General features: G+C 36.0%; 1 pseudogene; it reads left to right on the top strand.

Moving 5' to 3' along the window:
- The first annotated feature begins 16,379 nt into the window (after window positions 1–16,379).
- Window positions 16,380–28,431, top strand: LOC109567133 (17S U2 SnRNP complex component HTATSF1 pseudogene; annotated as a pseudogene).
- The last annotated feature ends 43,658 nt before the right edge of the window (window positions 28,432–72,089 follow it).

Raw genomic sequence — 72,089 nt, 5'->3', positions numbered from 1 at the left:
TGAGCACTTGCTTTCAGCACTTCCCTCATATTATTCCCTATTGGGAAACTCAGATATTAAAGAATAACTGTACCACACACCAACTGAGCTTACTTGATTCTGATGACAAGAAAGATGCACTGTGTAAAACATCTTTGTCAGCATGAGACTGTCTTTTCACAATTTGGCTGTATTAAGAGTTGTTTCTTTTGAAATGGAAATGAACTCATTATTTATCAACTCTTGTATAGTTCTACTTAATTCCAAAAGTTACATCAATGATAATTTCAACTACACTTTAAATTGTCCTTATGAAACCATTTTATTTTGTGTTCTTTAATTCTTTAACTTGAATAATACTTACTCATTTTTCTCTCATGCATAAGTTTGTTTCACTTCTGGAAGCAAAAGAGATATTCAGGTTGAGATTGTTTCCAGGCACCGAATATGCATAAACAGAGTATGTCAAGGCTGTATATTGTCACCCTGTTTATTTAACTTATATGCAGAGAACATCATGAGAAACGCTGGACTGGAAGAAACACAAGCTGGAATCAAGACTTCTGGGAGAAATATCAATAACCTCAGATATGCAGATGACACCACCTTTATGGCAGAAAGTGAAGAGGAACTAAAAAGCCTCTTGATGAAACTGAAAGTGGAGAGTGAAAAAGTTGGCTTAAAGCTCTACATTCAGAAAACAAAGATCATGGCATCCGGTCCCACTACTTCATGGGAAATAGATGGGGAAACAGTGGAAACAGTGTCAGACTTTATTTTTGGGGGCTCCAAAATCACTGCAGATGGTGACTGCAGCCATGAAATTAAAAGACGCTTACTCCTTGGAAGGAAAGTTATGACCAACCTAGATAGCATATTGAAAAGCAGAGACATTACTTTGTCAACAAAGGTTCGTCTAGTCAAGGCTATGGTTTTTCCTGTGGTCATGTATGGATGTGAGAGTTGGACTGTGAAGAAGGCTGAGCGCCAAAGAATTGATGCTTTTGAACTGTGGTGTTGGAGAAGACTCTTGAGAGTCCGTTGGACTGCAAGGAGATCCAACCAGTCCATTCTGAAGGAGATCAGCCCTGGGATTTCTTTGGAAGGAATGGTGCTAAAGCTGAAACTCCAGTACTTTGGCCACCTCATGCGAAGAGTTGACTCATTGGAAAAGACTCTGATGCTGGGAGGGATTGGGGGCAGGAGGAGAAGGGGACGACAGAGGATGAGGTGGCTGGATGGCATCATTTGACTCGATGGATGTGAGTCTCAGTGAACTCCGGGAGTTGGTGATGGACAGGGAGGCCTGGCATGCTGCAATTCATGGAGTCGCAAGGAGTCAGACACGACTGAGCGACTGATCTGATCTGATCTGATTGATTAGAATCAATGGATATCTAGGGAAGTTATGTAATTAAGTTTAAAACTTAGTAAGGAATATACATCATTTAAAAGGAGGGCATAGCAACCCACTCCGGTATTCTTGCCTGGGAATCCCCAAGGACAGAGGAGACTGGTGGGCTACAGTCCATGGGGTCGCAAAGAGTCGGACACAACAGGGACTAAGCACAGCACAGCACAACACACATAGGTCATTTAAATAACACATAGAACAGTGAAACATATGTGTTGCAACCCTGAAGTGATAGATTTAAAGGACTTAGAGTACCACTTCAGGCCAACATGTGATAAAAGGGATTAAGTTTATTAATATCTTCCTGACTGATATGAACAAAAATCTGGACAAAATATATGATTTTGTGGCATTGTTCTCTGGTTAGCAAAGAGCAATGAAACAAACAAGGTGAGCCCTATGATTGCACAGGCACCGACGCTCTGAGAGAATTTGCTGACCATAGCACAGGAGGCAGGACATTAGATGAGCCCAGCCAAGTACCAAATCAGATTAAATAAAGGTCTGGGGTGACTAAGGTTTATAAAGAAAGCAGAGTAATAAAAAGAAGATATTTGTACAAAGAGAGAAATCTGGAGATCCATATATGGTCGCCCTTCAGAATTCAGCAAATTACTTATACAATCATATGAAGAAATCACCCAAGACCAAGAGAAGAACATCTAAAATGATTAAAGAACCATCATATGCATTTGCAAACTATGAACAGCACTTATTCCTCTCAGCCAAAGTAGAGTGGTATATAATTCAAGGCTTATTGAGTAGAATATTTAGATTTAGCCTAAATTATTTTCAGGTATTACCTAACAGTGCTTAATAGTAAGCTCCAGTGTGGGGAATTAACTATTCCCATGCAACTTCCATGCAGGGGGACACAGGTTTGATCCCTGGTGGGGGAAGTTCCACATGCAATACATTGTTGCCAAAAATAAAAAAAAAAGCATGAAGTCCAAATTTAAGTCTGAAGTTACAACTTTAAACTTTAACATATTTTATTGCTTTCTGTGATGTTTTATTTTAATGACCACGTAGATAAAGTAAATTATAGAGTTTATCTATAGGCTGAGTTTCAGTGGTGACTGAGGAAAAGGGAGGTAAGTGAATTCATATAATTGCAGCCAAATAACTATTGTTATGTTACCAATTTTAGTCTGAACATAGAGGGAAAAAACAGTTAATATTAATTTGTGGAAAAAAAAGGTGTTGGAATCAATAAAAATATATGTTATGATTTTTGTGAAACTTAGTGGTACAATTTGATAAAGTGACTTGAAAAAAAGTGGCCTGACAACACAGCTGACAAAGTAACCCAAAAGGAATAGTATAAACAGTGAGATATTTCAAAGCATATTGTTAAAGAGCATTTGATTTATTTGATGACAAGATTCATAGTGGAACTATGAAAGAACTGATGGAGTGAACAGAAGAAATAGTCATTAGTTAAGATGGCAGTTAGCAAAAGAACAGCTGATCCAATTACATGGTTGATGTTACATGGAAATAACCCATTTGTGGGTGAATTTTGAATGGAGATTATTGTGAATGGTTGGAACTTCTATAAAAGGCAAGGTTTATCTAATTGAATCACATGATGGAGTTCAGAGATTGTTGTAATGTACAACTAGTCCTCCAGGTACAATGTTGAAAATTTTTCTCTGGGTGTGTGTGTGCTCAGTCACAGTGACTCTGCAGCCCCATGGACTGTAGCCCACCAAACTCCTCTGCTCATGGAATTTTCCAGGCAATAAAATTTTTATCTTAATTTTATTATTTATTTTAATAATGTATATTATTTATTAATACTATTAATATACTATTGATATTAATATCATTTAAACAATTTATATTAAGTATTAGTATATTGATTTTTCTTCCAACTGAAACTAATCTGACTTATTCCTCTCAGACTTTAAGGATAGCACATAGTGAACTCACTTGCAAATCTACAAACAATTCAAAAGTTGATAAAAACTTTCCAGATGAAATTCCTATGTGATCTGCCAGCATTCAGTGTGAAAAAGCATTAGTGTCATTTATAAGAAAAGTCTTTCAAGTCAATGACAGAACTAGGCCAGAAGCAATGAGGATAAATTAAGTGATAGAGGATGTTCAATGGTCATCTGAAACTATGGTATAAAAGCCACTAGCAGTTCTTTTCTCTTTCACATGGAGTAACAGAAAACAAAAATCTACCCTTCATTTTTTGAGGATGCAAAACTATTACATTTGTGCTTTTAGCCTATCGGAGTTGATGCAGACAAAAATGTGCTTCATATATTTTATTTGATACAAATAAAAGTCTCAAGGTAGATTACAATCATTTGAACATAGTGAAAACTAATGCATAGAAAATGAAAACTTGAGATGGTATTCAATATGCTTAATTTTTTAATTGTTTTATTCTATTGAATAGTTCTAAACTTGGCATCTGAATGTATCCATTGTTTTAGATAGACAGAAACATAGATAAACAGATAAAGTATGTTGGATCTGACCCAACCCTGAAGAAGCCCACTTAATAACTCATTTATTTGCTTTATGTTTTCCATATATCTTACCCCTTTTCCTTAAGAAAATCCCCTTTTCAGGGAGCTCATTATATTGGGGTTATCCTATTCCTTATATCTTGTTCCCAACAAATTCTACTACCCTTACATAATTTCTCAAATATAATTATGCAATTATGTCATCATTTTTCCTTAATTGTTGTAACTGCGAGTTAGATTTCCATCAGCTGGTCCTCTACTTCAGGTTCTCTCTATACTCTCTTTTTCCTTTATCAATTAGGCATCCATATCTGATATTCACTATATTTTAGCACCTTATCTCACATATTTTTATGCTTTTATGGCCCAATAGCCTACATTTACTTTATTACCAGAGTATTTTCAGGAAATTTGAGTCATAACTTGGATTGTAACACCAAGTCGTTTGATTTTGATGATATCGGCTTGCTATCTTTGGTTATGAAGGTATCAATAAAATATTTTAAAACTAATAGTGGCTACCATTTTAGTAAGCTTGTACATGCTTTGTGATACATTTCCTAAATATTGCAACATAACAAAGAAAGGAAATGTTTTATTTTGAATTTTCACATATTAGGGATCACAGGCTCAGAGATATTAAATAATATAATATGCCTAAGTTTATATATATAGCAAGTAGTGGAAAGCAGAGTTGCACTCAGATTCATTACTTATGGTCTATGCTTATTTCATGTCTTCATATTGCCTATGAAAATATTTTCAGAAAAGATCATGAAATGGGCACAAAACAATACAATATTGTAATAATAAGTAATTAGCCTCCAATTAAAATAAATAAATTTATATTAAAAATTGTTTTGATCGCTGATATTAAAAAAATTCATTTTGATTTTTGCTAATGGCTTTTCTAGCACACATTGTGAGTTTATATACTTTATTTATTTATATACCTTTGTCTGTCTTAATTGTGAGCCAACCAAGAGTATTAGATAACCATCAAACAAAACTAAAAAAGAATTACTGAAACCATTTCATGGCATTATGCATTTTCTCTGTGTCCCATGTTTCTGGTGACTCCCCCTGCCACAGTTTTGCTGAGAGTAATTGCATATAACATTGTATAAGTTTAAGGTGATTTGATACAAATTTATATTGTTAAATGATTACCACAACAGTATTAATTAAAGATCATCACCTCACTTAATTACATAATTTTATGTGTGTGTGGTAGGAATATTTAAGATTTACTCTCAGCAACTTTCAAGTATATAATACAGTATTATTAACTATAATCACCATGCTATTGATTAAGCCATAAATCTCATTTTTCTTATAACTGGAAATCTCTATTCTTTGACCAATATTTCCCCATTTCCTCCACCTTCCAGTCCCTGATAACCAGTCATCATTGACTCTCTTTCTATGAGTCTGGCTATTTTTAGGTTTCTTGCAAAAGAGAGATCACATACACTTCCTCTTTCTGACTGACAACACTGTCTAATGCCCTCAAGATTTATCTATGTTGCTGCAAATGACAGCATTTCTTTCGTTTTATGTCTGAATAATATTTTGAAGAACTTTTATAATATTTTTCATGGTGGTTGCACCAATTTACATTCCCACCAACAATGCACACATTTTTTTCTTTCCTCTATATCCTTGCCCACACTTGCTGTAACTTTTCATTTTGATTATAGGCATTCTAATGGGTGTGATGCAAAATGACAGGCCATTTGGTTTGGATTTGTATTTCCCCAATGATTAGTGGCGGTGAGCATTTTTTCATGTACCTGTTGGCTACTTGTATATTTTCCTTAGAAAAAATGTCTGTTCATGTTCTCTGCTGGGGGTACTTTTTGAATGATGCCACCATCAAGTATGATTATCTGAGGTCTCATCAGTCAATTAAAAAGTCACTTTCTCCATTATCCTCTATATGTTTAAAATTAACAAAAGACAGTTGTGCTGTTTATGCTGCTAAGTCGCTTCAGTTGTGTCCGACTTTGTGCAACCCCAGAGACGGCAGCCCACCAGGCTCCGCCGTCCCTGGGATTTTCCAGGCAAGAACATTGGAGTGGGTTGCCATTTCCTTCTCCAACGCATGAAGTGAAAAGTGAAAGTGAAGTCGCTCAGTCGTGTCTGACTCTTCTCGACCCCATGAACTGTAGCCTACCAGGCTCCTCTGTCCATGGGATTTTCCAGGCAAGAGTACTGGAGTAGGGAGCCATCACCTTCTCCGCTGTTTATGCTAGTAACAAGAAATATATGAGCTCCTTTATTTATTAGAATGTACATTAAACAGCACAGATAATCTCTAAAATGTTATACTATTGTAACAAATGGTCTATCTATGCATCTTGTGGTTCATGCATCTATTTCAGTGAATCATTTCCTCAAACTTACAATACTTGCTCTCTGACTTTTAGAATACATTTTTTTTTTCAGGTGAATTAATGTTTTAAAATAAAACACTATTTACCTTGAGGAAAAGCCTAAATCAAATATTTTTATTTTATATATTCATCATGCAGATAGTAGGAATTTTTCTTGGTCCTGAAATTTCATAATTTACATATCTGAATGTCAGGACTTAGGATCAAGACTGGAAAACTTTTAAAAATAAGTTGGAATTAGAAAGGGAAGGAAAAGAAAAATTTGTGTATATTCTGCTGTACCATCCCCAAAACAACAAGAAAAAGTTATATTCAGTTGAGGTAATCTAAGAATTACTTACTGAATACTGGGTGCATGCCAACTGCGGCATGAAGTATACAAATACAAACATATAATTTGTATGTAGCTCAAGTTCTTCTGATATTAAAAAAATTCATTTTGATTTTTGCTAATGGCTTTTCTAGCACACATTGTGAGTTTATATAATTTATGTATAAATAAAAGGGACAAAGGCATGTAAATGATTAATTATAAACCAATCTGAGGTTATCTTTGTTAACTGAGTTAACAAAGTTTTATTAAAGCCTCAGTTCAGTTCAGTCACTCAGTCGTGTCCAACTCCTTGCGACCCCATGAATTGCAGCACGCCAGGCCTCCCTGTCTGCCTATCATCAACTCCCGGATTTCACTCAGACTCACGTCCATCGAGTCAGTGATGCCATCCAGCCATCTCATCCTCTGTCGTCCCCTTCTCCTCCTGCCCCCAATCCCTCCCAGCATCAGAGTCTTTTCCAATGAGTCAACTCTTCGCATGAGGTGACCAAAGTACTGGAGTTTCAGCTTTAGCATCAGTCCTTCCAAAGAACACCCAGGGCTGATCTCCTTCAGAATGGACTGGTTGGATCTCCAGTCCATTGGGTTGCAGTCCAAGGGACTCTCAAGAGTCTTCTCCAACACCACAGTTCAAAAGCATCAATTTAGGGAATTTATTACTTGGTCACATAGAAGTTATTGAGTCAAATGAACAATCTATTTTTTTTTTTCATTTTTTCACAAGTAAATTGGATCATGTAACTTTTAAAAAATCTGACCCAAAGTATTTACAATTAAAATGCCATATTCAGGGATGGTATAATTTTATTACTTTTCTTGATGTAATTCACCAGAGTTATCTTTTATATTCAGAATTTGAATCATTACAAATATAGGAAGCATCTATATATTCAGGTTTTTTTTTCTTTGTACATTCTCTCATATGAAATATTCTCTGAGTACCCAGGTTAATTAACTAATCACTGCATTGTCAGCTCTCTATTATGCACTCTGCTGTATCCTATCACTGACTTGTTCTGGGTTAAGATTTATCTTGGGAATTGAAAGCCAAGGCTGGAACAAGCTGAACAGAGTGTTCTATTTCTGTATGAAATGATAGATGCTACTCTTGCCCAGAATGACAACACTTTGCACTGCTCCCAATCTGTAAATTGCTCCATTTGCTTGGCATAATAAGTATACTGATGCATTTAATTCTTTCTACCAGGGCCATGCTGTTCAGCTCCTTTCTGCTAGCCAAATATATCAGAAGTCATAAATTACTCATCAATAAGGAGACAATGTGATCTCTTTTATACGTAAAAGCAGTGTTACAGCCCTGCTGTTACCATTTTGAGTTATCATGTTTTTTAAGATTCAAGATTAGAAAAAGATTTGTGGTGATATTTTTACTTTTATCAATGACTTAGTCTTAGCCCAGCAAACATCCTGACAAAATAATTGTGTATAATTCGAGGTATGATCTGTGGAAATGCTTTATTGTTAACATAACTACCACTTCTTCTCAAAATGAGCTTTCATTTCTTTTTTTTCATATACTACAAATAGTGTTTGTTTTAGATTCACATATTACAAAAATAAAATGACTTAAATATTATATTCAGCTGTGGCACCATATATGATTGTGTTTTCTCTTTTACACATTTCCTTTTTTTTTCCTTTCTTTACTGAGTACAGATTGCTTTTATAGTTTCCCAAAGAGGAGCAGAGTTGGACCATAAAGAAGGCTGAGCACTGAAAAATTGATGCTTTCAAATTGTGCTGGGAAGATTCTTGACAGTCCCTTGGGCTACAAAGGGATCAAACCAGTCAATCCCAAAAGAAATCAACCCTGAATTTTCATTGGAAGGATTGATGCTGAAATTGTAGCTCCAGTACTCTGGCACCTGATGCAGAGCCAACTCATTGGAAATGACCTTGATGCTGAGAAAGACTGAAGGCAGGAGAAGAGGGTGACAGAGAATAAGGTGGTTTGATAGCATCACCAACTCAATGGATGTGAGTTTGAACAAACTTCAGGAGATAGTGAAAGACAGGGCAACCTGGCGTGCTGCAGTCCCTGGGGTTGCTGAGAGCTGGACTAGACTTAGGGAGTGAACAACAACAACAAAGGAGAATGCCTCAAGGGAACAAGGTTTGGAGTGTTTAGTACCAAGCATTATCAGTTTCCCTTTTAATCATATGACCTGAATCATATCCAATACTTATCTAAGTTACGAGTGCCGAACTATTTACCCACTGGATCAATCCAGTCCATTACTTCATTTTCAAAAATTAGTTTTATTAGAGCCATGCCCATCTATTTCTGTATTGTTACAGCTGCTTTAGTCTGCAGTGTGGTAACTAAAGTAGACTTTAGTTTAGTTGCCACAAAGACTTTACGGCTTGCTGTGTCTTTAGCTGCTCAGTTGTGTCCAACTCTGTGACTCCATGGCCCGTAGCCCACCAGACTCTTCTGTCCATGGGATTCTACAGGCAAGAATACTGGAGAGGAATGCCATGCCCTCCTCCAGGGGATCTTCCCAACCCAGGGATTGAACCCAGGTCTCCCGCATTGCAGGCAGATTCTTTACTGCCTGAGCCACCAGGGAAATATTTATTTCTATGGAATTTACTGAAAGAGTTTGTTGACATTGATCCAAGTAAGAGTCAGAAATTATCATTGTTCCTGGTATTTTTTTATTATCATTTACTTTTAGAAATTCATTGAATTATTTCTACTCCTAAGGAATACTCATAGGGTTGTTGGGAAGAGCAAATGAATTAAATAAGTCAATATTTGCAAGTAGTTAAAATACCTGGGTCATAAGAAGGGCCTCATAAGTGTTTCATAAAAAATGCAAATTAATTTTGCATATACAGTAATTCAAAGAGTGCTAGATCTCTTAATGTGTATTTAACCAAACTGTGGATGCTAGCAGTGTTCAGAGATTCGTTATTAAAATCAAACATAACCTTGACTATATCAGGCAAGTTATGGGAAAGCAGAAACTTGTTCTTTTTATTCTAAAGATAATTTATACATTTAAATAAAAGGATGAAAAACTTTTGACAGATTTTACAGGTACAAACATATCCTACAGCAAATAATGCATGTTTCTGTCAACTAATTGCTAGAAGACAATGATAGGTTACTTTTGGAGTTTTCTTCAGTAGATAGTTGAATATATTATATCAATAATTGGTTATTTGGGGAATATTAGTGTCATTTACATCATGTTCAACCTAAGTGTTTATTTAATGTTAAAGTATTATGATGCTATGGTTACACACAAAAATAAATATTTCAGCCATAAGAAGAAGGAATAGAAAAGTTTGTAAATAATTTTTTTCTTCAAGTGTCTCTTCCTGTTACTAAATTAAGAGGAGAGTATCTTTATTCACATAGTTTTATGGAAAGTAGTTTAGAAATGACTGTGTTTTGGTCTTTGGTGCTTATTTGTGTTAATGACAATACACATTTTAATCAATGAAAAATGATTTTTTGCATACTTTAGTTTCCTATAAACTGCTTTAAAACACAATTAGGCAAAATTTACTTCTGTACTCATAAAAATCTCTGCTTTTTCTTGCAGTTTAGTGATATGGCATATTTAAGTGTACAAACCACTAAAATATCTATGCAACATTTTGATTAACCATTTATGAATTGGTTTTTTATAGCTTCTATAGCATTTAGAGAAATATAGATCAAAATAAAATATGTAAACATGATAAACATTTTCATGATGTAGCAGTGAATTTAAGGATAGCATAACATAAAGCAGTGGTTTTATATTTCCTTAAGGAGCAGTACCCTATTTTGAGGAAATTTTTTGGAATTCTAATAAACACAGGTATTAAAGTGGAGCTGAGTGCCGAAGAATAGATGCTTTTGAACTGTGGTGTTGGAGAAGACTCTTGAGAGTCCCTTGGACTGCAAGGAGATCCAACCAGTCCACTCTGAAGATCAGCCCTGGGATTTCTTTGGAAGGAATGATGCTAAAGCTGAAGCTCCAGTACTTTGGCCACCTCATGCGAAGAGTTGACTCATTGGCAAAGACTCTGATGCTGGGAGGGATTGGGGGCAAGAGGAGAAGGGGAAGACAGAGGATGAGATGGCTGGATGGCATCACTGACTCGATGCACGTAAGTCTCAGTGAACTCCGGGAGTTGGTGATGGATAGGGAGGCCTGGTGTGCTGTGATTCATGGGGTCGCAAAGAGTCGGACACAACTCAGCGACTGATCTGATCTGAAAGCAGAGATTCTACGGTTGAAATATGTGCTGGTGCCTAGTCTGTTGGCTATTGTCACAAAAATTTTGTAAAGCACACCATCTTAAAATTCAGCTATTTTAAGTTATAATCATTTATCTTCTCTCATTTGTCTGCAAATTTGCTATGATAAAATATCAGGCCAAATTTTATCAAAGATAGTCTCTAGAGAGAATGATCCTTTTCTTTGATGGGCTCCTTATATACTCGGCTAAGTAAAGTTATGTCAGGAAAAATAACAGTATATTATCAAGCAATTAAGAAAGCTTGAGTCTCAATGTTGGTATTAAATTAGATTTAATTTAATAACTTCACCTATATGGATAATGCATTCATTATTTTACTGCTGCTGCTGCTAAGTTGCCTCAGTCGTGTCCGACTCTGTGTGACCCCATAGATGGCAGCCCACCAGGCTCCTCTGTCCACGGGATTCTCCAGGCAAGAACACTGGAGTGGGTTGCCATTTCCTCCTCCAATGCATGAAAGTGAAAAGTCAAAGTGAAGTCGCTCAGTCGTGTCCGACTCTTAGCGACCCCATGGACTGCAGCCTACCAGGCTCCTCCATCCATGGGATTTTCCAGGCAAGAGTACTGGAGTGGGGTGCCATTGCCTTCTCCACATTATTTTACTAGGAATGCATATTTTATAATTGGAATTATTTAAGTGAATTGTATTTATATTTAATATCAGTTAAATAAGTAATTGCATTGTTATTAAGAATAATACTTTAATATTAATTTCTGTAAATATAAGTTTTCATGAACTATTTTTGATAAGTAAAATTGATGGTAGAGTAAAATGATTCAGTCACTATAATGAAAACAAGATTATATGAAGTAAACTTTTTAAAAAGAGTAGTCCCATTTGGATATAAAGCAGACTTGTCATTGAATGATTAGGTGTACTTGTACTTGAACAGAAATGGCTTTAATTTGCTATGATAACCCTGTGGCTATGTGTTGCCAAATAGTTTTAGAAATTTCATTTTTTTGAGTGACAAAACAATTACTATTGGATCTCTTGTTGATTGATGGAAAATATGACCTTACAAATGTTAAATAGAAAATCTCAAAAAGGAGAGCTATCCTTCTTTGTTGATGAATTCTCTAAGGAAAATTGTGCTATTGTATAAAGAACCAATTTTTTTAGTCAAGAAACTGGGACATCTCTGACTAACTTTCCATCTGACCCCATTATAATTGCATTTTTGTGATGGGGATGGAAGTCTTCTTTTTTCCTTCCATCCACTGACCTAATTTAAGAGGAAAAGAAGTCACAGGGAAAGAATTCTGCAAGCACAAACAACTATGAATAAATCTTATGTTTTGAAAAATCAAAGAAAATATAGGAAATTCAAATATTAGAAATACTCTTCAAACATGGCTTAATTGAGTTATATAATCTTTTATAAATTTGCTCCTTTAAAACAATTTTATCTAAAAATGATTTTACTTATAGTATTATTTTTTAAATTACATAACCAAATATATGTGTTTGTAGATATGTGAATCCTTCTAATGCAATAATAATGCAATTATAATGATAAAATAAAAATCCTTATGGTGCAATTTCATTAAGCTATCAGTCAAAACTGGGATTAACCTTCTTTAAGAAATATGTAAGTTGAATATTTCTCATTGAGAAATGAGTAAGTCAGAAACAGTACTGATCCTATGGATTTACACAGAGGTTGACAATCCCTGGATCTACCTTAGACAAAAATAGCAGTCACCTTTTCTTCCAGCTGATGTATGAAGAATTTAGCTAAGCTGTTTCACCAGCATTGCTGCCTTGGCATCTGTCCTGTTTGGCCAAACTGCTTGGGGGACCATAAACTGACATTAGCTCTCTCATGCAAGCACATGCTTAGATAGCAGCCCAGTGGCAGAGTCACAAGCAACTATAAATCCCTGAGGGGACTTCCCCAACAGGCCTTGTGATCAACAAGCTCCCCAGTCTCCTAACACCTTCCCTTTATGTGTCATTAAATAAGACCTCCATGATGCTTACCCAAACTCCACTCCTATGGCTTGAATCTTCCATTCTGGCCCTAACCTGGGAATTCCAAACCACTTCACAGGAGAACCCTAATGAAAGCATGTGCCCTAGGTGCTGACTCTTGTCTGTTTGTACCTTGCTGTGACTACTCTGTGTGGCCCTGTAAGACCACTTCCTCTAGGACTTGTAATAAGCATCTCCATTTCAATTTTTCTTGTAGTCTGTTATTGAACCATGGGTCACCATCCAGCAATCTGTGCTCCACTTAAGAGGTGTTAATTTGACAGATTCATAACAAGGTGTGAATGAATATTGTGTACCGCTTGAATGAGAAATCAATTATAATGCAAACTAAATGAGAACCAAAGAATTCCATGATAAAACTATTAATAAGTATGAACATTAAAGGGAGCAATAAAAAGCATGCTTACCTCAGTAAGTACTGCAGTATTTTTAAACCCTCTTGTTGCCTTTAATTTGAAAATCTTATTTATTCCATGCTGGATTTCTATTCTGCCTTTCAGATATGCATTTGCATTCATTTCTAAGGTGAAATAAATTCCCCATTATAATACTACCTGAAAAATAGTTGTCTCCCTCAGTATAAATGCATAAAATGCACTGCTGACTTCTGATTTTAAAGGATAAGATTAAACATACTATACTCATTTTTATCACACTCTCCCAAAACTCCACTAAATGATTTTTTAAAGGTGTGAACCGGAAGCAAGCAAAAAAAGACAAAAAGGGAATAAATGGAAGAGAGAATTTTGGAGGTCAAAGAGCAAATGCTTAGATGGTCAGTCACTGCATTAGAAACCCAGGAAATGCTGCCATCTAAGCTAGCAGTTGGCAAAGTCAATGCACAACTGAGATTTACACTGAACAAGGATTTGCTGGGTCAGGTATTCAAGCAGAATCTTACACTAGATATGCTAAAGAACTCGATGTAGTATTTCCAGACAGTATCTGCCAAAATTAAGAATTAGGATAGACTTCTGGCTCCACTGAGAAACCTATATGCAAGTCAGGAAGTAACAGTTAGAACTGGACATGGAACAACAGACTGGTTCCAAATAGGAAAAGGAGTACATCAAGGCTGAATACTGTCACCCTGCTTATTTAATTTATATGCAGAGTACATCATGAGAAACGCTGGGCTGGAAGAAGCACAAGCTGGAATCAAGATTGCTGGGAGAAATATCAATAACCTCAGATATGCAGATGACACCACTCTTATGGCAGAAAGTGAAGAGGAACTCAAAAGCCTCTTGATGAAAGTGAAAGAGGAGAGTGAAAAAGTTGGCTTAAAGCTCAACATTCAGAAAATGAAGACCATGGCATCTGGTCCCATCACTTCATGGGAAATAGATAGGGAATCAGTGTCAGACTTTATTTTGGGGGGCTCCAAAATCACTGCAGATGGTGATTGCAGCCATGAAATTAAAAGATGCTTACTCCTTGGAAGGAAAGTTATGACCAACCTAGATAGCATATTCAAAAGCAGAGATATTACTTTGCCAACAAAGGTTTGTCTAATCAAGGCTATAGTTTTTCCAGGTCATGTATGGATATTAGAGTTGGACTGTGAAGAAAGCTGAGTGCCGAAGAATTGATCCTTTTGAACTGTGGTGTTGGAGAAGACTCTTGAGAGTCCCTTGGACTGCAAGGAGATCCAACCAGTCCATCCTAAAGGAGACCAGTCCTGGGTGTTCTTTGGAAGGACTGATGCTAAAGCTGAAACTCCAATACATTGGCCACTTCATGAGAAGAGTTGACTCATTGGAAAAGACCCTGATGCTGGGAAAGATTGAGGGCAGGAGAAGAAGGGGACAACAGATGAGATGGCTGGATGGCATCACCAACTCGATGCACATGAGTTTGGGTGAACTCTGGGAGTTGGTGATGTACACGGAGGCCTGGCGTGCTGCGATTCAAGGAGTCACAAAGAGTCGGACACAACTGAGTGACTGAACTGAACTGAGTTCTAAACAAGCAAAGATAAATCATAAAAGTAGAGATAAACATGGATTCCAGGAACAACAACCCAAACAACCAATGTGATAGCAACAATAAAGACAAAGGTTCCTTAAAAAAAAAAAAAAAAAAATGTGTAAGGAGGGAAAAGAATGAAAGACCTTAGGATAGTTTGGAATAGAAAAGTAGCTGAAGTAGTTCCTGGGTTGGAAAGAACCCCTGGAGGAGGAAATAGCAACCCTCTCCAGTATTCTTGCATGGAGAATCGCAAATAGACAGAGGAGTCTCACAGTCCATGAGGTTGCAAAGAGTCGGACAGGACTGAGTTGACTGAACACACATACACACAGATGGCAATGTGACCTTAAGAGTTCAAACTGCAGAAAAATTTTGAAACTCAGTCATTTTCCTCATTTCTTTACTATCTTGAACTAACCACTGACAGGCCTATGGAATTTGTTGTAATAGCCTTGACCACCATGATTCTGCATTAGGTGTACAAATATCAAGGTAACATAAAATCACTGGTTGTTGATGTTAAGTGAAAGAAAACAGTGCAATCTGGCATTCTGGTCTTAAGGATTCAATTGTTTTACCCCATAACCTAGGAGTGAAAGTGAAAGTTGCTCAGTCTATCCAACTTGCTGGGACCTCATGGACCGTATAGTCCATGGAATTCTCCAGGCCAGAATACTGGAGTGGGCAGCCTTTCCCTTCCCTGGGGCATCTTCCCAACCCAGGAATTGAAGCCAGGTCTCCCTCATTGTGGGTGGTTTCTTTACCAGCTGATCTACAAGGGAACCCCAAGAATACTGGAGTGGGTAGCCTCCCCCTTACTCCAACGGATCTTCCCGACCCAGGAATCCAATCGGGGTCTCCTGCATTGCAGGCGGATTCTTTACCAACTGAGCTATCAGGGAAGCCTGTTGTAAAGTCATGAGTTTCTTTGTTTCCAGTATAGCTTTTTCCTAAGAGCTAAAGTGAAACGCTTACCGGAAGGCTTACTCTGCGGAATGACGAACAGAGTGACCAGCACAGCTTCAATCATTATACAAAGTCTTTTTCATTTGGTATCCTTTGAATTTCATAAAGCAGAAGAGCAACCAGGGCTGTCATAAAAAACCTATTTCATTCAGAAACATTTGTGGATAAAATGCTGAATTTACAAGAGAGCATTATAAAAATTATTTTCTGTTTCTACAAGATGGTTTTCTTTTAAACATTTATAAAATACCATACCTCTCACTGTTACCTCTTGAGTCAGCCCCAAATAAGCCTCCTCGTGTGCTAGGTCTTTTGAGCCCTTAGCGGGTGATTGGAGTTCGCTTCAGAAGCAAAAGGAAGCTTTACTCTTTCATCAAGGAATCGAGAGGTACCAACTCCCACTCTAGAGCACAGCTCTCCCTTACGTGCCAGTGGTCTGGCTGCTCTTTGGTGTTCCTGTCCGGGAAGACAGCGCAGAGTTCTCGCGAGTCAAGGGGTCAGGGCACAGCCGTGCTGCGCACGGAGCTTCAGGCTGACGTGAGGAGCGCAGAGCCCTTGCGCACAGCGTTGGGGTGGAGTCGGCATCGCCATCTTGAGCTGAAGTGTCCTGGGCCGCGTATCTCCACCAGGCAGCTGGCCAAAGTGCCCTGTTGCTCGAAGTGATTCTTTGCTGGGAACACTAATCCCATGTGTTAGGTGTGAGGCCTCTGCTCACTGTCCGTGACAGAAAAATGAAACTAGACTAACCCAGAGGAAGAGGTAAGACCTTATCACCCATGTTCTCTCGTTTTTCCCTTGGACCCAGGGGACTTTGTGGGTACCAGAACGGGTGGGTTTTCACAGTATCCTGGGAAACATTTACATTTCCTAGAGGTTTAAAATTTGAAAAAATAGGAGAAAGACTCTTACAATTTTGTTCCCTTAAGAAGCCCACTGCTGCTGCTGCTAAGTCGCTTCAGTAGTGTCCGACTCTGTGCGACCCCTTAGACGGCAGCCCACCAGGCTCCCCTGTCCCTGGGATTCTCCAGGCAAGAACACTGGAGTGGGTTGCCATTTCCTTCTCTAATGCATGGAAGTGAAAAGTGAAAGTGAAGTCGCTCAGTCGTGTCTGACTCTTTGCTACCCCATGGACTGCAGCCTACCAGGCTTCTCCGTCCATGGGATTTTCCAGGCAAGAGTACTGGACTGGGGTGCCATTACCTTCTCCGGAATTGTTACTACATAATGTTAAAATAAATATGTAATATTAATACGTATTTGCATGCCTATATAGTGTTTTGCACTGGGTTTAAGGGTTTCCTAGGTGGCTCAGCTGTTAAAAAAAAAAAAAAAAAACTGCCTGCCAATACAGGAGATATAGGAGATGCAGGTTCAATCCCTGGGTCAGGAAGATCCCCTGGAGGAGGAAATGGCAACCCACTCCAGTATTCTTGCCTGGGAAATCCATGGACAAGGGTGGCTGGATAGCTACAGTGGAGTAGGGTGGGGCGGGTGGGGGGCGGGAGGTGGGTCACAAAAGGATCAGACATGACTTAGCAACTAAACAATAATCACAAGAAACAAGTAAACATGTATTTCCATGATATCAAGATTTCCTGAGTGGTACAAGAGTCAGAAATATTTTTTATGTAATAAGTAATTATACAGTCTCCTAATTCATACTTTTAAGCATTAATATATAACTTTAAGATATTACTATGATCATAAATATGTTGCATGAATATTTCATGATAGGAGGGCTTGATATTTACCACCAATTTTATTTCAATTACAGTAGAACTTTATATTTGAAATGACCAGTTGAGTAATTTAATTGTTAGAGTGAGAATTACATTTCTAATATTATACAGGCTATAAATACCTGGATATGGCATTAAAGTAGGCTATGTTAATGACAAAAATAAAATAAAATATGCCTTTATATCATAATAAGGTATTTTTTAAGTGAGCTACATTGTTAGAAATTCCACAATGGCCTATCATAATATAGTTTACAATTTAGCATGTACCTAAACTGCATGAATGGAGAAGGCAATGGCAACCCACTCCAGTCCTCTTGCTTGGAAAATCCCATGGACGGAGGAGCCTGGTAGGCTGCAGTCCATGGAGTTGCTAAGAGTCGGACACGACTGAACGACTTCACATTCACTTTTCACTTTCATGAAACAGGTACAATTATTCCTTTGATCTATGTAGAAATATCTTCAGTCCTTATGAAATGATAAGCTTAAGTGAGCTTAAGTGAAAGTTGCTCAGTCTTGTCCGACTCTTTGTGACCCCATGGACTATGTAGTCCATGGAATTCTCCAGGCCAGAATACTGGAGTGGGTAGCCTTTCCCTTCTTCAGGGGATCTTCCCACCTAGGGATCGAACCCAGGTCTCCTGCATTGCAGGTGAATTCTTTACCAGCTGAGCCACAAGGGAAGCAGAGAGTAAATTGATTCATTCAAAACATTTTATATTTAGCTACTGTAGAAGCAAATATTTTTATTCAGTGTATAATATACACATTGTTTGAAAAGTGAAGTGATTGGTATCATACAACATATAACACCATTTCTTTCAGATGTTAAAGAATCTGCCTCCAGTGAGGAAAACCTGGGTTAGATCCCTGGGTGGAGAAGATCCCCTTGAGAAGGGAATGGCAACCCACTTCAGTATTTCAGCCTGGAGGATTCCACGGACAGAGAGCCTGGTGGGCTCCATGGGGTTGCAAATAGTTGTACCTGACTGAGCAACTAACATTTTCACTTTCTCTCATTTTCAATATCAGAATTTTTAAGAGTCTTAAGAAATGGAAGGTAATCAAACTCAAAAAAAGAACAAAAGATTAAAAATCTCACTTTTAAATAGAATTTGAAATAATTTGATATCACATAAAACAATGAATTCTAAATTCTACTTATTTGAAACATTTAATAAGTAAATATGAATAATAAATTATATTTATTTTATTTTTTTACTGTAAGAACAAATTTTTAAATGTTATTAAGAAAGTCTCCCAATAATATATTTTCTTTATTACAACAAAGTGTGATCAATTAAAATGTATGCATTTTCAGCTATTTGCATCGTATCTTATTAAATATGGACAAACATAAACATATATTGACATATTAGAAAGTATATATAGTTGATCTTGGAATAGAAATGTGAATAAAATATAAAATTTGTGTGTATGAACTGAGCACCACAGATATTGACTGTATAAAAAGGGTAATAAACTAGGCAGAATCTCCTGCAGTCAAACTTACTGAAAAAAAATCCACATTATATAATGTCTTAAAATAGTTGGTGCTATTGAAACATTTCATTTTCATGAGAGTAATAAATTTTGAACATATTCAGTTGTTTCTATGAAAGTACACTGTCAGACTACTTTGTTTGAAAGTTGGAATATTTTATTATTCACTGGACACTATTTTCTTCTCTGGAGTTTGAAACATTAATTATTACATAAAGTGAGAATCAGATGCTTTCAAATATGAATATCTTTTCAAGCAGTCTAAAGTTTAGCATCTTAAAAAATGTTCATTAATACTTTTATTAATAAATATACATTAATAAGATAAATAATCAAACACTTTATTTTGAGTCTAAATTGTAGATAAAAACATGCTATGCCTAAAATCAAGAACATTGTTTCATTTAACTCTATTATCAGAGACTGAAAATTTTTTAATGACAGTACATGCATGCTAAGTCACTTTAGTCCTGTCCAGCTCTTTGCAACCCCAGGATCTGTAGCCTGCCAGGTTCCTCTGTCCATGGGGTTCTCCAGGCAAGGGTACTGGATTGGGTTGCCATTTCCTTCTCCAGGGGATCTTCCAGACTCAGGGATCAAACCCTCATCGTTTGTGTCTCATGCATTGTCAGGCAAGTTCTTTACAACTAGCACCACCTGGAAAGCCACTAATAACAGTAGGACTCTTTAATAATAAATTTCTTCACATATTCCAGTTACTGCTGCTGCAAAGTCGCGTCAGTCGTGTCCGACTCTGTGCGACCCCATAGACGGCAGCCCACCAGGCTCCCCCGTCCCTGGGATTCTCCAGGCAAGAACAGTGGAATGGGTTGCCATTTCCTTCTCCAATGCATGAAGGGGAAAAGTGAAAGTGAAGTCGCTCAGTCGTTTCTGACTCTTAGCGACCCCATGGACTGCAGCCTACCAGGCTCCTATGCCCATGGGATTTTCCAGGCAAGAGTACTGGAGTGGGGTGCCATTGCCTTCTCCGGTCCCAGTTACTAACTGGAATCAAAGTAATGTGTAGAAACTTTATAGTTAAAGACAATTGATACAGGTACTAAGGAACAATGGAGAATTTACTTGAAATGTAAAAATTAATAAGAAGACTGATAGGTAAACTATGCAATGTTTAACATCTACACTAATGGTTTTAACCTTTTGAATATATTAAGTAGCTTTTCAAAATTTTATTTTAGTCCTCATATTTCCACTAAGAAATAATGATAATCTTGAAATATCATACTAAACTAACTTATTAACAATCTAGATATGAATATTTTACTAATCTGATGAATACACAGTTTACCCCTGTCTTTCTTGTGTTAATGCATTATACTGAAACAATTTTGTGATGATATTATGGTCTATCATATGGTTGGATGGCATCACCTACTCTATGGACATAAGTTTGATAGGCTCCAGGAGTTGGTGATGGACAGGGAAGCCTGGCGTGCTGCAATCCATAGGGTCACAAAGAGTCGGACACGACTGAGTGACTGAACTGAACTGAATATGGTCTATTATCTGACAATTTAGAATGTGATTAATATAAAAAATTTACATTTTATTTATTACATGTTTATCTCTGTCTATAGACTTAGGAAATTTATTACTCAGCCATTAAAAAGAATACATATGAATCAGTTCTAATGAGGTGGATGAAACTGGAGCCTATTATACAGAGTGAAGTAAGCCAGAAAGAAAAACACCAATACAGTATACTAACACATATATATGGAATTTAGAAAGATGGTAACAATAACCCTGTATACGAGACAGCAAAAGAGACACTGATGTATAGAACAGTCTTATGGACTCTGTGGGAGAGGGAGAGGGTGGGAAGATTTGGGAGAATGGCATTGAAACATATATAATATCATGTATGAAACGAGTCACCAGTCCAGGTTCGATGCACGATACTGGATGCTTGGGGCTGGTGCACTGGGACGACCCAGAGGGATGGTATGGGGAGGGAGGAGGGTTCAGGATGGGGAACACATGTATACCTGTGGCGAATTCATTTCGATATTTGGCAAAACCAATACAATATTGTAAAGTTTAAAAATAAAATAAAAGTTAAAAAAATAAATAAAAAATTAAAAACATAAAATAATATGTAGAAAAAAATAAAATAATGTATATATACTTGAAGAAGCATAATTTTGCAATTCATTTTCCTGTACACAAAAACAGTCAAAAGTGGATAAGAAGAGCATGATATCAGCTTCTATAATGCGACATATACTATCCCTTTGGATCTGAAGACCAGCTTGAATTTGGAACTAGGAAAAGGGATGGCATACATCCCCTCACTCACACACAAACACACACACAGCTGAGTGATAGAGTCCAGGAGATAAGTAACATCCTGCATCAAATAGCTCCTGTGAATCAATGGACACACCAAAGTTTCATTTTCCTGTTCCCTGCATGCTCTGAATTAAAGTCTGTTCTGTTTCTGCCTAACATCATTAAGAATATGACTTCAAAGTTTCAAACTGTTTTCAAGTAATTTAATTGAGTCCCAGAACAAACTAAAGAAAATTTAAAGGACTATAAAAATATTCACAACTCAACAAGAGAAAATTCAGTTTTTTGCATCTAATAAAATGTTCAGTTCAGTTGCTCAGTCGTGTCCGACTCTTTGCGACTCCATGAATTGCAGCACGCCAGGCCTCCCTGTCTATCACCAACTCCCGGAGTTCACTCAAACTCGTGTCCAACGACTCAGTGATGCCATCCAGCCATCTCATCCTCTGTCGTCCCCTTTTCCTCCTGCCCCCAATCCCTCCCAGCATCAGAGTCTTTTCCAGTGAGTCATCTCTTCGGATGAGGTGGCCAAAGTACTAGAGTTTCAGCTTTAGCATCAGTCCTTCCAAAGGAATCCCAGGGCTGATCTCCTTCAGACTGGACTGGTTGGATCTCCTTGTAGTCCAAGGGACTCTCAAGAGAGTTATCCAACACCACAGTTCAAAAGTATCAATTCTTCGGTGCTCAGCTTTCTTCACAGTCCAACTCTCACATCCATACATGACCACAGGAAAAACCATAGCCTTGACTAGACAGACCTTTTTTGGCAAAGTAATGTCTCTGCTTTTCAATATGCTGTTACATGCATGCAAATAAGCTTGAAAATATAACCCATAATGAGGATTTAAAAAATCAGTAGAAGTAGATCCAGAATTAACACAGAAAATAGAATTAATAAGTAAGGGTATTAAAAATTAATATAACTATTTTAAACATGTTCACATTGGCAGAGAAGTATAGATTTAGTACATAAAGTAGTGGAATAGGTATTTTCAGAATAACCAAATTGAAATTCTATGGATGAAAAATATAGCTTCTAAGATGACAAATGCACAGAAATTTATTGGCAGCAGATTAGACACCAATTAGTTAATGTGAAGACAAAATAAAATAATCAAATTTGGAACTGGGAATAAAAAATAGAATTGAAAAAATGTTCTAGTGTACTTTGGGAAATTTTAAGTAGACTGAAATACTTAAATATACTTAAATATTTCAAATATAATTTGAGTCCCTGAAGGATTGCAATGAGAAAGAAAGATAACAAGAAAAAAATTGAAATAACACTAAGAGTTTTCCAAGTGGGAAGGAACTATAAATATATAGAACCAAGAATATTAATAAAACTCAAACACAAAAATGTTGAAGAAAACTATTACCCAGGTAATTCAAAATCAAATTGCTTAAATGAATGATGAAGAGAATATGTTAAAGGTAGCCAGAAAATAAAGACAAACTACATCAAAGGGAACAAAGATGAGTATCAAAGCAGAACTCTCCTCAGAAACAGTGCAAGGCAGAAAACACATTTAAAATGTTGATAGAAAACAAAAAACGGGCTACTTGTATCCTACACCCAGAGATAGTGTCTTTCAAATACAAAGGTAAAAGGAAAGCCTTCTTCAGCATACAAATCTTGAAAGCATTACTGAAGTGAACACCTGCACAACAAGGAAGGTTAGGAAGAGAAATGATACCAGATAGATATCTGATGCAGATAAGTGTAGCAAAAGTCAGGAATATGTGGAAACATATAAACTATTTATTGTTCTTATTGTTTAAATGTCTTTAAAATGCAATTGAAAGGTAAGCAAAAGTAATACAGTGCACAGTGGAATTTGTAATATATCCAATACTGAAATGCATACACCAGTGACACAGTAATACACATTACTAGTGCAAGATTCTTATTCTAGAGTTTAAGTAGTACAATTAATTGAAGGTAAACTAAAAAGTTTAAGATGTTGTGGTAGACAAAATTCCAAGATGGCATCCAAGTTTCCTATTCTTCATTGTATGTGCTCTATAAAATCTCTTCTTTCTGATTATAGGCAGGACTGATCAGTATGATGGATAGTCTTCTCTTGAATGGGCTACATATGTGGAATTGGTTATTGAGTAGCCATGCCCCTGAATGCAATACACTATATAACTCCTCTGAGTAAACAGGAATAAGATTCTCCTTTGAAGAAGAAAGCTGCCATGTTGTAGGAAGGATTGTGGCTAGGACCAAAGTGTGGTCTCCAGATGCTGACAGAAACCTCAAGCTAGCAAGAAAGTAGAGCTTTAGAGCCAAATGTAACTGAATTCTGTGAAAAACCTAAATAAATTTGAAGAGGACCTAAGTTCCAGAGGAGAATTCAGTCTGGATAACACTATCTGGACCCTAAGAAGAGAACCTAGTTATACCACACCCAGATTTCTAGCCTCCAGAAAGTCCAAGATAATACACTGATGTGGTTTTAGGCAGTGAAGTTGGTAGTATATAGAATTCGGAAGCTGCCATAATGATTACCTCGCAGTGTCTTAAGTGGAACTGGAGGCAGGCAGAAGGTACATACTAAAATTTGAGAAGCAGAATAGACTAAATTGCCTTGTATATACTGTTGGTAGAAATATGAACTTTAAAGATGCTGTTGGTTAGGGATGAGAAGAAAATGAGCAATCCATTATTAGAGACTTGAGGAAGATAAGATCCTTGTGATGCAGTAGTGATGGTGACCTTAGTGAAAATATGTCCTATAATTATGTGGAATGCAGAACTTGTATACAATGGACTTAGATAATTAGTTGAGAGAGTTTTCAAGTTTAGTGTTAAAGATGCATGATTTATTACTGCTGCTTACAATAAAATGTGAGAGCAGAGAAATAAACTGATGGAATTACCATTAAACCAAATAGAACCTGGACTGGGTAATTGTGAAAAGTTTCAACCTCCCAGATGATGTTTTAAGGCAGAAATGGTGCTAAAAGGGACAGAGAGGGAAAAAAAAAAAAGTTTGTTATTATGCTTTTTTTGCTACTATATAACATTAGTTTGAAACTTCAGAGTATTTAATCAAAGTGCCCCTTCAGGAGATTAAGGATGAAATTCACAGATGTTCTCAACCAAACCTGAGGGCTCTAGGAAGCTTCAGAATATTTTATCTAATGTGAAGAATCTCAATAAAATGCAAGCAAGACACACAAGGTTCTTGAGAAAATTGTATTGACAGAAACACTGTTGGCTTGAAGTGAAAGACAGAATATAAAATGCAAAAGCCTGGGCAGCGGATGGAGCGTGGGGGATGGGGAGCGGTGCGGCCGGCGAATAGCCCTGACATCCCGGGGGCTGCTGGGATGCCGCGGGGAGGCGGGCCGGGGGCAGTGGGGAGCAGACTGAGTGTGGCCAACCTCCTTTTCTCTGTTCCCTTCCAGCATCAGCTCGGCCTCTTCGCTCAACCGGACCTTGCCTCTAGGCTAAGTGGGCAACATGAGTGGCAACAACTTGGATGTGAATGACAAGTTTGATGAGCAGTTGCGAGTGCAAGAATGGTACAGAGACACCAAGGACAACGGCACTGAGAAAGATCCCGGTGCAGAAACCGATTCTTTCAGACAGCAGCCGACTGACACCCCATACGAGTGGGACCTAGACAAGAAGGCTTGGTTCCCCAAGATCACTGAAGATTTCATTGCTACGTATCAGGCCAATTATGGCTTTTCTAATGATGGTGCATCTAATTCTACTGCAAGTGTCCAAGATGTCAGTGCTAGGACTGCAGAAGAACCTCCGCAAAGACAACCCCCTGATCCCAGTGATCTGAAAAAGAAGGGAGAAAAGAGAAAGACTGAATCAGGATGGTTTCATGTTGAAGACGACAGAAATACAAATGTTTATGTGTCTGGTTTGCCTCCAGACATTACAGTGGATGAATTTATACAGCTCATGTCGAAGTTCGGCATTATTATGAGAGATCCTCAAACGGGAGACTTTAAGGTCAAGCTTTATAAAGATGATCAAGGAAATCTTAAAGGAGATGGACTTTGCTGTTATTTGAAGAGAGAATCTGTGGATCTGGCATTAAAACTTGTGGATGAAGGTGAAATTAGAGGCTACAGATTACATGTGGAGGTGGCAAAATTTCAGTTAAAGGGAGAATATGATGCCTCAAAGAAGAAGAAGAAGTGCAAAGACTACAAGAAAAAGCTGTCTATGCAACAAAAGCAGTTGGATTGGAGACCTGAGAGACAAGCTGGCTCATCCCGAATGCACCATGAGCGAGTTGTCATCATCAAAAACATGTTTCATCCAGTGGATTTTGAGGATGATCCACTGGTGTTGAATGAAATCAGAGAAGACCTTCGAGTAGAGTGTTCAAAGTTTGGACAAATTAGGAAGCTCCTTCTCTTTGATAGACACCCTGATGGTGTGGCCTCTGTGTCCTTTAGGAGTCCAGAGGAAGCTGATTATTGTATTCAAACCCTCAATGGAAGGTGGTTTGGTGGGCGTCAAATCACTGCCCAAGCGTGGGATGGAACTACAGATTGTCAGGTGGAGGAGACCACAAGCGAAAGGGAGGAAAGGCTGAGAGGATGGGAGGCTTTCCTCAATGCTCCTGAGGCCAACAGAGGCCTGCAGCGTTCAGATTCCATCCGTGCTCCAGAGAGGGCAGGGTCTTCTAGAGTTAGGCATTTTTCTGAGCATCCTGGCACATCTCAAACAAATGTTCAAGCAGCTGCAACTGAAATGGCATTTGAAGAACCTATAGATGAAAAGAAGTTTGAAAAAATGGAAGATGGGGGAGAAGTTGAAGAAGCTGCTTCTGAAAAAGATGCTAAAGAAAGTGGCCCTGAAAAAGAAGCTGAAGGTTCCTGAGAAGAATCTGAAGAGAGCTGCCTTGAAAGAGAGTCTAAGGCAGCCTGTCCCAAAAGAGAGCGTGAAGAAGACTTCCCAGAGAGAGAGTCTGGAGAAGGCAGCCCTGAGAAAGAGCATGAAGAAGGTAATCCTAACAAAGAGTCAAAAGAGACTGTCCCTGAAAAAGAATCCAAAAAGAAGAAACTCAAAACGGATCCTGACAAGAATGGCCATGAGAAGGAGTCTGAAGAAGAAGGCCCTGGCAAGGAGTCTGAGGGGGAGGCCAGCCCCCAAAAGGTGGCTTCTGAAGATGACGACTCAGAACAAGAGTCTAAAGACTGCTCAGAAAAGCAGTTTGAAAATGGCTCTGAAAAAGAGTTAGAAGAAAATGGCCTTGAGAAAGGTTTTGAGGAAGATGCCTCTGACAAGGAATTTAATGAAAACATTCTGGAAAAAGAGTTAGAAGAAAATGAATCTGAAAAATCAGAATTCGAAGATGACAGCTCTGAAAAAGTGTTTGATGAAGAAGGCTCTGAGAAAGAGTTTGACGAAGAGTCAGATGAAAAGGAAGAAGAGGAGGATGCATATGGAAAGGTATTTGATGATGAATCAGAGGAGGAGGATGAAGAAGATGCAGACAAAAAGGAATGTGAAGATGCTGATGAAAAGGATGAAGAAGATGAAAAGGTCTTTGAAGATTCAGATGGAAAAGAAGATGAGGAAGATGGAGATGTAAAGGAAGATGAAGACATAGATGAAAAGGTGTTTGAAGATGATTCCAGCGAGAAGTTTTTTGATGACGATTCCAGTGACAAATTGTCTGACGAGAGAGGGACTGTGGGTGGTTTAGGGGATGTTAAGGAGGAAGGACCCTTGTCCACAGGCAGCAGCTTTGTTCTCGGTAGTAATGATGATGATGAAAACGACACTATTTAATCCCGTAAACTTGCTTTCTAGGGAGATTCCATCTCCATTTTGCCTCTGCTGCAGGGTAATTACTCATAGTGTTACATGAACGTGTGCATAGAAGTAGGATGCCATCTGATTAATGCAGTGAAGTGTTCATGGTTACCTGTACCTAATGATTTTAAATATGTGTTCATTGACTATTCAGTTCAAACTCCATAGCATAATGCAAGTTAATGTACTCCTCCTCCTTTGTCAGATTTGTTAAGTGCATGCAGAATAATATTTTTTTAAGTATTCTGATTTAAGTTTGTGACACTCAAAAATAAAGTTGTTGATATGCAGAAACGGAAAAAAAAAATCAATGCAAAAGCCTGTCAGACATTGAAAACACATTCTAACTTTACTTTTGCAAGTAAAGACAACATAGAGGATAGAATCAAGAGCTAAGGAAATATTATTTCCAGGCTTTAAAACCTAATTAAGAAAGAGCCAATTTTCCACCATTTATTCAGACAGCTTCAGGTAGATAACTTGTTTCTTCAGGTTCACAGTTCCACAGAGTGAGAACTTGTAATATATCAACTATACTATATCAATTTACAGCCTGGAGTTTACCCACATCTGGATCTGATTTAGATTTTGGACTTTGTACTGATGACATGATGAGATTTGGTTGCATATAAGGAGATTATAGGGGCTTTGGACTAATGCTGTACAGAATTCTACTTTTGAGAACTTTGGAAAGAGATGACAGTATTTTGTATTTTAGCGAGAGAATAACTGTGGGTCCACACATTAAGCTGTGGTATGCAGGATTCTAAGGTGGTCCCCAAGATTTCTAGCCCCTAATGTATGCACCTTGTTTAATATCCTTCTCTTGAGGGTGGGCAGGACCTATGAATATGATGGGACTGTGGCGCACTTCATTCCTTTACCTTGTGTAGCAAAGGTGATGAGATAGTTGTTCCCATGATTAAATGATGTTATATGACATCTTCATAGCAAACTGAAATGGGAGTCTTCTGCTGGCCTATAAGAAATAATCTTCCTTGTGATAGGGCCATCTGGCTACGTAGTGAAGGCAGCTTTTGGTAGTTGAGAGAAACCCAGAATGACTGCTGGCAAGAAAATACCTCAGTTCTATAGGCTCTTGGAACTGAATTTTGCCAGTAATGTGAAAAAGCTTGGAAACACAAGATGGGAATGTAATCTACATGACAACTTGATTTCCTCCTATTGAGACCCCAAGAGGTCTCTGCATTATTTGCAGAAATGACAAGATAATAAATGTATGTATCAGTTCAGTTCTGTTGCTCAGTCGTGTCTGACTCTTTGCGACCCCATGAATTGCAGCACACCAGGCCTCCCTGTCCATCACCAACTCCCGGAGTTCACTCAAACTCAAGTCCATGGAGTCGGTGATGCCATCCAGCCATCTCATCCTCTGCCGTCCCCTTCTCCTCCTGCCCCCAATCCCTCCCAGCATCAGGGTCTTTTCCAATGAGTCAACTCTTCGCATGAGGAGGCCAAAGTATTGGAGTTTCAGCTTTAGCATAAGTCCTTCCAAAAAACACCCAGGACTGATCTCCTTTAGAGTGGACTGGTTGGATCTCCTTGCAGTCCAAGGGACTCTGAAGAGTCTTCTCCAACACCACAGTTCAAAAGCGTCAATTCTTTGGCGCTCAGCTTTCTTCACAGTCCAACTCTCACATCCATACATGACTGCTGGAAAAACCATAGCCTTGACTAGACAGACCTTTGTTGGCAAAGTAATGTCTCTGCTTTTCAATATGCTATCTAGGTTGATCATAACTTTCTTTCCAAGGAGTAAGTGTCTTTTAATTTCATGGCTGCAGTCACCATCTGCAGTGATTTTGGAGCCCAAGTCTGACATTGTTTCCACTGTTTCCCCATCTATTTCCCATGAAGTGATGGGACCAGATGCTATGATCTAAGCTTTCTAAATATTGAGCTTTAAGCCAACATTTTCACTCTCCACTTTCATCAAGAGGCTTTTTAGTTCCTCTTCACTTTCTGCCATAAGGCTGGTGTCATCTGCATATCTGAGGTTATTGGTATTTCTCCCGGCAATCTTGATTCCAGCTTGTGCTTCCAGACTAGCGCTTCTTATGATGTACTCTGCATATAAGTTAAATAAGCAGGGTGACAATATACAGCCTTGACATACTCCTTTTCCTATTTGTAACCAGTCTGTTGTTCCATGTCCAGTTCTAACTGTTGCTTTCTGACCTGCATATAAGTTTCTCAAGAGGCAGGTCAGGTGGTCTGGTATTCCCATCTCTTTCAGAATTTTCCACAGTTTATTGTGATCCACACAGTCAAAGGCTTTGGCATAGTCAATAAAGCAGAAGTAGTGGTTTTATATATATGTGTGTGTGTGTGTATATATATATATATATATATATATATATATATATATATGTGTGTGTATATATATAAGAACACTCTAAACTATGATTCGTTGTTATGCAGCAAACTAATAAGGATGTGTATTGTAACCTAACAACTAAAAACATTAAATGGAATTATGGATTGATTTCTCAGTCTCAGCACTGTTAATATACTGGACCAGATAAATCTTTATTGAGATGGGGCTGTCCTGAACCTTGTAGGGTGTACTGCAGCATTCCTTTACCTACCTATCTACGTATCTTACATCTATTTATGTTTGGCACTTTAGTTAAATGCTGTCTTTGAATAATCTATTTAACGTGGAGCTTTTATGATCCTTCTGTTTTATCATGCTGGCAAACACAGAATATTTATCCTCTAATCTGTATTGGGACGAGAGATAATTAGAGTAGGTCTTCTTTTAGATCAGTTCCTCTCCTCTGTGTTATGCTATTCCTCATTCTCCATAATTCTGAGATAATGTTACTAAGTTTTCAAGATACAGTCTGTTCAGTGAACCTCCTTTGAAAGTGAAAGTAGCTCAGTCATGTCCGACTCTTTGCGACCCCATGGACTATGCAGTCCATGGAATTTTCTAGGCCAGAATACTATATTGGGTAGCCTTTCCCTTCTCTTCCCCACCCAGAAATCAAACTGGGGTTTCCTGCATTGCTGGCGGATTCTTTACCAACTGAGCTACTAGGGAAGCCCTATGTTTCTATAAACTACAGAATCTGGAGCTACGTCCCTAAAGCACAAAGCCTCCATTATTCTAGTAAATATTTGCTAACTATCTGCATTTGATGAGTCTATTTTTTCTGCTGCTTTTTATCCTTTTTTTTGGGGGGGGGGGGCTAACTTTTGGTTTGGCTAACTTTTAAGATGGTTTGTTCACCCTAATTTTTCTCAGAAGTAACTCTTAAGCTCTGGATTTACTCTGCTATCTTGTACTTTCAGGCACATATATTTTGATGTTTCTATTGTGATGCCACTATATAACTGCTACAGTTTTCAATCTTGCATATTTTTACATTCTAATTTATTTACTGCTTATACAGTTTATATGTTTTCAGAGTTTATTATTCAACAGTTCTGTTCAAAAGTGTTTTTAATTTTCACATTTCCAATACTCAGATTCTAGTAGTTAACAGATCACTTATGTCTGAGATTTTTCCAAATTTCTAACTACATCTTTATGATTACTTTGAAAGCTGTGCACTAAACCTTAGACTATAAACATGAATTATGAGAAAAACCAAAGTATAAGATTATATTTTTGACCATTGTTTAGTGGGAAGTGTATCTAATCAATAGAAACATTTTTCACAAGAAAAAAGTATAAAAATGCATTTTTTTTTTTTTTTTTTTTTTGGCTTTTTTTTTTTTTTTTTTTCCTTTTTTTTTTTTTTTGGTTTTAATTTTATTTTATTTTTAAACTTTACATAATTGTATTAGTTTTGCCAAACATCAAAATGAATCCACCACAGGTATACATGTGTTCCCCATCCTGAACCCTCCTCCCTCCTCCCTCCCCATACCATCCCTCTGGGTCGTCCCAGTGCACCAGCCCCAAGCATCCAGTATCGTGCATTGAACCTGGACTGGCAACTCGTTTCTTACATGATATTTTACATGTTACAATGTCATTCTCCCAAATCTTCCCACCCTCTCCCTCTCCCACAGAGTCCATAAGAATTGAAATGGTCATAATTTGTTTTTATAGGATGGTGTTTTGGGATAAATGAGAAAAAGCAAATATAACATGTCAAAATTCAAATATTCAATTTAGGGATGTATGTGTATGCTGCTGCTGCTGCTAAGTCGCTTCAGTCATGTCCGACTCTTTGCGACCCCATAGACGGCAGCCTCCCAGGCTTCCCCGTCCCTGGGATTCTCCAGGCAAGAACACTGGAGTGGGTTGCCATTTCCTTCTCCAGTGCGTGAAAGTGAAAAGTGAAAGTGAAGTTGCTCAGTCCTATCCGACTCTTTGCAACCCCATGGACTGCAGCCTACCAAGCTCCTCCATCCATGGGATTTTCCAGGCAAGAGTACTGGAGTGGGGTGCCATCGTCTTCTCTGATGTATGTGTATGTGTATACATATATATATGTGTGTGTGTGTGTGTGTGTGTATGGGGATATATATTTTAACCCCTTCTCTGTTGAAAATATTTAGAACATTAAAAACCATTTTAATTTAAATCGTGTGATTTGTAAGATATTATATATATGTATAAATATACTCATTGTATTATATATATGTGTGTGTGTGTGTATATATATATATATATATATATATATACACACTTAATGTAGATGTTTATATAAGCTGGATTGAGTTAGAAGGAAGAAGGTATTATGAAGTCTGCGGAAGGTATAGCATTAGTTCTATCAACAAATTCACAGGACAGAAGCCAAATATCAGGGCTTAATTTTTTTAAAGAAGAAAATGATTATGATTTTGATATATACAGTTTCAGTCTTAACCGCACACTAAGGAAATATTATCCACCCTCTACACACACACACACAGACACAGAGAGAGAGAGAGAGAGAGAGAGAGAGAGAGATGGAGTAATTGGAAAGAACCTTAAAAGTTTAAATAGCTTGCAGCTCATCCACCTACTTCACACTGCAGTAGAATTTGGAGGGATTTCATTTTTAACGGCAAATGCATATTTTCATTTAGGTTTGAATTGCCTACTTACATTACCATAGCAAGAAAAGATATATATTTTTGTAAAAAAGACAAAACAAACATCTATGAAATACAATATGATAGCACTTTAATCCTAGTTATCATTGAAGTAGGTGTGTGTGTATGTGTGTGTGTGTATGTATATATATATATATATACATACACACACATTATTTCACAAATACATTTTTTAAACTCTCCCCAAAACTTGTTAGAATTAGCTCACATTGGCCTACTATCATCAGGCATTATAAAGAAAAATTTAGATATTTGAAAGTTTACTAAAGGTTAATTGAAATAATAAAATTGTAATAATCATTCATTTAATTGGCCTTAAGCAGTTTAAAATTGGAAGCAATTATATAAGCTATAGAACTGAAATATAGTGTAAGCTTTGAAGTATGTGTTGGCATAATTATGTGGAACATCACATTTTTCTCCCATGTAGTGAACAGAAAGAGAATTGCCACAAAGGCAATAATTTTTCTTCAGTAAAATGATAACTTAAGGGTTAAAGAATCAGGAGAAATTCATCTCATATCCTGCAAGTAGAGGTATCAAATTAAAGTTTTAATGCCATTTAATTGACCTACACGTAAAATGACTTTCCACTCTAGGTAATGAACATAATTACAGAGTAGAGCTGAGACAAAATGCTTTGGGAAATCTAGTGGCTTGCTTATTTATCTATTTCTGGCTGTACTGGGTCTTCATTGTTGCATGGGGGCTTTCTCCAGTTGTGGTGCATGGTCTTCTCACTGTGGTGGCTTCTCTTGTTGCAGACCAAGAGCTCTAGGATGCGTGAACTTCAGTGCCGGGGTCCAGCCCTGGTGGATCCAGGGAATTTGAAGCGGGGATGGCGTCAGCGAGGATCAGGAAACAATTCCTTAATTAAACGTTAATTAAGGATATAAAGAGTAATAGAATGAGGATAGCTCAGTGAGGAAATTCAGTGGAGAAAAGAGGCTGAATAATTCAGCCAGAATGTAAGAGAAAGAACGACATGGTGAGACCAAGTTTCGGTGAACAAGGCCCACACTTTATTTTCCAAAGTAGTTTTTATACCTTAAGTTATGCATAGAGGATAATGGGGGAAGGGGTAGAGTCATGCAGTAAGCCTGGCTTTCTTCCTGCAAACTTATCATATGCAAAAGTTTAGGTGATTTGCATCATCTTCTGGCCCGGAGGCCTTTTTCTCTAAAGGTGATTATTCTAAAGTCAGGCGCCAGCCTCCAAAAAGCATTAGATAAAGTTGCATCCTACAGAGCAAAGGTGTGGTGGGCTATAACAAGAAAAAGAATTAAGGGTCCCAGGTTACAAACATTAAAGCTACTACTTACACCAATTATATTAATCAATACACTGCCAGGGACACAGCAGGTAAGGGATATGGAGACTTAGCAGCAAATATTGGCCCAACAAGTGAAAATCCCTTCACCAATACAATTTCTAATCAATCTTTTGACTGCTCAAAGGAATCTGTATTTAGACAGTTTAGAACATCTCATGCCTCTCACAGTTTGGAGGCTCTGAGCAATCACATGTGGCCGGAAAAACCTATTCAGGCAGGCTAGAGGACTTCCAAGGGAGTTTGTAGGTTGAAACACTGTCACAACCCAGGAATTATTAACTGGAGCTGTAAGCTAACTCTTTTTTCAGAGAGGTAGTGGGGGACAGCCCCCCGTAAAGTCAGAGGTGTAGGTGAAAGCACAAAGCAGAAAGTAGGCAGACTCTGGTTTGGGGGGTAGATTGCTCGAGAATTTCCAGGGAGACTCCTGAGGCTTGATCCCGCCTTTGCGTATGCCAAGCCTCCTTCCTCATGACCTTTGCCAGGGGCGGAGCTCGCTCCCCGCACTTCAGTATTTGAAGCATGAAAGCTCTAGAGTGTGCAGGCCTCAGTAGCTGTGGCACATGGGCTCAGTTGCTCCAGGCCATGTGGAATCTTCCTGGACCAAGGCTCAAACCTGTGTCTGCTTCATTGGCAGGCAGATTCTTAACCACTAGACGCCCAGGGAAGTCCATATTTACTTTTAATATTAAATCACTTCCAGACATTGTATCATCATTAGCCCAACAGTTTCACTTTTCTACCTCCTTCCTCTGCCCAGTTTAGAGCAGAACTGTTCTTTCCTTCTTCATTGACCGTGTTGCATTTTATCCATGTTCTTGATTTAGTATCAGTCACATTGTACTTTAAGGTCTTCTGACTTCTGAAAATAGTTTGTAAACTTTCTGAAATCAAGACTGTGTACTTAACTTCTATCTGTAACTTAATAATGAGAAACATACCAGTCTTATAATAGGGTCTTCACAAAAACATATTAAAATAATTGAATTTACTTAAGTCTCAATAATTTACTGAATTACACCTGGTCATGGTACTGAATATAAACATAATTAATGCTCAACCATTCAGGGAGCCCATATCCTTAATTATAAATGTGGGCTGTGACTGTAAAATGTAATGTAACAGAAGAACAAGATTAATTCATATTAACATACATACACTCACATTAATAGTCTCTCATGGTTATTCATGGAATTGTCTTTATCTACAGTGTTTTCCTCTATTACTGCATAACAAAATTCCACCATCCTTTACAATCCCATAAATCATGAAATATTGAGACTTCCTATTGTATTTCTTATGTACATTCTTCCTCTCCACTTATTTTTTCAATAATATATCCTAGGATCTTACAAATAATACCATCTAAATTAACACTTGATTACTTTGGCCACTTCATGTGAAGAGTTGACTCATTGGAAAAGACTCTGATGCTGGGAGGGATTGGGGGCAGGAGGAGAAGGGGACGACAGAGGATGAGATGGCTGGATGGCATCACTGACTCGATGGACCTGAGTCTGACTGAACTCCGGGAGTTGGTGATGGACAGGGAGGCCTGACGTGCTGCGATTCATGGGGTCTCAAAGAGGCGGACACAACTGAGCGACTGAACTGAACTGAACTGATTCTTTAAATTTTCCAAAGACTGTTTGTATTTTTCCTTGCTTTCTCTTTCCAGCTTATTCTTGTATATTTCCAAACCTATTACAGATGCTGCTTATTCTATTAATACTTCTCGATCAAGTATGCAATGGACCTATCATGATATAGCGTAGTAAAAACTATTTTAAAACTAGAATAATAAGAGTTATAGCTGGTTATAATTCTTAAATATTCTTACTTTTCCACCTACTTCAACCACTTGGAGTAACCATATTTTCTACTGTCTTTTAAATCTTTTTTTTTCCTGCCTCCAGCTGTTGTCTAGATAAATGATTAAGGCCAGAATTCAGCACACTAAGACTCAGAGATCAGTTCTCCTTTTGTTCCATTTGAAAGCTGAGAATTGTCTTTACATTTTTCTTTTTAAATTATGGTGAAAAAAATTAAAAGAAGGATCATACTTAGTGAAACATAGAAATTTTATGAAATTCAAATTTCAGTGTTTGTAGGTAAAGTCTTATTGGAACCCAAGCTATAGCTAATTTTTTGGCATAACAGCAGAGGTGAAAAGTTGTGGCTCAACAACTCACTGAAGATACACAGATGTCAAATAAGCATACATAAACATGTTCAGCATCACATGAGTCATTAGAGATTGCAAATTAAAACTATAAGGTGATACCACTATATACCTATTGGAGTAACCAAATTCCAAAACACTAACAGCACCAAATGTTGATAAGAATATGGAGCAACTAGCAGAGTGAAAACTCTCTATAAAGGCTGAGACAACTAGAAAGTTAAATATTATTCTAATGCAATGTCTGATAGATAATAGGCAAACATTTTGAATGACTGAATTAGCTTCTTCCTGATAGCAATTGTGAAATAACTTTGGTACCCTACTTCTGCCCTGATGTTGTCCTTTAGAGCCCATCTTACCTTGTCTAATATAATAGTCCTTGTGCTTCTTTTATTTACTTATTCTTACTTTATTTATATCCTTTACTGAACTTGATGCACTTTATGGAAATGAACATATTCAGTAATGTTCAGATCCTTACCAATAGTGTGACATAAAATAGGCTCTCAATAAGTCTTCACTGAATAATTAAATCTATTTTAATTTTCCTGCTTATCCTAACTCTAAAATGAGCACATTTTATATAGTTTGTCCTCCATAGAACCAACACAGTGTTATAATTTTAAGAAGATATTCATTAAATGCTTGTCACTTGTTAAGCAGATAGTGGTTATTTAATTTCCTTTCATCCAGAAATATGTCATTTCCATACTTTCTAGTCAGCAAAGATCCTACTTGTTCTTCCATAGTATAATGACACCACCATTCTTGGATTTTCTTTTTACTAAAACCTTTAACAATTTTGGCTGTTCATGCAACATTTTCCTTTTTTAAAATTCCCCTGCTCAATTCAAGTTTATCAAACCTTATGAAACTTTTGTATATTCATGACTTGGAATCAAATATATCATGCTTGAATTATTACCACCTATTTTTCTGAAACTAATATTGCAAAACAAATTTAGCTAAAGTAAAATTATACTAAATTTCCACTGCCCCCAAATTATTTAAGTCAAGGAATTCAGTCACCCATAACTTGCCTTTACATGTTGATCCATAATTAGATACCGCTATTTTTATACTTTATCCTTTTAATCTAGCAAACTCATTTTTTAAACCAAAAACATCTTAGTTGTAAAACACTCATATATTTTCTCAATCTGTACTCCTTTGGTGATTCAAAATACTAAATTAAAATATTTTATTCTAGTTAACAATGTTATTCAGATCCTTTAGATATAATACATTAATTTTGAATGATTTTAAATAAAAATTAGCCCAGAAATGACTTTTCTCCTGCTAACTATACCTCCTTGAATCAAAAATTTCCCATTAGAACCCATTTGAAGATCAAGAGTTCATGATTTGGTAGGAAAGACAAAGCTCTCATTAATTATCAGAAAATAAATGCAGAGGATAAGTGATATATAGTTGTTACTTTAGAGTGGTAAGTGCTTTAAAATTTTAAAAAGTAGGTGCTAGGGACTCACCTGGTGGTACAGTGGTTAAGACTTCATGCTTCCAATGTAGGGGACATGGAGGCTATCCCTGGTTGGAGAACTAAGATCCCATATGCCATGCAGTGCTGCCAAAAAAAAAAAAAAAGAAAGAAAAGTTGATGTTAAAATTAATTGACTTTTGCACAAGTCTTTGACATTTATTTTCAAGGTTACATTTAAGTATTCTAAGGATAGGCTACAAGTTAAGCAAATTATAATTCTGTGCCCTAATATTAAGTTGTATTTGTTTTCATTCATCTGATTGATTAAAAATTAATAAAAAATTTTCTCCTATTTATCATGTAAAAAACTTTTTCTACATTAGAGATTAACTGGCAAATATTTGTTTCCAAAATAATCATAGAAAGAAACATTTAACAAGAAAATATAAAAAATAAGAAATATCAAAATATATCTTAAATAGAGTTGATTATTTTTACAGAAACCAATGTAGCAAAGACCTTTATTAGACAATCAACCAGTTTTTTTTTCATTTTTTTCAACCAGTTTTTAAAAAATTTTTTTCACTTTATGACATCAACTAAGTAATCATCAGATAAATTTAAAAATCTAAAATATTTCATACAACAGAGAAAATTAGTGTATTTTATCTTGAAACAAGACCTTTGACATATGCTGTCAGAGGACTAAATGAATGGTATATGTTTGACTATTTTTTCTTAAAAAAAATTTTTTTTATTTAACTTACAGAAAAGTAGCAAGAATCCCTACATACCCTTCCCCAAGATATCCCATACCACTTTTCCAAATGCCCCAGACATGGTCTTTGTAACTAAAGGACCTCATTTGGGATCATAAGTTGTACCCACTTGCCATAGCTTTCTCCCCACCTTGACATGGAGCAGCTACTAAGTCGTTGCTTGAGTTTGATGCCCTTAACTTTCCTGAAGAAGATCAAGGAAACAGGGCAGTCATTTTGTAGAATGCGCCTTAGCTTCAGTTCAGTTCAGTCGTTCAGTTGTGTCCAACTCTTTGCGACCCCATGAATTGCAGCACGCCAGGCCTCCCTGTCCATCACCAACTCCTGGAGTTCACTCAAACCCATGTCATTTGAGTTGGTTATGCCATCCAGCCATCTCATCCTCTGTCATCCCCTTCTCCTCCTGCCCCCAATCCCTCTCAGCATCAGGGTCTTTTCCAATGAGTCAACTCTTCGCATGAGGTGGCCAAAGTACTGGAGTTTCAGCTTTAGCATCATTCCTTCCAAAGAAATCCCAGGGCTGATCTCCTTCAGAATGGACTGGCTGGATCTCTTTGCAGTCCAAGGGACTCTCAAGCGTGTTCTCCAACACCACAGTTCAAAAGCATCAATTCTTTGGCGCTCAGCTTTCTTCACAGTCCAACTCTCACATCCATACGTGACTATTGGAAAAACCATAGCCTTGACTAGATGGACCTTTGTTGGCAAAATTATGTCTCTGCTTTTTAATATGCTATCTAAGTTGGTCATAACTTTCCTTCCAAGGAGTAAGCGTCTTTTAATTTCATGGCTGCAATCACTGTCTGCAGTGATTTTGGAGCCCACAAAAATAGGTTTGCCCATTCTTCCTCATGGGCAGATTTGGGATGTATGCATTTGAGATATCACATTAGTAACATGCTCTTCATGGATGGTCTCCTGCTGGGTAGCACGTGATGTTTATTAGTCAAATTACAGATGATAACATTGATCTTTTGAGTAAGATGATACCTGATAGGATTCTCCACCATAAATTTCCCATTTTTTTCTTTGTAATTAATAAATATTTGTGTGGAGGTATTTGGAGAGTATGTAAATATAGTGTTCCCTACCTCAGTTTCATCTGCTATGCTTATCACACATTGGTGTTTCTTGGTCAAATAACTTTATTTTTTTCCGATTTTAATTTATGTTTTAATTGGATGGACATGTTTGATTTTTAAAGCAAAATGACAATTCAGAAGAATATTCAAGTCAGGCAATCATCTTTGTATTTTGAGTGAATGAAGTTAATGGTGAGATATAGAAATCAGAAACTTGAAAAATTTCATACTTTAAACTGTGTTCTGTGTCACTGTTAGCCATTTTGAAAATATCGTGTTGAATATTTTGAAAGTCTGAAACCTCAGTGGAATTTTTCTGACAGAAGAGACAAAAGTCAACAAGAAAATGTCCACTTGTTTTCTGGGTGGTGATTGTCTGTCTTCTCTTGACATCGCCATTGCCTGCAGCACATCCTTTCATCACTCTCTCTCTTGGTAAAGGAAATAAAACCAATATCAGTAAAAGATATTGCATTGCACTTGTTAAAATATACATATCCAGTTCAGCATTGTATTTATGGAAGTGAATAAAATATTCCTGAAAAAAGCCTTTATTCTCTAGTTACTCACAGACTTGAACATACTGTGTTTACAAATAAATGATATATATTGAAATAATATAATCTAAAACAGGTTACTAACCAATATATTTATTAATTTTAAACTTATTTTCATACTTCTGAGTAATTTATGAATGCCCCCTTTGATGCTATTATATTTATAAAATATATTACTAATAAACAAATATTTGCTATTTTTTATGAACACACCACACTTTACACTTTGCCTATAATTTTCCCTTCATTTAAAATGTCAAAATCTATCACTTCTGACAAATTCTGTGATTGCTATCTGTTTAATTTCCCCAAGAAGTCCTCATTAATTGGATTACAGTATATCTTGATGTGAGCATTCAAAATGAGAATTCTAATGTGAGCATATTTCAAGGTTACCAATGTTGATAATGAAAAGACAGAATGAATTGTTCCTTTAATCCTAGTTTTCTTTTAGCAACTACTATTTCATATCTTTCCCAGCCAAAGTAATTTCTACGTATATCTAACGTTTTACATTCTAATCATTTGTTAAGTCAAGTTAGACTCAACTTTGCCTCCAATAACTCACTAAATGCATTTTTTGGCATAATCACCAATGACTATCATATTGTCATTAATCTAATTAATTCCACATTTACCATAGTTTGCAATAGTATTTAATACTGTTGATCATTCCTTCCCTTTTGAGAAACAACCTTTCCATTTGCTTCTAGAGCACAATCACCTCCAGGTTCCTTCCTACTTTGTGGGCTGTTCATTCTCAATGTCTCTCGCTTCTCTGTGCTCCTTTACTAGACTTGTAAATATTAGATTGTGTCTAAGCTAAATGCCCATCCTCTTTGCTCTCTGAATGATGGGTAGGTGATCTGATTTGCTCCTAAAATGTTCATTATCACCTCTAATCCAATAATTCTAAATATGTAACTTTTGCTGAGACTTTGTCTCTGATTCAGAGCTGTATAATAAAGAGCCTTTTAGATGCCTTCAAATGAATATCTCACTGCTACCTCAACTTAATATATCCAAAACTGTATTCACAATCTTTTTTCTTCATTTAAAATGTTAAAACTTATCATTTCTGATAAACTATGTGCTTGATATCCTTCAAAGATTCATTTTCTTCAAGAAGTCCTCCTAAGTTAAATTATAGTATCTTAATGTGAACATTCAAAAATGGCAATTCTAATTAAACATATCTCAAGGCTATTAATGTTAATAAGACAAAACAAACAGCTTTCACCTCTTCCAGTGTTTTCTATTTCCGTAAATGTACCAGAATCAACCCAGTTCCACAAGGTTTAGACGTGGTATTTACCATTCAGACTTGAAGGGTACCCTACTTTTTACCATGCTTTTCCTTTTTTCTTTCTGACTACTTATCAAAATAAGTGAAAAATCACTTTGGATTCCTCCTCTAAATACTTCTTGTATCAATTTGCTTCTTAGCTAACCTTGCCATCACTCTGGTCTAACAACACATCTCCTTACCTGGGCTAGTGCTTCATTAACTTGTGCTAATGCTTCATTCCTTGCCTAGTTAATCTCATGTCTGCTAATCTCAGTAACTAAAGCAAAATTTTAAAATGATATCTGTTTTTGCCATCCTCCCATCAAACAGTTTCCATTGAACCTGGAAAAAAAGTACAAGAACAAAAACAAAAAACAAAACTTTAAATACAGTATACTAATAAACCAATGTGTGCATGCATGTGTGGAAACAAAACCAAATTTTTTTGAGATGAACAAAAAAGTCACACATTTTCCCTTTGTAAAAATCTCATGCAGTTTTTTTCCCCCTGAAATAACAATATTACTTTTATGTACTTTATTGTTCTTGTTTAGCTGCTATGTCCTGTCCAACTCTTTTGTGACCCCGTAGACGTGACTTGGCAGCAGCAGCAGCAAACTGTAGCCTGCTAGGCTCCTCTGTCCATGGGATTTCCCTAGGAAGAATACTGGAGTAGGTTGCCATTTCCTTCTCAAAGGGGCTATTCTTATAGAACTCCCCCTTTTCTTCCTATTACTATGCAAGTCTCAGCTTTAATAGGCCTCAGAGATGCGTGGTATGAAAATAGAAGCAATCTTAAAGGGTGATACAACTATATACTGGAATAAAAGTTGTTCAAAATAAATTGTCAATACATTACCTTAAAATATGTACTCTCTCATTCTATTAATGTTAAGGGGAACAAATGTCAACTGCCAAAACTGTTTTGCCCATTATCAAACTCAGGAATACCATTGGTTTTCCCAATTATGATTCTTAAAATTTTTAGCTGTTAAGGAAACCAGAAATCCTTGGACAGTTGTTGATTTTATGCCTTGAAGCAAGAAAAACCAAGATGGGTCAGAAATGTGCTGTTACCATTAAAACTAGAGATGTTTTGAAGAAAATACAAGGCAATTGTAAGATAAAGTAGAATGCTAAAGAGATTCTTTTCAGTAAGATGTAATAACAGGAACATCAAACAAGAATAATGAAAATGAAGTCAATCAGGACAAGTAAAGTAACTTAGAAGAACCTCATGGTTTCACAAAGATATTCTACAGAAAATTGTCAATATATAGATGTAAGGCAGTGATAATGCAGAGTTTGATTATAATCATATGTCTGTACTTTTTATTTTATTAAATAGTGAAATGCTATAGGTATTTTCATTTCCTTTGTAAAATATATGGTAGTCTATGCTTCAATATGTTCTTCTTTTATTACATAAGTAAAAATAATTACATAAGATGTGTGAATAAGCCAGTCAGTTTTGACTGGACCTTAAAATATCCTGAAAAGAAGACAACTTTGCACACTGAACCCCTTATTTTATGTGATGAAATTTTCTAATAGCTCTACAAATTACAATAAATTATTAACAAAGAATATGTACATTTTAAAATAAAGTTTTATAGCTAGTGGGATAATAATAGGATTAAAGTATACCATTATGTTACAAAATATTGTGATAAAAGATACACAACCCTTGGGATGTCCTTGAACTGATAAGCAAGTACCTGTCAATAGAGCAAGATTTTACGAGGAATACATCGGATTTTGCATTGTCTGCTATTTTTGTTTTGTTTTACTTTATTTTTGATTTGTGGGAATCTAGGAACGGTGGTATTGGAGAAGACTCTTGAGAGTCCCTTGGACTGCAAGAGATCCAACCAGTCCATTCTGAAGGAGATCAGCACTGGGATTTCTTTGGAAGGAATGATGCTGAAGCAGAAACTCCAGTAATTTTGCCACCTCATGCGAAGAGTTGACTCATTGGAAAAGACTCTGATGCTGAGAGGGATTGGGGGCAGGAGGAGAAGGGGACGACAGAGGATGAGATGTCTGGATGGCATCACTGACTCGATGGACGTGAGTCTGGTGAACTCCGGGAGTTGGTGATGGACAGGGAGGCCTGGCGTCCTGCGATTCATGGGGTCGCAAAGAGTCGGACATATCTGAGCGACTGATCTGATCTGAGGACTAGGTATCAGTTCAGTTCAGTTCAGTTCAGTCGCTCAGTCATGTCCGACTCTTTGTGACCCCATGAATTTCAGAACGCCAGGCCTCCGTGTCCATCACCAACTCCCGGAGTTCACTCAAACTTACATCCATCGAGTTGGGGATGCCATCCAGCCATGTCATCCTTTGTCATACGCTTCTCCTCCTGTCCCCAATCCCTCTGAGCATCAGAGTCTTTCCAATGAGTCAACTCTTCGCATGAGGTGGCCAAAATACTAGAGTTTCAGCTTTAGCATCAGTCCATCCAAAGAACACCCAGGACTGATCTCTTTTAGAATGGACTGGTTGGATCTCCTTGCAGTCCAAGGGACTCTCAAGAGTCTTCTCCAACACCACAGTTCAAAAGCATCAATTCTTCGGCACTCAGCTTTCTTCACAGTCCAACTCTCACATCATACATGACCACAGGAAAAACCAAAGCCTTGACTAGATGGACCTTTGTTGGCAAAGTAATGTCTCTGCTTTTGAATATGTTATCTAGGTTGGTCATAACTTTCCTTCCAAGGAGTAAGCATCTTTTAATTTCATGGCTGCAAATCAGAATCTTCAGTAATTTTGGAGCCCCCAAAATAAAGTCTGACACTGTTTCCAATGTTTCCCCATCTATTTCCCATGAAGTGATAGGACCAGATGCCTTGATCTTCATTTTCTGGATGTTGAGCTTTAAGCTGACTTTTTCACTCTCCTCTTTCAATTTCATCAAGAGGCTTTGTAGATCATCTTCACTTTCTGCCATAAGGGTGGTGTCATCTGCATATCTAAGGTTATTGATATTTCTGCTGGCAATCTTGATTTCAGCCTGTGCTTCCTCCAGCCCAGTGTTTCTCATGATGTACTCTGCATATAAGTTAAATAAGCAGGGTGACAATAAACAGCTTTGATGTACTCCTTTTCCTATTTGGAACCAGTCTGTTATTCCATGTCCAGTTCTAACTGTTGCTTCCTGACCTGCATATATGTTTCTCAAGAGGCAGGTCAGGTGGTCTGGTATTGTCATCTCTTTCAGAATTTTCCACAGTTTATTGTGATCCACACAGTCAAAGGATTTGATATAGTCAAGAAAGCATAAATAGATGTTTTTCTGGAACTCTCTTGCTTTTTCAATGATCCAAAGGATGTTGGCAATTTGATCTCTGGTTCCTCTACCTTTTCTAAAATCAGCTTGAACATCAGGAAGTTCATGGTTCACATATTGCTGAAGCCTGGCTTGGAGAATTTTGAGCATTACTTTACTAGCTTGTGAGATGAGTGCAATTGTGCAGTAGTTTGAGCCTTTTTTGGCATTGCCTTTCTTTGGGATTGGAATGAAAACTGACCTTTTCCAGTCCTATGGCCACTGCTGAGATTTCCAGATTTGCTGGCATATTGAGTGCAGCACTTTCACAGCATCATCTTTCAGGATTTGAAATAGCTCCACTGGAATTCCATCACCTCCACTAGCTTTGCTAGTAGTGATGCTTTATAAGGCCCACTTGACCTCACATTCCAGGATGTCTGGCTCTAGGTGAGTGATCACACTATCATGATTATCTTGGTCGTGAAGATCTTTTTTGTACACTTCTTCTGTATATTCTTGCCAACTCTTCTTAATATCTTCTGCTTTTGTTAGGTCCATAACATTTCTATCCTTTATCGAGCCCTTCTTTGCATGAAATGTTCCCTTGGTATCTCTAATTTTCTTGAAGAGATCTCTAGTCTTTCCCATTCTGTTTTTTTTCCTCTATTTCTTTGCACTGATCGCTGAAGAAGGTTTTCTTATCTCTTCTTGCTATTCTTTGGAACTCTGAATTCAGATGCTTATATCTTTCCTTTTCTCCTTTGCTTTTCGCTTCTTTTCTTTTCACCGCTATTTGTAAGGCCTCCCCAGACAGCCATTTTGCTTTTTTGCATTTCTTTTCCATGGGAATGGTCTTGATCCCTGTCTTCTGTACAATGTCACAAACCTCCATCCATAGTTCATCAGGCAGTCTATCTATCAGATCTAGTCCCTTAAATCTATTTCTCTCTTCCACTGTATAATCATAAGGATTTAATTTAGGTCATACCTGAATGGTCTAGTGGTTTTCCCTACTTTCTTCAATTTAAGTCTGAATTTGGCAATAAGGAATTCATGATCTGAGCCAGTCAATTCCCAATCTTGTTTTTGCTGACTGTATAGAGCTTCTCCATCTTTGGCTGCAAAGAACATAATCAATCTGATTTTGGTGTTGCCCATCTGGTGATGTCCATGTGTAGAGTCTTCTCTTGTGTTGTTTGAAGAGGGTGTTTGCTATGACCAGTGAGTTCTCTTGGCAAAACTCTATTAGCCTTTGCCCTGCTTCATTCCATATTCCAAGGTCAAATTTGCCTGTTACTCCAGGTGTTTCTTGACTTCCTACTTTTGCATTCCAGTCCCCCATAATGAAAAGGAGATCTTTTTTGTGTGTTCGTTCTAAAAGGTCTTGTAGGTCTTCATAGAACCGTTCAGCTTCACCTTCTTCAGTGTTACTGGCTGGGGCATAGACTTCGATTACTGTGATATTGAATGGTTTGCCTTGGAAAGGAACAGAGACCATTCTGTCATTTTTGAGATTGCATCCAAGTACTGCATTTCAGACTTTTGTTGACCATGATGGCTACTTCATTTCTTCCAAGTGATTCCTGCCTGGAGTAGTAGATATCATGGTCATCTGAGTTACATTCACCCAATCCAGGCCATTTTATTTCATTGATTCCTAGAATGTTGACGTTCACTCTTGCCATCTCCTGTTTAACCACTTCCAATTTGACTTGATTCATGGACCTGACATTCCAGGTTCCGATGCAATATTGCTCTTTACAGCATCGGACCTTGCTTCTATCACCAGTCACATCCACAACTGGGTATTGTTTTTCTTTGGCTCCATCCCTTCATTCTTTCTGGAGTTATTTCTCCACTGATCTCCAGTAGCAATTGGGCACCTACCAACCTGGAGAGTTCCTCTTTCAGTATCCTATGCCTTTTCATACTATCTATGGGGTTCTCAAGGCAAGAATACTGAAATGGTTTGCCATTCCCTTCTCCAGTGGACCACATTCTGTCATACCTCTCCACCATGACCCGCCCATCTTAGGTGGCCCCACAGGGCATGGCTTAGTTTCACTGAGTTAGACCAGGCTGTGGTCCATGTGATTAGATTGACGAGTTTTCTGTGAGTATGGTTTCAGTGTGTCTGCCTTCTGAGGCCCTCTCGCAACACTTAGTGTCTTACTTGGGTTTCTCTTACAACAGCAAAACTAAAAGGTAAAAAAAAAAATTAAGGCAAAAATTGGTATATTCATTCAGTTAGAATCAATAATTATTACACTCAGTTAATAATATTGCAAGTTTACTATTTCATATTCATTGTAACGTTGCATGTAGGTTTTTTGTTTAAAGATTTAGAACTTTTAGTGGACCAAATATCTTAGGCATAATTTTAATGAACTCTTTAGAAAATTTTAAGTATTCAAATAGATTTAAATATTGGAGAGACTTATGTTTCTTTATTGTGTAAGTGGGACACATATTTAGAAAATAATCAACTGTCAGTATTTAAAGAAGTTTATTCTTACATTTGACAAAGTATAGTATTTTTCTTTATACCTAGATTGGTTTCCCCTTTATTTTCTGGACTAAGTACTTCTCATCCTTCAAAATCCAGTTCAGCAACACCAAATCCTTCTTGAATCCCCCAAGAAACCAAGTTAACTCTTTTCCTCAATACTTTGATGGCACATTATATATGCTAATGGTTTATAACATCACACTATATTATAACTTGTGTTGTATCTTTCAGCCTCCTGATAGACAATATCTTGAAACCAAAAGTGTTACTGCCTTATAATTACAAAGTATTAAAAAATGCCTGACTCATGTATGTGTTTTAAATATTTTTAAAAGAATATTTAAAACAAACATTTTAATATATTAATATATTGAATTCTTTCAGGTTATATTGCTCACAGAAAGCCATTTCAGTTTAAAGTTAAGAAACTCATTGTATTTTGGCTTTATTAAATAGTTTTCCTTTAAAATTTTTAATTGGAGGATCATTGTTTTAGAATGTTGTGTTTATTTCTGCCATACAACAATGTGAATCAACCATAAGTATGCATACATTCCCTCCCTCTTAAGACTCCCTCCCACCTCCCAACAGATTATCAGAGAGCACCAGTCCAAACTCCATGTGTTATACAGCAGCTTCCCAGTAGCTATGTTTTACACATGGTATTGTATATATTTCAATGCTGCTCTCTCAATTTGTCCCATCCTCTCCTTCCCCTGTTGTGTCACAGTTCCATTCTTTATATCTGCATCTCAATTCCTTCCCTGCAGATAAGTTCATCAGTACGATTTGTCTAGATACCATACATATACATTAATATACAATATTATTTTTATCTTTCTGATGTACTTCACTCTATAAGAGGCTCTAGGTTTGTCCACCTCAGTTCAACTGACTCAAATTTGTTCCTTTTTATTGCTGAGTAATATTCCATTGTTTATATGTAACACACTTCTTTATCCATTCATCTGTTGATGGACATCTAGGTTGCTTTCATGTCCTGGTTATTATAAACAGTGCTGCCATGAACATTGTGGCACAGGTGTCTTTTTGAATTATGTTTTCTCAAGGTCTATGCCCAGTAGTACGATTGCTGGGTCATATGGTAGTCTTATTCCTGGTTTTAAAGGAATCTCCATAATGTTCTCCATGGTGGCTATATCCATTTGCATTCCCACAGGAGGGCAAGAGGGTTCCCTTTTCTACACATCCTCTTCAGCATGTATTGTTTGTAGATATTTTGGTGATAGCCATTATGACTAGTGTGAGGTGATGCCCCATTGTAGTTTTGATTTGCATTTCTGTAATGATGAACAATATTGAGCATCTTTTCATGTGTTTGTTATTATGTCATCTTGGGTGAAATGTCTGTTTAGGTCTTCCACTCATTTTTGATTGGGTTGTTTGTTTTTCTGACATTAAGCTGCATGAGCTGTTTGTATATTCTGAAGAGAAAGCATTTCCTCTAAGATCAGGGACAAGACAGGGGTGCCCACTCTCACCATCATTATTCAACATAGTTTTGGAAAGCCTAGCCACAACAGTCTTAGAGAAAAAAAAAAAAAGAAATAAAAGGAATCCAGATTGGAAAATAAGAAATAAAACTCTCACTCTTTGCAGATGACATGATGCTATACATAGAAAACCCTAAAGATACCACAAGAAAATTATTAAAACTAATAAATGAATTTATTAATAGTAACATCACTGGATACAAAATTAATACACAGAAATCCCTTCCATTCCTATACACTAACAACAAAAAATCAGAATGAGAAGGAAACAATCCCATTCACTATCTCAACAAAAATAATAAAATACCCATGAATAAATCTACCTAAGGAGGCAAAAGACACTGTATGTAAAGAACTATGACACTGATGAAATAAATAAAAAACAATATAAACAGATAGAGAGATATATCATGTTCTTGGATTGGAACAATCAATGTCATGAAAATGATCATACTACCCAAAACAATGTACAAATTTATTGCAATCCTTGTAATGCCAATTACAAATGGCATTTTTCACAGAACTAGAACAACAAAATTAATGTGCAATATGTATGGAAACACAAAAGACTCTTAACAGCCAAAGCAATCTTGAGAAAGAAAAAAGTAGCTGGAGAAATCAGCTTTCCTGATTTCAGACTATAATACAAAGTAACAGCAATTAACACAGTACTGTACTGGTACAAAAACAGAAGTATAGATCAATGGAACAAGAGAGAAAGCTCAAAGATAAACCCACACACCTATGGGCACCTTTTTTTGACAAGGAAGGCAAGAATATACAGTGGAGAAAAGACAGCCTGTTTAGTAAGTGGTGGTGGGAAAACTGGACAGCTACATGTAAAAGAATGAAGTTAGAATACTTCCTAATTCACACACACCACACACAAAAATAAACGCAGAATGGATTAAAGACCTAAATGTAAGGCCAGAAACTATAAACCTCTTAGAGGAAAACATCAGCACAACACTCTTTGACATAAATCACTGCAGGATTCTCCTTGACCCACCTTCAGAGTAATGGAAATAAAAACAAAAATAAACAAAAGAGAACTAGTTAAATTTAAAAGCTTTTGAATAGCAAAGAACACTATAAACAAGATGAAAAGACAATTCTCAGAATGAGAGAAAATAATTGCAAATGAACCAACTGACCATATATTTATTAATAATTTGTTTTGTAACTGTTAAAAGCCTAAATCAGATGAATAAAATAGGCCTTACGTTGTTTAGTCTCTAAGTTGTGTCTTACTCTTTTGCATCCCTGTGTCTGTAACCTGCCAGGCTCTCCTGTCCATGGGATTCTTGAGGCAAGAATACTGGAGTGGATTGCCATAAATGCTGTCAAATAGTTGTACTGTGACATTTAAGTCATTTATTAAATACTGTTGTTAAAAAGATTATCCTAGGTAACCTAAATTTAGGATAATTCCTAGTTTTTTATCCATTTCTCATTTTTGTCATATCATATTTAAAGGATGACCCACATTCATATAAACCTAGACTATGAAATAGAGATTTTAAGCTATCCAGTGAAGACTATTCATAGGTGACAGTATTTCCATAACAACGTAATCACTTTGAATGTAATTCTGATAATACATTGTATTTCTTTGTTTATTTGGTCATAGATGACCCTAGGCAGCTGAGAGTAACAATAACTCTTCCTACGCACTCTAGTCAATAATATCATTCCTTTTTGTGTAAGTGTGGTCTTCGCAGTAACGGCACATACTCTCAGGTTATTGGAGAGCTGCTTTGTAATTATATTTTATAAAGTAGACTGTAATTTTTATGTTCAATACCTTTATACCTCAATGAGTCCTAACCACTAATATACCATGAATGCATAAACAGAGCACAAAGCATTCATATTTCTGTTACTAAAACAGTTAAATGGCAAAATCACCTAGGTGATCGTTTTCACAATACAGACAATTTATTTAAGCAATTTGACTTAACCATAAACTATGATATAAAACAAACTATCAATTAAAATAATCAGCTTCTAAATTGTATAGTGTTCAGATATTGTTTTCTCACTTCAGGAAATATTTAAAATTTTGAATTATATTTTTTGCCTTCTAAATGCTTCTTTTTAGTGGCTTTTGCTCTCTTTGTCTCCGTCTTCTCCCATTTCATGTATATATTTTACTGAGATAAACATTTGAGAAATGAAACAAAAATCTTTTCACTTACCATAGTTGATGAGGTTTGTTATCATTTTTGAAACTTCATCACAAATTCTCTTAACAAAAATAAATATATATCTACAACGTCCGTTTCTATAATGGAGATGAGATTTTTCTTATTATTCAAGATAATCTTTTTATAATATGTGAAATGACATCACAGATATTTCTTCTCTAAATTATATCAGTCAACAATACAATCTGTGTTTTTATGTCAGAAAAGAGTCAATTTAGCTTAATGTAACATTATTTTAAAAGCTCATTGAGAGATCTATAATATGGAAACTACTAGCAATGTGAAAATATATTTGAAATATTTCAGAGAACCTCTTTAAGACAAATGATAATGAGTTTAATACTGGAAAGCAAGTTATAGCTTCTCAGTGGAGTGCTGGGTAAGAAAAAGAAGTGGCAACTGCAATGGACAAACAGAAAACACTTTCTGAAGACATAATGTGTACTAATATTTTAATATCTAAGACTGTTGAAAGAAAAATAGAAATGCTGAAGCTTAGACATAAGAAAATTGCAGGATATTTTACATAGAAACTGTATTTATTAAAAAATAAAACTAAAATAAAGCTAAAAAAACTAGAAAAAAATTTTAAAATCATATTGGATATATATATATATATATATATATACACACACACACACACACATGTGTATGCACAAAGGAATGCTCATTAGATAGATAATACAATTATATATTCTAAGAATCAGTTTACATTTACAAGAATTAACTTCTTTTACTAAAATGTACAGTCTTAACAGAAAATTTGCAACAACTATTGTCCTATTTTAAGGATTCAAAGATGAATCTGGTCAAGTTCTTACACAGAAAAAGATGACTATTACAAGTGGATGCTTAATATCATATTTAAGAATTATTAAAATTCATTATTTTAAAAGATGCCACTGAACTGTAACTAAAATATTATGGTTATAGTCTAATAGATCTAATGGTGAAGAAAATTGGGGGAAATTTCATGTTTCATTTGCAATATCTCTTGACTAAGTAGGACTTCTCATTTGTCAGCTAATGAGAAAAAAAGGGTTTAGAAAGTGGAATGAGGCCTGTAGAGGTAACCTTAAAGAATCAGTTATTTAAAATGTTCAGATAACATAGAGTACATGAAACACTGCAGAGCTGAAGTTGAATATTCAGGGATCAGACCATGAAAATTTTCGTATTTCATGCATGTGTGCTAAATTGCTTCAGTTGTGTCTGACTGTTTGTGACTCTGTGGGCTGTAGCCTGCCAGGGTCCTCTGTCTATGGGATTCTCCAGGCAAGAATACTGGAGTGGGTTGCCATGCCCTCCTCCAGGGAATCTTCCTAACCCAGGGATTGAACCCATGTCTCTCATTTCTCCTGCATTGGCAGGCAGGTTCTTTACCACTAGGCACCACCTAGGAAGTCCTTCATATTTCATATGCCACACCAAATAATACTATCATGTGGTCAAGGAGATGTCTTTCACAATTTCAAGCACAATCTGTGTATTGGATATTTTAGCCTGTGGAGGATTTATTTATGAGGCTTCCCAGAAACTTAGAATCATTTGGGAAAATCATGGAAGGAAAGAATTGTTACAAAAGATATTTAATAAGAAGGATGGTCAACTTGGAATCAATTAAACATGGTAAATGAAAGAGAAGAAGAATTTAAGGATAACTATGATTGTACATTTGATCTCTCAAGATGGCCTGGAGAACTAAGTATATTATGAATTTATTTTTCCCCAAGACTTATGAGCAATGAATGAATAGGCACCTCAGGAAATTAATTTGAGTAAATTTATTTTATTTTCCATAATGCTCATTGGTTTTAACATTTTAAACCAGCAGAATAACTTGATTTAAAAAAGCTGTAGGTCACTTGTGGAATTCTCCTCATTGAAGCAGCATACAGGTAGACTGACTTTGTACCATGTATCTCTTTCTGGCCCATAATGTGAATCCCTTCACATGTATTTATATAATTTTGAGTCAAAATGTACAATAAGTGGATAGTTTGCACTGTTTTACACACATCCCACATACACTGTATTGTATATATTCCCATACATAAATATATATATACTTGCATATTATATGTGTGATATACATATATATGTGTATATATATATACATATATGTATATGCTTATATCTATATATGTGTGCACATTATATGTGTGGTATACATATATGTATATGTATATATACACTTATATCCATATATGTGGATCCATATATCCAGACTTTAGTATGGATCAATTATTCTTCTATACACTAAGGCATGTATACATGTACATATATATGTATGTATATTTTAAATTTCATACTATATGTAATATATATTTATATTCATATTCTTGTACATTTAAACAAACATATAGTCTCTCTATTGGGTTAATTTACTTATAAGACACAATTACAAAAATTAGGTCATATGTTTATAGGCAGACTAAGATCAGTTCAGACTTTATTAGTATTGACTAACTACTCTTATATACACTAAAGCATGGCATCATCCCATTTCATTATTAAATATCTGGTATTGGATATATTTATAAATGTTAAGATATAATACTTGTACTCAGTGATTATTTATATGCCATCCATACTTTACCCTGCTTATTTAACTTATATGCAGAGTACATCATGAGAAACGCTGGACTGGAAGAAGCACAAGCTGGAATCAAAATTGCCAGGAGAAATATCAATAACCTCAGATATACAGATGACACCACCCTATGGCAGAAAGTGAAGAGGAACTAAAAAGCCTCTTGATGAAGGTGAAAGAGGAGAGTGAAAAAGTTGGCTTAAAACTCAACATTCAGAAAATGAAGATCATGGCATCTGGTCCCATCACTTCATGGCAAATAGATGGGGAAACAGTGGAAACAGTGTCAGACTTTATTTTTTGGTGCTCCAAAATCACTGCAGATGGTGACTGCAGCCATGAAATTAAAACACGCCTACTCCTTGGAAGAAAAGTTATGACCAACCTAGATAGCATATTGAAAAGCATAGACATTACTTTGCCAACAAAAGTCCATCTAGTCAAGGCTATGGTTTTTTCAGTAGTCATGTATGGATGTGAGAGTTGGACTGTGAAGAAGGCTGAGTGCCAAAGAATTGATGCTTTTGAACTGTGGTGTTGGAGAAGACTCTTGAGAGTCCCTTGGACTGCAAAGAGATCCAGCCAGTCCATTCTGAAGGAGATCAGCCCTGGGATTTCTTTGGAAGGAATGATGCCAAAGCTGAAACTCCAGTACTTCGGCCACCTCATGGGAAGAGTTGACTCATTGGAAAAGACTCTGATGCTGGAAGGGATTGGGGGCAGGAGGAGAAGGGGACGACAGAGGATGAGATGGCTGGATGGCATCACTGACTCGATGGAAGTGAGTCTGAATGAACTCCAGGAGCTGGTGATGGACAGGGAGGTCTGGAGTGCTGCGATTCATGGGGTTGCAAAGAGTCGGACACGACTGAGCGACTGAACTGAACTGATACTTTGGGTTAATAATTTTTGTTACATAAAATTTCTTTTTAGACAATACTGTTTCATTATTATCTATGTTATCTATTGTTAACTGTGATGCACATAATTGTAACAAATAAATTTTTTTAGGCATGATTTTATAAGGCCACATAGAAGAGTGAAAATTGAATTATTCTGTCAGATGAATCAAGCATCAGGTGATCTAGAGTCTACACGGAATTAATCAGAGCAAGAATCTTTTTACCACTTTGTGCCCATATTATCAACCAATTCAATTGTGTCAAGCTTTTTGTTTTTCTTATCCATACATCTATGCCAACACTTTTAATTGTGCTCATGAATTCATTTTTTGAAGATAGTTTAAGCTTGAATTTTCAAGATATGATTGACAAATGTACTAAAAATAGTTGCAAACACTCATTAACCAGGAAAACTATTAACAAGTAAACATCTTGGCTGTTATCATTAACCATTAAATGAAAAAAGTGATAGTAAATTTCAAGGAATGTTTCTTGTGTGACTGCTAAGACTAAATCTACATGGAAAATAATACCTATCGCTTCCAAACATGAGTACACTAATCCTCAGTAAATTTAGTACGTGAGTAAGACATGCTACCTTGTTTTGAAATGAAAAAAACACTTGAGTAATTTGATGACCACAATCATTAAACCTATTTTATTTTTGTGTTGTAATCTTGCTTTAAAATTCATCATTACAGGCTGTGGTTATTTCATGTTAAATAAAATTGAGCAGTGCAGCAATTGAGAACAGAACAATCAAAAAAGTAAAATAAACCTATTCAAATGTCAGAAGGCAGCTGTTGTTTTGTATCTACTTATGAAAAATGATGTATAATTTAGCATAAATATTTGAGAAAAAATTGAATGCCTTTCATATAGTGCTGCTTTTATGAGATATATTAGATTTATAATTCAATTAAATTCCAAGTAAAGGGTTTTATCTATTCACTAGTATTTAATAGTTGTGCTGTGCTCTGCTTGGTTGTTCTGTCAGGTCTGACTCTTTGTGACCCCATGGACTATAATCTGCCAGGCTCCTCTGCCCACAAGGATTCTCCAGGCAAGAATACTGGAGTGTGTTGTCATATGCCCTCCTCCAGGGGATCTTCCCAACCCAGGGATTGTACCCAGGTCTCCTACATTGCAGATGGGTTCTTTACCACATGAGCCACAGAGCAGCCCAAGAATACTGGAGTGGGTAGCCTATCCCTTCTCCAGGGGATCTTCCCAACCCAGGAATCCAACTGAGATATCCTGCATTGCAGGCAGATCCTTTACCAGCTAAGCTATCAGGGAGAGGTTCAAAATTATACTTTCTAATTAACATCCATTCTCCATTTTTTTGCTACCTCTTGAAAATTAAATGATCAATTTTATATATAGTTTTACAATAGACATTATAACTTTATTTCCTTAAGAAATTGTAGACTAAATATGTCTGATCACTCATTTTTAAAAATAATAATTTGATATGATTTACATATTGTTTAAAGTAAAAAATACTTACAAAGCTTATTTTAGATTAGTCTATTACTCAGCTACATATCTGATAAACATAGTAAAAGGTTGGTTTTGTATTCCAAATTTTAAAAGACATTTAAAAGACAGAGAAGCAAGTAATAGAAGACAAAGATTAGCCTGTACCATTGCCTGGACGTACATTCATCCTTCTTAGTATACTATCAGTCACATTTTAGGAGGTGATTCTATAGTGAAAATTTATTTAAATGTTGGACTTAAAACAAGAATCACCTTAGCTTCAGTCCTGGAAATACTTAATTTTTTTTTTTTTTTTAGTTGGAGTTTAACATAAGGATTTTACAATTGATTTGAACCATTTACTTGACATATTTGATTTTAATCTAAGACAAAAACTACATGTATTTTCCCAAACTTCTCTTTAGGAGAAAGTATTTCTCACCTTTAGCGTTGTTTTTCATTGTTTATGTTAGTGAGTGCAAAGCGATTACCTTTAAGTGTGGTATGTAGCAAGATCTTAAAATTATTAACTGTTGATTTTGTGATATCACTGAGGATGCCTTTTTCAATATTATGTATTACAAAATGTACTATAACTAGAGATCTAATAAATATATATTTCCCTGCTTTTAAGTTCTCCAATCATCACAGATAATTTTACTAAACAGAGTGCAGATTTGAAAACAATTACTCCAGATATTTCAACATAGATACTTTAAGAAAATGTTTTAAAAGATATTGGAAGTCTAAAGAAGGAAAAAAGGAAATACTGAGGTAACGAGATACAAGGTTGAGATACTATGAGATATCAGGCTATCTGTGTTTGCTAATTGGTCCTACCAAAAGAAAGAGGAATTTTCTCTTATCTTCATGGCAAGAAATACTTTTACAACTTCAATCAAGACACTCATAGAAATTAGGATCCTACCCTCTCTTAGACAGGAAAGAATACAGCAGTCTTCCTTAACAACTACATTTCAAGAGATGGCTCCCAGGTGCTTGAGAAAGATAGTCCTGGGTTATGAAACCAGCAAGGGACCCAAGAGATATTGGGTTGGCCAAAAAGTTTATTCAGGTTCTTCCTTAAGATGTTATGGAAAAACCAGAATGAACTTTTGACCAACCCAGTATTTAAGAAATTGTGATAGCTATAGATATTATTCATCCTTAAAAAAAAAAAAAAGAAAGAAAAGGAGATCTTGCCATTTGCAGCAACACGATGAACCTGAAAGACAGTATGCTAAGTCAAGCAAGGCAGACATAAAAAATAAAGAAGTACAGGATCTCACATATTCAGAATTTTAAAATGCTGAATACATAGAAGCAGAGGGTGGAATGGTGGTTACCAAGATAGGGAGGTGGGGGGAATAAGGAGATGTTCGTCATCACAGTAAAAAGGGTAAAAAGTTATAATTTTGCAGGATGAATAACTCCAGAGACCTAAGGTACAACACAATGACTGCAGTTTATAATACCATATTATATCCTGGACATTTGCTAAGATAGATTTCCTGTGCTCTCATCACACATACACACACACAAAGATAAGATAATATGTTAATTAACTTGACTGTATGACTATAAGAATCATTTCCTTATGTGCATGTCTATCAAACCATCATGTGGTACATTTGAAATATATATATAGTTTTTATTTTAAAGAGAAAAAGAAACCAGGAAGAACAAAAAGGAAGCATGGCACAAGATCCTTGCCCTCAAGATATTTACTGTATAATCAGAGTGAAAGGAAGAACTTACTGATGGTCAAAGACACATGGACCATGGAATTAACTGTAAATTATAAAGTAGAAAATTAGAGTAATTTCAAGTGTGTTGTCTTTTCAGTAGTAAACTGGATATTGCTGGAAAATAAAATAAAAAGATTTATATCCCCAAAGCAGCAGAGAATAAATTATAATTTTAAGTTTTCTATAGTAAATGCCCTTAAAAAAAGGAGAGGGACCTCTGTGGTTCAGGCCATCTGGATTTTGCAAGGGCAGGTGTGAGAGGGAAGTCAGGAGGCTAGAAAAGGAAAAAAAGTCTGTCTGAAGTTTAGTTAAACTTGGGGAAACATTAAGGCCACTATGGTGAACATATGCTTTTTTCATTAAACATTTTATAGAGTGATAATGTAACATTAACTAACACAGCCAGTGTCATGTAAATCACGACTGATTGCCATTAGTTCCTTCTTCCTTCCTCTCTTTCTCTTCGTTACTAGTTGACCATCAAAAATACTAACTAAATTAAATACATTGATAGAGAGTGTGTTTGCTTGGGCTTGTAAAGTGATAGAGACAATATGTTACTTATTTTGAAAGGCTTTCAAGATACTTTACTGTGAATAATTATTGCTGACAGTATATTAATTTGAATAGAAATTCAGATAAATAACTTTTTAAGATACTTACCAAACTCCTATAAGGGAAAAATAACTATTTGGGTAAAATGATAGAAAATCTTTAAAATCAAATAGACTCTATAGAAATGATTATTTCTGTGATTTGAAAATTACCTCATTGGGTTTTAATAAGAAGATTATTTTTTTCAGTACAGAATTCATTATAGTCTTATATATACACACACAAAAAAGACTTTCAAAGTCTAAATACTTGAGCAACTTTTGCTTTTTCCATACAGTTCATAAAGGAAAAGTAAATTTCATTAATATTTTAGTTTAATTTTTGGCACATATATATACACCTTCATCACTGAATGAATGAATCAGAATATTGAAATGTCAAAGCACAAACACATCACACAAATAATTGTAAGTAATTCTGTGTTTTTTCAGACTAAAGTATGAGCATCCATTCTCAGCTTCTCCCAGCTGGATTAAAATCTCTTCTTAACCCTATCTTACTCCAGCTCAGGAGGTTTTCACCTCAGGAGGCCATAAATACCTCCACAAAACTGTGAACTTCCAGAGAAGGACAGGACTTGAGGTTGTATTATGCATGGCTTTTACAGAGCTTTGTGAATCAACTGAAGTTCAGAAAGACTGTAGTGAAGAAAAATTTGGTATCAGAGACTGTAAAGTCAGAATGAGATCAGCCACAAAGGATAAGCCTGTTCCTTCTATTCAAGATCTAATCACAGCAGGGCATCCAAACTTAAGCCTGGATATTTTGGTTTGTGTTCTCAGGGTTGCAACACGGGGCTTTATATTAGAGATATAATAGCTTAGACATTCTCAGTGTAATTTTCTATTGATAAGTGGCTTGTGGAAAGTAATTTTCTGATAAAAGAAAAAAAAAAAACTTCAAAATCTCTTATGCAGTCATAAGAACTAATGTTTTTTTTAATCAGAATGATACATCCAGGAATTGAGAGGACAAAGAGGAATAATGAGTCTAAGCAACCCCTCATATACAAGGCAAGATATTTAAGTATTTGCTCCCATGGTATGTGGCAAGCCATATACATGGTGAAATGCAGTTCTTTAAAACCATTGATTGGTTCTTTCTGGGTAACTGGGGGGCGGGGGAATGATTGTATTGAAGAAGATTAACTGGTAAAGTATACATTCATCCTGTGAACAAGCATAAGAGCCAGAGCATGGGATGGGTGTTCAGTGTTATTTTAGAGTCTATTGTCATTGTGTTTGTGTTCCCTCCACACTTTTGAGTGTACAGATATTTTATTATTCCCCACTCACTGGGTGATCTCCTCAAAGTTGCATCTTTCTAGAGTGGAACCCAGTTTTTTTGATCATTTGCTTCAGTGAGGATAGGTACTAAGCTAAGTTGTTAAGTTCACCTGTTTCTTTTTAGTAAATTTAGTTTCAGTTCAGTTTAGTTCAGTCACTCAGTCATGTTCAACTATTTGTGACCCCATGGAACACAGCACACCAGGCCTCCCTGTCCATCACCAGCTCCCGGAGTTCACTCAGACTCACGTCCATCTAGTCAGTGATACCATCCAGCCATCTCATCCTCTGTCGTCCCCTTCTCCTCCTGCCTTCAATCCTTCCCAGCATCAGGGTCTTTTCAAATGAGTCAGTTCTTAGCATCAGGTTGCTAAAGTATTGGAGTTTCAGCTTCAACATCAGTCCTTCCAATGAACACCCAGGACTGATCTCCTTTAGGATGGACTGGTTGGATTTCTTTGCAGTCCAAGGGACTCTCGAGAGTCTTCTCCAACACCACAGTTCAAAAGCATCAATTCTTCGGTGCTCAGCTTTCTTTATAGTCCAACTCTCACATCCATACATGACTACTGGAAAATCCATAGCTTTGACTAAATGGACCTTTGTTGGCAAAGTAATGTCTCTGCTTTTTAATATGCTGTCTAGGTTGGTCATAACTTTCCTTCCAAGGAGTAAGCGTCTTTTAATTTCTTGGCTGCAGTCACCATCTCAGTGATTTTGGAGCTCCCAAAAATGACGTCTGTATTATTTCCGCTGTTTAGCAGCATATAAAAAACTTCTGTGATTGATTAAAAAAAGGTTATGACTGTTAAATAATCAAAATATTTGGAATCATAACATATGTCACATATTTTAATTAATTATATTTATATATGAATTTATAATATATCATAATATGGGCTTCCATGGTCACACAGACAGTAAAGAATCTACCTGCAATGCAGGAAACCTGGGTTCAATCCCTGGGTCAGGAAGATCCACTGGAGGAGGAAATGGCAACCCACTCCAGTAGTCTTGCCAGGAGAATTCCATGGACAGAGGAGCCTGGTGGCTCTAGTCCATGGGGTCGCAAAGAGTCAGACTCAACTGAGTGACTAACACACACGTATCACAGTATATGTGTATGAAAGTCTCATACTGTGAGTAGCATTCCTTTCTCACAGGTTTTTGTTAAAAAATGAAGTAATCTTAAAAATCACTTAGAAATAAAAGCAGAATGGAGTATTTTGTTTTGGATTTTTGTTGTGTTAACACGTTGTGAAGCGAAGTCAAGTAGTGGTATGATGAGAATCCTCTGAAAATTTTTCTGTAGATATATTACAATATCACCAATATCCTAACAGGCTTTTTTGAATAAATTAAATATTAAGATTTATCTAAATTAGTAAATGATCTAGAAGAGTCAAAAAATGTTTAAATTAAGATCAAATTTGGAGGACTTATACATATTGATTTCATGAAATATTATAAAGCTACACTAATCAAGGTGGGTAGTATGGGCATAAGAATAAGATATCAGTGGAATGGACTATAAAAAGAGACTCTGACTTCTGTGGTCTATTAGTTTTCAAAAAGTCATGGAAGCAATTGCATGAAGAAAAGCACTGGAAATGTTTTGTATAAATATATGAATATCTGCAACTTACCTCCCAAAGATTTTAGATATGTAGATCTAAGTTAAAGCTCCCAGATTTACATTTTTACTTTCCAGGAATACTCATTAAAAAAATAAAAATAAAAACTTTTTGGAGGAGGGGGAAGTCAGGGAGACAAACTAAGGTTTAGTCAAAATAATGACCTAGGTAAGTGGCATTGGGCAAAGAAAGTGGCATTGGGTGAGAAAATGGCCTGTCCAGTATATGAGATGCCTTGTGGGTTATTCCAACTATCTTCTATCTTTTATTCCATCCTAAGCACAGCTAAAACAGTCATAAATACAGATACGTTGTGAGCAGTTTTAGAACTTGCCATAGACTGACTGCACAAACTGGGCTTTGAGTTTGTGTTCTATCTTTTTATGTTCCTTAGGGTTGAGGTTAGTCTTTCATCTTTCTGATTCCACATTCATCCCATTAGAGTTTCTCTCTACATATCAACTCCTGTCTAGATTCGTGCAATACTCTCCTTACACATCTAAGCCAAACCTTCCCCAAAGTATTATGGATCCTGGTATTCTCCAGATGCTTCTAAGTCTTTTATTTCAGTCACAGGAAAACACAAAATGCTTACACTGAACCAGAAGACCCGACATGATCTGTCCCAACTGCCCACTCCCAAGACCCTCCCACACTGTTCTCCCTCCTTCAGCCATACTAGCCTTTCTGTTATTCCTCCGACTTCCACAACATGCTTCACTTGTTATTCCCCCTGGAATGTTCTCATAGATGTTAAGGAAGTTACTGATGCATGAAACACTTCAGTATTATTGTCTACTCAGATATGCTTTCCTGAACTACTCTGTGCTTTCCTGAACCACTCTGTCTAAAATAATCTCACCTAGAACTGGCTGCATGATTTGTGGAGCTCTGAGCAAAAATGCAATATGTGGCCCCTTGTTTAAAATGGTTAAGAATTTCAAGACAGTAAAAGCAGAGCATTAAGCCAAACACAGAGTCCTTCTGAATGCCTGGCCCTGGTAACTATACAGGTTAAATGGCCATGAAACTGATTGTGCCCTCACCTCATCCCAGTTTTTTTTTTAGACTCTAATTTTTTAACCTCTTATTTTAGTCTGATTCACATCCCCTAGTGGCATACGATGTGTCGTTTATGTTATTTATTTATTACCAATTTATCTCCAGTTGTGACACCAAAAATATTATTTTTTATATTGTCACATTCATAACACTTTAAGCAGTCCTACAAGTAATGGACAAACAGAAAATATTTGTAGATTGAATAAGTGAACCAACAAGACAAAACTTCTAAATCACACATTTATATTGCTATTTTTTCCTATGCCATCATAATTGGGAAAATTCATGGTGGAGATTTTTTAAGGATAAATTATAATTTAATGTAAGATAATAGTGTATCATTCTTCATAATTATAATTAAAACAATATTGTAATTAAGTATCTGAAAATTATTTTAAAGCTCTCATTTTAGATAGAAATCTGAAATTACACATTGTCATAAAAGATTTAAAATATCTTCTACTGACATTCAAATGTAAAGTTTCAGGCTAGGGTTTATTTTAACTTTAAAAATTCAAAAGATGTGAGTACCACAATAGAGTATAAAGTAACACATTCAATTCCCATCGGAATCCAATCTTACAGATCATAGCTGTAGGGCATTTTTATTAACTTTGCTTGAATACATCTCTTCTGTTGGTTTTAGTCTTTGTGAAAGTTTCTAATTTCATAAGAAAGTAAACCTTTTAGTATTAAAGTGAGTAGACTATATGATTTCTATCAATCCCTCAGGTAATATATTTCTCAAGTTTTTGAATAATTATGACCTTGAAGATGATGATAAACCAGACAGAATCTACAAGGATTTAAAACTTTTAGAGTTTTATACCCTTGGTCTGGCTGCATGTCTCCATGACAAATCTGCTGTGGTTTGAATGAAGATTAAATATGTCCTACATTAGAGAGCATTGGCCCTGCTATTCTCATCCAAGTAACAATGAAATGATAGCATAATTTCAATTATTATGACTATTTTATCATGTAAATCTTAACATAGAAATTTATATTATACAATTTATATTTGTAAAAGGTTATAAAATCATTAATTTTATGTGTATTAAGTCAATTAGAATGTTGTATATAGTCTAATATCTGTAGCAAACTTTTAAGGAGTAGACAGGTAGGAAAATGGTTAATTTACACATATATATGTGTATGTGTATATTAATATATGTATGAATATATGCATATATGTGCATCAGTTCAGCCACTCAGTTATGTCCAAATCTTCGACTCTATAGACTACAGCACGCCAGGCTTCCCTGTTCATTACCAACTCCCGAATCTTGCTCAAACTCATATCCTTTGAGTTGGTGATGCCATCTAACCATCCCATCTTCTGTCATCTCCTTCTCCTCCTGCCTTCAATCTTTCCCAGCTTCAGGGTCTTTCCAATGAGTCAGCTCTTCACATCAGGTGTCCAAAGTGTTGGAGCTTCAGCATCAGTCCTTCCAATGAATATTCAGGATTGATTTTCTTTAAGATAGACTGGTTTGATCTCCTTGCTGTTCAAGGGACTCTCAAGAGTCTTCTCCAACACCACAGTTCAAAAGCATCAATTCTTCGGTGCTCAGCTTTCTTTATGGCCCAATTCTCATATCCATACATGACTACTGGAAAAACCAAAGCTTTGACTATATGGACGTTTGTTGGTAGAGTAATATCTCTGCTTTTTAATATTCTGTCTAGGTCAGTCATAGCTTTTCTTCAAAGGAGCAAACATCTTTTAATTTCATGGCTGCAGTCACCACTTGCAGTGATTTTGGAGCCCAAAAAAATATAGTCTGTCACTGTTTCCATTGATTCCCCATCTATTTACCATGAACTGATGGGACTGGATGCCATGATTTTAGTTTCTTGAGTGTTGAGTTTTAAGCCAAATTTTTCACTCTCCTCTTTCACTTTCATAAAAGGTTCTTCAGTTCTCCTTTGCTTTCTGACATAAGGGTGGTGTCATCTGCACACTGAGGTTATTGAAGCAAATTTATATGCCTATGTATAGTATATCTATGTATATATATATATATGTATAGGTATATTATTTCTTCCCATTCTGAGAGCTGTCTTTTCACCTTGCTTATAGTTTCCTTCATTGTGCAAATGCTTTTAAGTTTAATTAGGTCCCATTTGCTTATTTTTTGTTTTTATTTCCATTACTCTGGGAGGTGGATCATAGAAGTTCTTGCTGTGATTTATGTTCGAGAGTGTTCTGCCTATGTTCCCTATGAGTTTTATAGTTTCTGGTCTTACATTTAGATATGGTCTTTACATTTAGACCTTGAATCCACACCTGAGCTCAATATACAGACTTCTGGATATGATACCACTCAATGGATAGATGTTTAACTTGTACCTTAAGAGAGTCAAACTGGGGTGTGCTTTTATGCTGGTGATACACTGTTTATGTTAACACGGGTATAAGTCTTTAGGTAAGCAACCTGTGTTGACTTTAACTTAAGATATTTCATGTCGTTCTGTAGTCAGACTTTGATTTTGCTTAACAAGGAACTATCAGATCCTTTAAATACATATATGTATATATTCCTTTAAAAAATCTATTTTGAGTTTGTTTTTGTGTATGGTGTTGTAAAGTGTTCTAGTTTCATTCTTTTACACATGGTTGACCAGTTTTCTAAAATGTCAACATAATATCTTAATCTCTATTACTCTTGCCATAAATAATTGATATACATGGTCCCCAAAGCTCTGAGTGTGATAAAAGAAGCATATGGTGCTGTATCATTGTTCCTTGGTCTTCTCATCCTCAGTTGTTCTGGGGGAAAAATAAAGTGTTTATTGTTGTTTGTTTTCCTAACACAGCTACCTATAATCATCTATTGATTTGCTTCTTCTTTATAATAATGTAACACTGGTCAGGGATTTTTTTCTTTGTACGACAGGCATACAAAATCTAGCTCTCTCATAAGGATGCACTGATGACTTTCAGAGGGTCTTAGAAAGGCTCCATGAACAGGTGCTAATGTAGGAATTGTGTCCAGAACTTAGCTACAATACTTACAGACATGCATGGTCACTTTCATTCCATTTGGAATTCAGGCTTTCCTGACCCAGTATATGAACCTCTTAGGCAAGATGACTGTAAACTAGTAAACCTACATTCATGTTCATATGACTCTGAGAAAAATTATATATTGCTCATCAGCCAAACATCTATAGTGCAAGCAGTTCACTAGGACTTTCTCTCTCAGCTAAGTTCTCTATCTTCCTGATTTGTCCACATTTCAGCATTTTTCAGACCAATGATAAACACCAGCACCTTGCTCACAGTTCCATTTTATACAGTTGCATCACAAAAACTGACAATAAATTCCTTCTTAATGGAGAGGCCAAAGCTGAAGAATCATTTCTATGGCATAATTTCTATATACATATAGTAAGACTTCTTTCTTACTGTCTGATTGATCCTATACTTTTTGATATCATACTAATAGTATTTCTTTAAACTCTGTCTGGAGAATTTAAAATGGAGAATTTAATCATTTGTTCTCAATACAGTGCTGTCACCACTATAATCTCTTTACTTTTAACCCAAAAGATAGATGTCTCAAGTGTTTTTATTTATATTCACCTGTTTAAAAACCTTGAAGTTTCACATACCTGGTGATTTCATTCAGAATTAAGCATAACAAATTCATAAAATATGGGAAAACTTAATGAAAATAAAAGTAATATATGTATACCCTCAAATTATACTTTTGTCATAAGCAACAACAAAGTACAATAGTTATATAGTAAATTACACAAAAAATCTTATTGAAAATCAAACCAGTAACATAATTTCTTAAACAAGAAACCCAAGTCCAATTCAAGACAAAGACACCTAACTGTAATCTTAAGTTTGGAGGGCAACCTGATAGATCCTCCTGTCAGCTGCACAAAGAGAAAAATTCTGTTCCTTAGACTCCTATTCATTAATTATCCTGCCCCTGCTACTTAGTTTTTTACTTAATTTTTAATAATTTTATCTCTGATTACACATCCAGGGATATCATTGTGTTAGATAGTTAAAAGAGGAAAAAGGAGTCTAGAATGGCAGTGGCTAAAAGACAAGGAAGGGAAAAGCCCACAAAAACAGAATAAAGGAAAGTCCAAGGACTGGAGTAGGACCTCAGGTAGAACAAAGCACTCCTGGCTAGCCGAATTTACATATGTCAGGCCCAAGGGGAGGAAAAAATATATTAAAAGAGGAGCCAAAGGGCTAGGGCTCTCTCTCTTCTCTTCAAGTCTTTTGGGTCAGCATGCCCTCAGCATGCCTCGAGGATGTATTTTCCTTTTATTTTCTAAATAAAACTGAGCCATAACACGGAGCTGTAACACGGAGCTGTAACACTGATCTGTCCAAGAGCTGTAACATGGTCTGTCCAAAAGCTGAGAGCTGTAACACACTCTATCTGAGAACTGAGACACGTTCTCTCTGAGGGCTTTAACATCCGTCGCTTCAAATTTTTGCTGTTATGAGACAGAACCAAGGAAATTACACACTCCCCTGACAATTGTAATGTTACTTATCAGCTGAAAAATATATTAAGTTTAAGAAAAAATGTATCATTTTTAGAATATGGTTGTTATCACTGAGAGCTGAATCTTAGTAAGTCAATATGAAGTTAACTACTTACAAGTAATCAGATAAACTAAAAACAGTTGCTTAAATGGCTCTTTTATTTATAGGCTAAAGGTTTACACAAACTAAGTGCATTAAAAACTGTTGACAATTTAATAATATGTGATGATACAAAATTTACATAGACACATGGAAGCAAATAATTAAGCTTCTAAATATTTATGACATTGATTGATGATTTTCTATACATATAATCAGAGCACCCTGTCATTCACTATGTTTTTAATAAATATAATTAATTTCTCATGTATAGATTTTATAACTTGACCCATTTATTTACAACCATAGGTCCATACTGACTGAAGTAACACCTTGCTTCAAATTTGTGGCAGTAGGATTAAAATGTTTTGGCATTTTCACATATCTCCATTTGAAATGTTAGATCATAAGATCCCTAGACCTATTAAATTAAAATTTGAAAGCTCACTTTTCACAGAGTACAAGTTATATATCTGAAATTATAGTAGGCATTAAAACAATTACTTTTGAAAAGTTAAAAATTCAAATTAAATATTATGTAAATGAAAATATTCACTAACTCAGCTCTTGCTTCACCTATTATTTTAGTGTGAAAATGCTATTCAATCACATTGGATTTGTTAATTATTAATAAACTGACTATATGCATTCATACATATGAATTTTAAGCTCATTCATTCTGTAAAAGTAATGTTAAAAATGATCACAGAAAGAAAACATAATCAATTATTACACATAATTTATAAGTTATATTTTCTGTAGCCATTAAAGTATTCTCTTATTGTTTTGGGCCTCCCCCCCCAAGCATGGAAATAAAAAAAGGTCTTTCTAATTAGTCTTTAAGTAAGCAGAATCTAAACAGAATGTTCGTATTACTCCCTGAAGATTCTAATTAATTAGATCCTGCCCTCTAAGGGATTATTCCTATAATGCATGGGAAAAGAGACAAATAACAATAAAATTATAAAACTATACTAGACATAGGACAATTGAAGGGAATTCAATCCCCATTTAAAACTTATATTGAGAGTCTAATTGAATCAAGCCTTAAACAACACACTAATGTCTATAATTATGTTTACAATGTTTTAGGTTTTGTCTGGACACATTTCTGGAAGGGCTTCTTTTATTATAATATGAAAGAAGAGACTTCATCTGGAAATTAAAATCAGAAGTTATTTTTTTGAAACATTATCTTGAATTAACATAAAATATAAATTCCATTGAGATGTTATTTAATTTTTTTGTCTATTAATAAGGGCAAATTAGAAGATATACTAATGAAATTTTAATTGGGCATTTTTGCTTGATCAGAAAAATTCAGACTAAAGGTTCATATAGCTATTGTTATTGGGATATATATCTCCTCCTGCTTTTAAATGTGATGATAATGATTACATTTGCTTTTATAAACAAAACCAAACCAACAAACATTTATAGTTAAAGTCAAGGACCTATTACACATGAAGAAAACAATGAGTTTAATGGAATGTCATTTTGAAATTAAATTTTATTATTTTGCTCTGTGAGCATAATATCACTAGGTGTAGAACAAAAGGAAGCATAAAAAGATCGAGATATACTGTTAGCAATAGGCTGTGATTTTATACACTAACCAGAAAAATGAGTCTTTCCTACTACTGCAATGATATATGTCAAAAATTTAACACAAACTAAATTTTAATACAAAATCATGATAGAAATTAGACAATAATTTATAATTAATTAAAAAAATAATAAACCAACACTTATAGGAGGCAGAAAAATCAGTGTTCAGAGGGAAAATTATAGCTGAAAATGCCTCTGTTAAAGAGGAAACAGGTTTTAAGTCAGTAACCAAAACTTCCACCTTAGGAAAATTGGGGGGGAAAAAAAAAAAAAAACTAAATCCAATGGAAGATAAGATTTAATAAAGTTAAAATAATTTGGATAGATAAAAAAGTTTGAGTACTAATAAATGAAATACAGGGCTGGTTTGTCTAATACAAGTGTTAGTGTTAGTCACTCAGTAACATCTGACCCTTTGCGACCCCATGAACCCGCCAGGCTCCTCTGTCCAAGGGATTTCCCAGATAAGAACACTGGAGTGGGTTGCCATTACCTTCTCCAGGGTATCTTCCCTAACCAGGGATCCAGCTGTGTCTTCTGCATTAAGACAGGAGACATCTGCATTGCAGGAGATTCTTTACCATCCGAACCTCTATTTTAGTATAAATCTTACACATATAATTATTCATTACATTACTATAGGTGGTAAATACAGGAAAAAATAAACTTATACATAGTGTTTGGTGAGTGACTTGCTAGAGCTTTTTCCTGGCCTCCAACAGAGTGTCAGAAAGTGCCATCCATTTGTCACTGAATGTTGCCACCAAGACAGACCTGACACTGAGAACTGGCACATTCTAAGCATTGAGAAATGACATGTATTAGCAAGCTATAAACTTCAAAATAGCAACATTAGTTGGTATAATCAACAGCCTGGACTAAACTATTTGGCAGGAGCTTGACTGAAGTAGGTATCTGGTTGGCTATCTTTTACCTGCAGAGAGTTGAGAGGATAATGCCAAATTACTATTGTTATTGTTTAGTTCCTAAGTCATGTCTGACTCTTTTGTAACCCTATGGACTATAGCCCACCAGGCTCCTCAGTCCAAGGGATTTCTCAGGCAAGTATACTGAAGTGGATTGCCATTTCCTTCTCCAGGGCATCTTCCTGACCTAGGTTTCAAACCCAAGTCTTCTGCATTTGCAAGCAGATTCTTATCACTAACCCAGCAGGGAAGTCTACCAAGTTACTAGAAATACCATGCTTAATACACTCCTTTCTTTATGTTCAGAAGAATGACTCTGACTATGTAAAGCTCCATGTCTCAGTCAATATTTTAGTAGTAGAATATCCAAAAACAGAAAACTTGAGAGGCTTAAAGACATAGAAGCTTTTTAAATAATAAAAAATTTAGTAATGTCTGTGGGAAAGTGCTTGTGCATATTTTGTATATTATGTACCTAAAATATGTTTATGAAGTTAGACTTGTTTAGAGTGAAAAGCATTACAAGTAATTTGTAATTTATAATAGATTCATAGTTGTAAAATCATTTGAACCTGAAATCTTAGTGTTTATTCTCAACATATTGAAATATGTGAAGAGGCTTAATGGTTTTCTTACTTGTAAGGTTATTTTATCAAAATTTACAGCAGTATTTAGTACTCAGGAGATGTTGTTATTAAGTCAGAAAACTAAAATACCTCAAATGGAATTGAGTTAATGAATGTATTTTAAAATATTTTAAGATATTTAATTAACTCATTATTTAAATGGGATTAAACACTCTTCAAAGACCTTTTAAACTTAATGATTAAATAACTTTATATTCATAGAAACAGAAATAATTTTGGAAGCTTAATTTTTAAAGAAAGCTTTGGCTTTCCACTGGCCTGTGGTATCTTAAGCTTTGGGAAGAAAGGAATATTTTGTGTCATCCCTTAAATATCATGATTTTACATCTTATAGTACTAAAAGTGTAAGAGGATCACTGTTACCCTGTTCACCACAAAAAAATTCTAAGATGTTGATGATCAAGGCAAACATTAGTTGAGGAGTGTCTTATTCTAGGCTCTGTGTTTCCACGACTGTATTTTTCTCCAATTTCAAACATTTTAAAAGTTTTACTTATTTAGGAAATTTTACCTGATCAAGCCTAAGGTATAACTACATGCTGTGAAAAACACTATGTCAAAATAGAAAATCAAAGTTAATGGCCTTTCAAATTCAATATTCTGACTCAAATAATTAACCAGAGCATCATACACCTGAGGACATTGGAGACTATCAAACAAAGAAGCAAAACAAATCAAACTGATAAAAGGATAACCAGTTTTCAAATTGTTTCAAAATATGTCATTACTTTCATCAGCAACAACTCTGGAAATTTTCAGCATTTTGAAATTTTCATAAAATATCCTTTAAAAAATCCAGCAATGATCTTGTGGGAAATGCACTAGAAAGTTTATCGGAATAAGATTTATCTTTAGTTGTATCTCTAAATCCAAAAGATTTCCTTTTTTGTCCAACGCAGGTCACAAAATTGAGCTTTTGGTAGTCAGTAGAGCAAGTGCTGCTAAGTCACTTCAGTCGTGTCCGACTCTGTGCGACCCTGTAGACGGCAGCCCACCAGGCTTCCCCGTCCCTGGGATTCTCCAGGCAAGAACACTGGAGAAAGTTGCCATTTCCTTCTCCAATGCAGGAAAGTGAAAAGTTAAAGTGAAGTCGCTCAGTCGTGTCTGACCCTCAGCGAACTCATGGACTGCAGCCTTCCAGTCTCCTCCATCCATGGGATCTTCCAGGCAAGAGTACTGAAGTGGGGTGCCATTGCCTTCTCTGTACTAGAGCAAGTAAACCTATACAAAATAGATTTCATTTTCTTCATGTCCTTTCTCTTGAATTTGTCTAGGATCTTGGTATTTTAACCAATGATACACAATTCAGATTTGAAAAAAGTGTTTATACACTCTACATCTGATCAAAAGTTGTCAGTTTTACTAGTGAATATTTTCAATTATAATATTTTTGTGGTTTGGAACTTTTTCATCATTTGACACACAAGTCTATCTACATAATATGTCCTCCTTTGAAAGAGTAGGTCATGACTTTTGAAAATATGATTATTATTTTATATAAAATTCTAGTTTGACATATTTTACTAAAAAATTTGTAAAACATGTTGTTGGTCTTCCAGGTAGAAAACACTTACACTGTCCCCATGTTCATCAAACTAGTGTTAGTATTTTGTTTAAAGTATTAGAAATAGTAGTAAAACTCATTTGACCAAGGCAAACTTTAAATAGCCTAAAAAAAACTTTTTTTATTGTAAATTGAATGCATAATGACTTCAAACAGAAATAAGCTAATAAACAAATAATCCTATAATGCTTACAAAGTTGCAACAGGAAGGAGCATGAAATTACTCTCATCCTATCTATCAAGCCAAATAGTTAGCAGTGTATGTCTCTTATGGCAACGTTTCATGTTCCTGAAAAGTTCATGTGAGGTGTTCTTTAGGATTTGCACTTTTGTGAGCTAAATTCATGTAGTTCAGTCTATAAACCATTCTGAGACACAACTAACAATCTCTGTCATCCACTGTGCAATGACTTTATTCAGCTTACAGTACAACAAAGGTAATTTTCTTAAGAAATAAACACTTTCTAAAAAAGAAATAAATTTATTTATTTTAACTGGAGGCTAATTACTTTACAATATTGTATTGGTTTTTCCATACATTGACATGAATCTGCCATGGGTGTACATGTATTCGCCATCCTGAACCCCCCTCCCACCTCCCTCCCCATTCCATCCCTCTGGGTCATCCCAGTGCACCGGCCCCGAGCATCCTGTATCATGCATCGAACCTGGACTGGTGATTCATTTCACATATGATAATATACATGTTTCAATACCATTTTCCCAAATCATCCCACTCTCGCCCTCTCCCACAGAGTCCAAAAGACTGATCTGTACATCTGTGTCTCTTTTGATGTCTCTCATACAGGGTTATCGTTACCATCTTTCTAAATTCCATATATATGTGTTAGTATACTGTATTGGTGTTTTTCTTTCTGGCTTACTTCACTCTGTATAATACACTCCAGTTTCATCCACCTCATTAGAACTGATCCAAATGTATTCTTTTTAATGGCTGAGTAATAATCCATTGTGTAT

This window comes from Bos indicus, chromosome 12 (assembly GCF_029378745.1).
Source record: "Bos indicus isolate NIAB-ARS_2022 breed Sahiwal x Tharparkar chromosome 12, NIAB-ARS_B.indTharparkar_mat_pri_1.0, whole genome shotgun sequence".
NCBI classification, from domain to species: domain Eukaryota; kingdom Metazoa; phylum Chordata; class Mammalia; order Artiodactyla; family Bovidae; genus Bos; species Bos indicus.
The sequence above is the reverse complement of the archived record's forward strand: the minus strand, read 5'-3'. Positions and strand labels throughout refer to the sequence as shown.